General features: G+C 35.7%; 1 protein-coding gene across 1 annotated transcript; it reads left to right on the top strand.

Moving 5' to 3' along the window:
- Positions 1-20983: 20983 nt before the first annotated feature.
- On the top strand, positions 20984-50001 carry LOC129257050 (protein Spindly-A-like). The gene is made up of 12 exons (XM_054895278.2): positions 20984-21162; positions 30111-30282; positions 32762-33001; positions 33603-33734; positions 35277-35426; positions 42047-42145; positions 43472-43582; positions 44557-44697; positions 45227-45324; positions 45902-46089; positions 46605-46721; positions 47428-50001. The coding sequence occupies exons 2-12, from the start codon at positions 30121-30123 to the stop codon at positions 47802-47804; spliced, it is 1815 nt and encodes a 604-aa protein (XP_054751253.2). The 5' UTR covers positions 20984-21162; positions 30111-30120; the 3' UTR covers positions 47805-50001.
- The last annotated feature ends 22088 nt before the right edge of the window (positions 50002-72089 follow it).

Below are 72089 nucleotides of genomic sequence, written 5' to 3'. Positions count from 1 at the left end.
TATGGTAGTATCCTCTACTATTAGGTTTGACCTGTTAGGTCATGTTAAAATTCGAAAATGTTGGTGTCTCCCCCGATTATAGGCCCCTCCCCCATTTTAAAATTCTGGATCCACCACTGATTTGTCCATAAATTAAACTGATCATGAGAAATTGTTAGGAAAAGAATACATTTATGCAGTATAAAGACTATTCATTCCTAAGTTTTCGAATGTGCTCGCTCAACCATGAAAATGTTTAAAGTTCGGAAAGTGTGTGGTGATAGAAATGATGGATGATAAAAACAACAGCAATTAAAGTCACATTTGAAACCGAATTTGCCCCCAATATTCCCTTTAAAATGAGTCTGTGACATTGAAAATACCAATTTTCTCACTTTGATGCGTGCTCACTCATCCATAAATAAGCAAATCGATTTCATTTTTGCACAGAATTCTGCCCATAGGTTGATAAACATTACTGCCAAATGACATTGCTAAAGAAAACCTTGAAAAAAAGTTCCACCATATTGAATAAGGGGTTACTTATTCTTAAACATATGCACCCATAATGTACACAAGTCTATGAGAGAGGAAGTCAAAATTTTAACAAATATGAAATGAGGGTTTGTTTCATGGACGGTTTTTGTTACTTCTGCCAACAGTTATTTCATGAAACTTCGCACATGGCTTCAGAGTAACACTATCCAGAAGGCGCGCACACCAAAATAACCATTCGATACGGCACAGAGTGGGGCCAAGGCCTTGAACTTTCTTCTCATTTGCATAATTTTCGAATATTGTGTGCTCACTGATGCATTAAACATCGGGATTTTCATAAAAATCAAATCAAATGAACTATGCAAGGAGGTTTGTGACAGATATCCATAGTTACAAATTGCAAATTTTCCAATAACGTAAAAAAGAGCTAATCACATTCCACATGTTCATTCAAGCGTGAATGTTTAATTAAACGCCTTTGAATAATTGAAGCATGTTAATTGGTCATGAACATAACGAAAAAATTGAGAAAAGATATTTTTTCAGTTACCAAAATGAAACAATATATGCCTATGATATTTGAAAATCGTATTTCTTGTTTCAATAAATGTTCATTGAACCGTGAAACGATGAATATCGTTGAAGATACTCTTCCCAAAAATATATGTCATCATATTCTATCATTTTTATTGATAGAAATGTGTAAAAAATCCAATTATAGAAAATTTGGACTTGTGTTTATTCAACCGTGAAATTTAGTCAAAAAAGTTGTATCGTCTTTTAGAAAGTACCTTTTACAAGCCTTCTGACTATTTTTCATGATGAGAATGTGGATTTAGCTCCAATAAAATGGAATCAAAGTAATATATATATATATGGCTTGTGACTTTTGAAAAGTGACATTTTTGCCTTCTGACGGTGCTCACTGAAGCATGACGTAAAATACGTCCATAACTTTTACTCAGAGGATAGCTTATAAAATTACCTACACGCTCGTGTAAAAATATATTAAAAACTCGCATTGGTTCGAAAATTATTGATGTTTGTTTAAGGGGGGACTTACTTTTTTTGTTGTGTATATTTTTGCATAATATCCTGTTATTTCTTAATTACAACACCGTTTTTGTTACTAAAATAATGCATTTTCATTTTCGGAAATACGAACCCTATCTCATTTTCGGATTAACGAACCTTATTTCGTTTTCGGACTAACGAACCTTCGGAATTATATACGAATCTTATTGCGTTGGCGTTTTCAGACTAACGAACCTTCGGAATTACAAACCCTATTTCGTTTTCGGATTAACGACCCTTCGGAATGACGAACCTTCGGAATTAAAAACCTTTGGAATAACGAACCTTCGGAATTACGAATGTAACCCGTTTTGGTTATCACGAAAAATATTTGTATATTACCAAAGAATTAACACGAGCGCGAGGCGCGAGCTGAAACTTTGATATACTGACCAGAATAAGAACCTGTTAAAGCTGTATTATAGTGACTCATGAATATATTCATGAGTGGATATATCAATATGATATTTCACCAATCGAATAATGCGAGTGCGAAGCGCGAGCTGAAAATTTGTGATATTAACACCTGAAAACGGGACATTCTATATAAGCATAATTTTCATGATCAGAAACAGGGTAAGTACCATACTAAACAATAACTGATGCGAGCGCGAAGCTCGAGCCAAACATTTTTTGGTTATCTAACCTAAAATGTATTGTGTTGTAGATCTACTTCAAAAGGGTATTTCATTTAAAAAGGGGCACATTTCATTTTGAAAAGGGGCATTTTCCATTTTGAAAAAAAACATTTTTTTTTCCTACGGAGATTTTTTTTTTTTTTTTTTTTTTGGGGGGGGGGGGGGGCACGTGCCCCTGCTCACGGTTCCGCCTCCCCTGTGGAAAGGGACTGATCTACCGTTACCAGGGACGTGTATATACGTACCCATAATTCTCTCAGATGAGTGATCTTATGAGGCTAGTTCATGCTGTTCATCTCTCATTGCCAGACCTGCCAATTTCTCTAGGAGGGAAGTATCAATGCATTTTGAAATTGTTTTGTCCAAGGTCAAAATTTCTACTAAAAGATCCATTCTTTATTAAACCTTTAGAAAAATCGCTCTGTGCGGAGATGGGGGGGGGGGGTGGTGGGCTGTGGATTGTCTGGGCCAGAATAGGAGCGATTAAGACTTCAAACAGGGACATCGGTCACCTTTTTGCGGGAGAAACAGCCACCAGCTTTGCTTACTACAAAACACACAACGACTTCACGCAGATGATAATCTCATCGTGAAAACATCCGTTTGCACCAAAATGCCCATATTGACATATAAGTGCCCTTTTTGGCTTTGCCCCCCCCCCCAACAAAAATATGTCCCACCGCCCCTGCTTTCCCATCCTCATATTTGAACAGCAACGGTTTTCCCCCCGACCCCTCCACCACGCTTGCCCTTCCTGCAGCGGCGTAACAGGGGTCGGTGGCCAGGGGGGGCAAGAGCCAAAAATTTCCCGGTCATATCATGGAACAGGCAATAACGTCATAAGGCAAAAATTTAGAGGGGGCGATATGGCGTATCGGGCAAATATATATATATATAAGCGAGCGAGCGAGCAAAAATTTTTGACATTTTTATTGCAAAAATCAAATTTTGTGATAGATTTTGACATAATGTTAAAAAGATGATATCATATTCACCCTCCTGTCTATCCTCTTTTCTCTCTTTTTTGTACGCCACGGTGAACAGGATTGTTGTTATGATTGTGAGCATCAGGGCGAAGCTCTATATGCTTGAGGGGTCCGAGTATAGCGCTTCTGGCAAGAAGTAGCTTAATATATAGGTCCTGAGCGAGCGAAGCGAGCGAGATTAAAAAAATCACCTTTTCATGAGAATCTAACATGAAGATAGATTTTAACGTGATATTCAGAAAAATATAATACACTTTCCTTTCTTTCCTCATTTTTTTTTTGTTTGGTTGTAGAATTTTTGGGGGCCATGGTCCAAACTCATCCATATAACAGTGCTTTAGGGTGGGGTCCAGGGCAGAGCCACGGAACCTCTTGATATCAAAGCCACCTTACAGATGGCCACTTATTTTAATCAAATTGCGTGTATATTTATATAGCTTTAACACAACACATAAATTCAATGCAGTTGTTTATCGTAATCATCCAAATATTGTGAGGGGCACAACATAGCAAATGTGGGAAAATTTGTAAAAAGTCGCCAGCGAGCGAAGCGAGCCAGAAAAAAAAATGGCCTGTTAAAATGAAATTCTAATTATGTGATAGATTTTTACATCATTATAGCACATATCATGTCATATACAGTATTTTTTCATTCATCTCATTTCGCTGCCTCCATTATTCTCTTTTATTTCCCCTTGGCTGTGGAACCACCCCCCGTTACGCCAGTGCTTCAACGTAAAGCTTAATGCAGGAAGGGTCCATATAGGGGCCCGTTATAGAACCCATTAAAGGTTACAGATGAAGAGCCCCCACTGCACGGGGTCTTGACTCCGTGGACAGAACCTTTGGAGATTTAGCAAGTTTATGATAGACTTTCATACGACATTATGCTATATACCATCCATTTTTCTTCCCGCTCGTTATCTCAATCCTCGACAGCCCGGTCGTGTACGTTATCTTGTCCTTATTCTTTATTTTCCAATTTAGATTTTGGCTAATTCCATTCTGCCTTTATTTCCCGCTTTTGTTTGCCTTTTTGTCATCTTTAATTTATTTCCCTGTCTTACTAATCATGCTAATGTATTTGTATATCGGGGCGAATTGTTCTTTCTCACTTGTTTTTTTCCTTTTTTATGTTTTTTCTTAGTTTTCTTTTCCCTTTTCCTTTCCCTTTCCCCTTAATTCCCCTTCCCCTTTCCCCTTTTTTCTTTCATTTCCCTTTCCCTTTCTTCCCCCCTTTTTTTTTATATTTTTCCCGCTTTTTTTATTTTCCCGGTGAGCTCCGCCAGGGGGGGCAGCTTGCCCCCCCTGCCCCCCCCCCCCCGCCTGTTACGCCACTGCCTTCCTGTTTTCCCGGCTTCGCCATAGATTATTTTATTTTTCGGATTAACGAACCCTATTTCATGTTCGGATTAACAAACATTCGGAATAACCTTATTTTGTTTTCGGACTAACGAACCTTCGGATCAACGAACCTTATTTCGTTTTCGGATTAACGAACCTTCGGAATTACGAACCATCGGAATTACGAAACTTTGGAATAAACGAACCATCGGCATTACGAAACTTCGGAATAACGAACCTTCGGATAACGAACGTCATACCCGCAGTGGCGTACCGTGGGTCACGGCATTGGGGGGGGGCAGTGCCATTACACGGATATGTTTCTCACTGATCAAATAATGCGAGCGCGAAGCGCGAGCTGAAAATGTTTGATTTTCAGACCTAAAAAGGGACGTTATATGCATATGTTTGTAATCATGACGTACCTGTCTCACTAAACAAACAACGAGAGCGCAAAGCGCGAGCTAAAATTTTTGAATATATTTACCACAAACAGGGACATTTTAAGGACTATATTTTAGGAATCCATTGAGAGTATACATATCTCAACATAGTCATCTAATGCGAATGCCAAGCGCTTGCTGATTTTGTTGGAATTACATATAAAAACACATGAAGCACTTTTTGAAGTCATTGTAATCATGATTTTCATACGCATCTCACTAATAAAATATTGTGGGCGCGAAGCGCGAGCTGAAAATTTAGGAAATTCAGACCTGAAGATGGGCATTCTAAGGCTTTTTTTGTAGAAATTCACTAAGACCATACGTATTTCAATAATCAAATAATGCGAGCGCGAAGCGCGAGCTGAAATTTTTTGATATTCAGATCAGAAAGGGGGCATTTTAAGGACTGATTTTAGGAATTCATGAAGAGCAGACATATCTCACTAATCAACTAATGAGAACGTAAGCACGGACAGGAAACGTTTTATATTAAGACCTTAAAATGGGGCAATCACTTTAAGTAGTCATGAAAAAGAAGCATTATGTCACTATATAAAACAATAAATCGAAGTGCGAGAATTGACTTGAAAACGGGAGGTTTTAGTAAACCAGGATATGTCTCGTTAAACAGACAATGTATGCAAGCACCAGGAACAATAAAGACATAGGCCCTGAGCAAATTATGTTTCTCTTCCTTTCTCCCTCTTTTTCTCCTTTTCCCGTTTTTTTTTGTGCCAGCCAATTGGGGGGGGGGGGGGCACGTGCCCCCCTATGCCCCCCCCCCCGTAGTTACGCCACTGGTCACGCGATATCACTACAGAATCACCGCCTCTACACTTCATTCACATACCTGCCATACCACTTAATAAGCATGGAATGAAGATTAGTAATAATCCTAATACGAATATAGATGACTGCATTTCACCTCATTAAAACTCCTACGCAAGCAGAAAACATAAAGAATATTCGCCACACTACTTAATAAAAAAATATCATTTCATACGAGCAATGATACATTGTAATAAAAACACACATATTTCTTAAGTTAGAGCTACACCTACCCTTAATGTTTTCCTTTAAAAAAAAACAATCAGAAATTATAATGTATACTTAGCTTCTTTATGATTTTGATATGAGTTAATACGTGGGCACAGGGAAATGGAGGGATTTATTGCAAACGTAAATTATGAATTTGGGCACAGGATTTGGTATTCGTTTATCATATTCGAAAGGATAAAAAAGGAGAAGAAAAGGCATATGCATATTTTATGATTTTGTCATGAATAATTTTCTTCCTAAATATTGTAGTGAAAAATAAAGCTCTACAAGCCATTTATAATCAATCTAATTTTTTTAACGGTATATGGACGGTTTATCTGAGGAATTTTATAATACAGAAACTGCACAAAACAAAATAAATCCATATACCCCCCTGCTGCTTTTCTTTTCTTACCTTTTCTTTTCAGGCGGTATATTTTCCTTCACTGCTCTCATATTTTATAAACACAATTACACAAATAATTGTTTTAAGATTCATGCTTGTTGATTATCATTTTCTTTTGAAAGTTTCAGATTATTTTAGTTACATTCCACCAAAGTGACGCTGTTTGAACATGGAATATCACATTGAAACATCATTTCAATGGCCATGTTCAATCCAACAGCACTTAGATTTGAATAACATTATGTAGATAGGAAGACATTAGACTGAAACTTAATCAAGTCGAATGTTCAAAAGTTACAATATTCTACAATTAGCTTGATTTCACGTGTGATACCCCTTTCATAAACCCAATAAAACCTATCCTCCAATTAGCCGCCTAAGAGTAATGCGGATAATTCAATAAAAATTGCGTTCGCAAACTCCGAAAATTATCCGCATTATTTTTACGAGCGCCCGTCCTGAAAAAGGCGGATAATCGTCATGACAACTGGACACGCCCCCTCCGATGCGGTTGTGTTGGAAAAGGGTGACCTTGTGACCGCACCATGGCAATTATCCGCATTATTTGGAAATACGTTCATAAACTCAAAATCTTGTCCCGATGCCGCTATTATGCGGATAATAGCAGCATCAGAATAATGCGGATAACTCTTGTCCACCTCTGATTTTACGACCAAATTATGCTGCTATTAGCCGCATAATTGGGTTTTATTGGGTTTATGAAACATGAGAGAGAGAGAGAGATGGGCAGTGGCGGATCCAGGGGGGCACAGGGGGCGCGCCCCCCCCCCCCCTAATAATTGAGCGGCGCCGAAGGCGCCGCTCAAAAAAAAAATAAAAGAAAAGTAAAAGAAAGAAAAGGCGCCGCTTAAAAAAATTATACACCGATATAATATTAGCAACAGTAAAGGAAAGACTATCCCCCAGCAAAGCACAATCATATCATCTTTCATATCTTTTCTTTTAACTACCCTTTTACCATGCAACAACTTCGCCGGTTGAAAATAATCAGCAGTGCGCTGCCAACATATAACTGGCGCCAATCAAGAATAATCAGCGCCACCTAAATCTAAATCGGCGCCGGTGTAGCGGCGGATACGGTTCCACCGGCGGATACCGTATCCGCCGGCAGATATCGTTCTAAATGGCCGATATCGTTTTTAATCGGAACCATATCCGCCAGGTTTGCGCGGCTTGAAGTTTGCAGATTTGGTTCCTCGGCGGATTTGGTTCTATTGACTATATAATTCAGACAACCTCGGCAGCGCGCATGCGCGGCTCTGGCAATGTCGATCGCAATGGGGGGGGGGGATTTTCGTCCGCCTTTAGTGAATTTTTATTCAGGGGCGGATCCATACAGCGTTCGACATAGGGCTCGATGGGGGTGAGGATTAATAGGAGAAATAATGTCTCGATATTTCATGTATTACATAGACCTGGCACATACGCCAAAACTTTGCTATTTATTATTATCAGATTTTGATGAAATTTTCATCATTTTGTTTTTGTGAATTTGTATACTATTTTCAGTCCGCAGTATGCATCGATCTCTTTAACTGTGCTTTTTCACACCAATGTTAGTGTCAGTTTGCCAGACTGTTTGGCGAAAATGTGCACCCCCATACAGTGCGTATAAAAAAACGGGACAGTTTTGAAAAGTCTATACAAAATTGTTTCAAATTGTGATATCTATATTTTGATGTTAATAGATGCTCTGAAATCTTATCTTTGAAATGCCATTTTAAAAAAATTGTTCATGCTTGAGCGAACACGGGACGTTTTTGTCGGGGGTTCAAAGAGAGGCTTGCGCCAAAATGGCAGAAATTAGAAATTTGATGATCAGACTTTTTGCTAATCAGCAGGCTTCCTTTTTACCTTTTCATTATCTTCGCCATGATTTTCGAATTATGCTGTCAAATTTTATTTACAAATGTATTTAAATACTTGAATTATTTTGTTTTTTCATTAAAACTTCTTTAACCTTTGAATTTTCCTTCATAAGTAAGAAAAGAAGACTTTTATCAACCCAAGGAGGAAGATTTGTGTTATTAATCATGTTAATTGGGAGAACAATTCAAATCGTATTTTATTAGGTGAAAAAAAATACGTTATGGTACCTTTATAATAAAAAAACATGAATCCTATTTTCAAGGGGTCATTGATTCCTTGACCAAGTTTAATTAAGTGCTTGACAGGGCAAACAGGAAAGGATTCATGTCTTTCAATGGCAATGTATTGAGTAAATTTTTAAGGAGCTAGATATGGCAGATCGGATAAAATGTATTTAAATAGTTGTGAGCGAGCAAGCAAAAATTTCCACTTTTTTTAATACCCAATTCTGTAATAGATTTTGACAAAATATTTAGAAAATAAATCATATTTCACTTTCTATCTTTCCTTGTATTCCCTTTCCACTTTTTTATTGGGGGGGGGGGGTAACACCCCGAGCCCCCACCCATCTGTATGCCACTGTTCAAAAGCACCATAACCTTTGTAGCACACAATGGAAGGATTAAAAAAATACACGCTTTCCCATACTTCGGTTTAAAAATTTTGTTTTTGCTTATAGAACGAATATTGAAAGCTAAAAGAGAACATATTAAAAAGAAACAACAGAACAATTCAGGCAAATAAACAGATTCGAAAATGAATTTTAACAGCATAATTCGAAAATTGTGTCAAAGATAATTAAAAGGTTAAACGGAAGTCTGCTAAATAGCAAGAAGTCCGATCATCATATTTATCATGTTATGCCATTTTGGCGCAAGATTCTTTTTTAACCCCAAACAAAAACATTCCGTGTTCGCTCAAGCATGAACAAAACTATTTTTTTTAATGGCATTTGAAAGATAAGACCTCAGAGCACCTATTAACACCAATATTATATAGATGTCATAATTTGAAACAAAAATTTTATAGACTTTTCAAATCTGTCCCGTTTTTTTCGATACGCACTGTATAGGCATATTGGTTTTTGAAACTACAAATGTTTAGAAAAATTTCAACAAATTAAAACTTCATATTTCCAAATAATGATGCAAATAAGTGTATGAAAATATGTTTTGCTGTTAACTCGATTGCTTGTAGAATGCTAATTTTGGGTGAAAACATAAATTTGACATTTTTAACAAAAAAAAAAAAAAAAAGAATGTCAAATCATGATTTGTTTCTTATGTAGTTTATTGTAGGCCAATTTTTAATTTATCATGTTTTTTTTTTAATTCTTTTTTTTTCTTCAATATTTTTGTTAAGGAATCTGTACTTGGGGACCGGAAGTTCACCCTGACAAAAGTTAGATACGCCATGCACGTATATCGTATGCTCCTTAATTTACCTCTCAGTCATCTAATTTTAAGATCAATATGGGATCTTTAGTGAAATATAATTTCTCCTTTATATCTTTTGTTTCTCTTACTATACCCCCTTCTGGTTTTTCATCTCTTTATTTTTTGCCTTTCTTTCTGTCCCTGCTCATTTCGCCCCTTTTGCCTCTTTTCCAGTTTCCTAACATTTCTGGCACATTATGAATATATATGGGGCGTATGCGCGTGGGTGATATAGCACCAAAAAGGGAGAAATAGAAAGAGGAGGGAAGGGAGAAAAAAATATACGAGAAAATGTGGAGGAAATAATAATAATACATAGGAATTTCGCAAATCAAGAATTTCATTTGCAGTGATCATTATCTATACTTCCCTTTAGAAAACTTATTACAAAATCCTGCCATTGTTTGCCTTTATTTAATACTCTGTATCAATCATAATTGATGCATATTGTATCCAATTTATCCCTAAAATTGTGATAAGAAGGATTAAATAGGTATGAAATAAATTAAAAATGCATATTTTTTATTACAAGACGTTTTTTTTTTTTAAACAGTACACACCTATAATGCTATATAGTTACCACTAATGCATATAGCATTTCCATTTATTTGAAAGCAAGATAAAAGAGCGTTGCAGATTAAATGCCTCCAGGCTCACGGGCATAGGTGCCGCGGCCGGGGATCGAACCCCGGACTTTCTATGTATAGCCAGGCCGCCTAGACCACTCGGCCACGGCACCTCCACGTATGTGAGTGAAGGATATCGCGATAGCGCAAGAACGATATCTTCCGAAGAGAGTGGCCTTTTTTGGTACTGAATCCGCCGGAGTAGAACACGATCCGCCGGCGGATTTGGTGCCTAGAACAGTATCTGCCAGGCGCAGGATCCGCCGGTACACCTGACAAGAATAATCAGCGCCATTTGGTTATAAATCGGCGCCAGTCAAGAAAAATCGGCACTGCCAGAGTCTTAACCGGCGCCGATCAAGGATAATCAGCGCCACCTAAATCTAAATCGGCACCGGACAAGAATAATCGGCGCCATCTGATTATAAATCGGCGCTGCCAGAGTCTTAACCGGCGCCGATCAAGAATAATCAGCGCCACCTAAATCTAAATCGGCACCGGACAAGAATAATCGGCGCCATCTGATTATAAATCGGCGCTGCCAGAGTCTTAACCGGCGCCGATCAAGAATAATCAGCGCCACCTAAATCTAAATCGGGGCCGGATACGAATAATCGGCGCCATCTGGTTAAAAATCGGCGCCGGTAAAGAAAAATCGACGCTGCCTGAGTTCTTAACCGGCGCCGATCAAAGATAATCAGCGCCACCTAAATCTAAATCGGGGCCGGCCCGACACGAATAATCAGCGCCATCTGGTTATAAATCGGCGCTGCCTGAGTCTTAACCGGCGCCGATCAAGAATAATCAGCACCACCTGGTTAAAAATCGGCGGGGCCAGTCAAAAATAATCGGCGCCTCCTGGTTTTAAATCGGCGCCAGTCGATTATTAATTGCCGCTGCCTGAATCTTACGTGACGTCGGTAAAAATAATCGGCACTATACTTGTTCTAAATCGGCGCCGGTCAAGACAAATCGGTGCAGGCTGCCTTTGTCTTAACCGGCGCCACCTAAATTTAAATCGGCGCTGGTCAAGAATAATCAGCGTCCCCTGGTTCCAATAAATAGGCGCCGGTAGAATAATGAAGAAGGGCCTAGTGCCAACCAAATCTAGATCGGCGCCGGTCAAGAATGATCAGCGGCACCTGGATAAATTCATTTTATTGTTGAATGGTCATAACGAATAACAAAGCTTATCGCATGCCCTTACAGAGTAGACTGGGGCGGGGCAGTTGCCCACAGATGTCATGAAATCTTTAATTACTAATGTTCCATAAATAGTAGTGCCTGTATTATGTATATTATCCTGTAATTATTTACTTTTGTTCTTTGCTATTTACTTGTATCCCAATAATTTACTTTTGTTATTGTTGTTGTTTGATATCGGAATTGAAACGAAATAAAGATTCATTCATTCATTCAATTTGTTATTTTAAAAATCCCAGAATCATACAAAAGTGTAGAGCAAATCCTTTAATTTTGATCTTATTTTCCAATGCTTTAATAAAAAAAAGGTCAGTCACTTTTCTTCTTTACACATTCCACATTGTGCCACCTCTATGGCCTTTAGTGTAAGACAGCTACTATCATGACTATAGTGTTTTATGAAGATGATTCGATATTTTAGTCCAAAACTTTGCTAAAACCCGTTGCTAATATACCGGGAGTGTATAATTACGCAACCAGACGTATATTCGTTAGACCTTAAACCACTAAATATAATTTTCAATGTATAAATACAGTTTGTCAATACCTTTGTTTTAACGTTTAAATGTTAACGCCACAAAATTTGATTTATTTTCATCTTCCATTAAGTTAAATATTATTCATCTGATCACTCAGGAAGAAGTTTTTAAAAAAGATAACGATACCTGTAAAACTGGAGAACTATTTCCAAAGCTCTGTCTTGAAGGATCTCTTTCTGAATTTAGGTCATAAGCATTATATCCAGTTTCATCAAAGTAATTAGATAAAAATTACTCATCATTACAAATTGCATTACATTTAGTGAAAAGCATCACAATATATATATATATATAAATACCAAGTCTGTATATAGGCCTATACATCATGTACATGAAAATTGAATAATAATATATAAACCTGGATTGGTGATGTATTCCAAATGATTCATGATGTAGTATCATTGTATATACAGAGGCGTCGATCCTGGGGGGCAGGGGGGCGATCACCCCACCAATGAAAATATTGGGGGGGGGGGCAAACATATCTTTTTGCCCCCCCCCAATGATTCCGCATGTGCAAAAATAAAATAAGATGGTAATGATACACAGAAATCAGCAAGCGAGATTGAGCTACACAACTCGTTCTTTATTTAATCATGCTCAAATTGTCCGCTTTTCAGATGGGAATATAAAAATTTTCAGCTCGCGCTTCGCGCTCGCATAATTTCTGTAGCAAAACCCCATACTTTTCATGATTAAATAGGTGAATAGAATGTCCCATTTTCAGTTCTAAACCTCAAAAGAACTCCCGCTTCGATTTGTAATAATCTTTTGTTGGATATAATCCTGTTCTTTATTAAAAACTTCCATTAAACTGTCATTTTTTTTCATATCGAAATATCAAAATTTTTAGCTCGCGCGAAATCTATTGATTTTTTAGATACCCATCTTAATCATTGGTACCAAAAATGCTTAGAATATAAAGCTTTCTGGTCAGAATATAAAGAAATTTCAGCTCGCCCTCGGCACTCGCATTATCTGTGGAGTGAGATATGTATCCTCCTCATGAGTTACTACAAACAGTCCTAAACAGGCACCTTTTTCCTGTTTTCAGGTCAGTATACTAAAAAATTTCAGCTCGCGCTCGCATTAATTTGTTGGTGAGATATGTTTCTCTATCTCATGAGTCATATAAATAAATAAATATATATATAAATTATATGCATATGTGTGTGTTTTTGTGTGAGTTTGTTTGTTTTGTGTGATCGAGCGCCTTTGGAAAGTTGATTCATGATTTTTCCCCCCACCCCATTTGAAAAAAGGATCGACGCCCCTGTTTATATATATATATAGTTTAAAAAAATTGTATCTCAATTAATATACAAAAGTATTGGCCTCATCGCAATAAAAGGGTTAGTACACGAGATTTTGAAATCGCACATAACATGCATAATTTGTGTTACTTTTTGCTTGCTTCTTTCTTTAATAAGTTTTTCAATCTCTCTATATATATGTTTTAGAAAGATTATATGTTTAAATATTGATGTATATTTTCTGTTATAATGAGATATGTTTAAGTGGACATTAGGGAATGGTCGTAGGCAGCAAAACACATTTTTTCCCTTAACATTTCATGAAAACTATGAAAAATGTGCAAATGTGAGATGTGCACCAAATACTTTTATTACACTTGTAAAAAAAAAATCGCCCCATTGAGCAGCTCGGTCCGTTTACTCTATCGTTTTTATTTTATTTTAAAAAATAAGTTCGAGTCTTGCCCCCCCCCCCCCCGGAAATATCATCTGCGTGTGGTCATGCAAAATGGCATGACTGGAAATCCTACATTTTGAAAAGAGCATTTGACAGGGTCAGACTTTACCCCTTTTTCAACATTTTCTTTTATGGCGCCGGTGAAGTGCAAAAATATGTGCGCCGCTCGGCAGTGCGCCCCCCCCCCTTTCGCCAAAAGCTGGATCCGCCTATGATGGGGGGGGGGAAGAGGGGGAGGGAGGCAGGAGCCAGTGAATTATTTTTTAAGAAGGGTCCCGGTTTGAAAAATTCAAAAGAAAAAAAATGGTTTTCACTCCAAAATTAAGATGATAGGTGATTTTGATCAAAATTTTAAAGGATTTAAAGGTGTAAAAACGGAGGGGAAAGAGACAGAAATATTGTGAGAAAAGAATAGGGAATCTATTCGAAATAAGTTTGAATCAATTCGTCAGTGAGACGACTCCTTTCTGTTAAATTGTGATGATATCTGTCAAGTTCATTTTCTTTTTGTGCACTCACTGGCTGCATTCCTATCCAGCAATTAATACTAACTGTGACACACATTAGCCGAACATGTTCCCACAGTGCGCATCGTCTTCTTTCTTTAGAAAAATTGTGAAATTTATAAGTTTCCAAATATCTATCTCCCATATACATGGCAAAAGAGGGAGGGATGGGTTCATTCTCATTGTATTAACCCATTTCCCATTTTGTGCGTTAATTTTCGCCGTCAATTTCTTTGGTCAAGTTTGTCATACAAAAGCTACAGAGGCGTGCATGGTTCTAAGGGAGGGGTGTACTTTGGGAGACGCAAGACCCCCCCAAAAAAAAAAAAAAATAATAATAATAATAATAAATAACTAAATAAAAAAAAAAGAATAACACTGTCATTTTGCAAAATCGGATGTTAGTGTATAACAATATCTGAAACTGCCGCGAATCAAACTGTTTCTAATAAAAGCATGAACAACAAAATGAAATAAAGAAGGAAAATGACGAAAATGAGAGGAGGGCATGCACAGGCGTCGATCCTGGGGGACAAGGGGACGATCGCCCCATTTTTTTTTTAAGTTTGACAAATTGAAAAAATATATAATATGCCATGTAAATATATGTTTTACAAACCATTACAAACCATTGGATGAACATGAAAGCTGTGATGGTGACAAATCGTGCTTAGCAATTAGTGGCGACAGACAAAAAAGGGGGAAAGAAAAAGAAAGAAAGTAAGCAGAGGGTGTGATACTAGATCTCTGGCTTGAGACATTGCAGGACAGATATATTGTTAACTGATCTTTCTTATTCATCTTGCCATAATAATTCATTTCATCATTCAGTATTTCCCAAATAATAGAAAAGTAAATACATTTAGTACATCTCAAAATCATTATAGAAAAGATACAATTTAAATTACACTGAGATGAATAGTACAATACATTCGTGAAAGCAGATAAATAATAACTTAAAAGCTGTAACCTATGTGGAGGACACCTTGTGAAAGCAAAGCCTGTGAAGCAGGTTCTCTTTACATGCTTTAGCATAGATAATGATATCATTGTTCATAATTTACATCAAGGGCGGATCCAGCCTTCGCCAATAGGGGGGCCCGGAATTTTTTTTCCCCGATCGGCCGCTCGAAGTTTTTTTTTTTTTTTAAAGGGGTAGTCCTAATAGTCACTTCTAAGCAGGGGCAGATCCAGCCTTCGTCAATAGGGAGAAATATGTTTTGTATATTCTAAATTTGATATTTTTTTTACCTAAAAGGCAATGCGAGCGAGAAGCGCGAGCTAAAATATAGTGACATGAAAGATTAAAAAAAAATAATTTTTCAAGTCTTCCCCTCATTTTATTCTATTCATTCGTCTTCCTCCTCTTATGTTTCCCCTTTTTTTCTCCCCCCCCCCTTTTCTCTTCTTTTCCCTTTTTTCTTTCTTTCTTTCCCCCTTTTTTCTTTTTTTGCTCCGCCAATGGGGGGGGGGGGGGGGGAGCGAGCCTCTCGGGCCCCCTGGATCCGCCTGTGTATATTAAAATATAGAAAATAATAAAGGATACACTATACAAAACAACAAGGAACAGGACAACACTTGAGAAAGACAATTAAAACATCCTGCAGTCAAGATTTTATATTGTAACGATTAATTTGGTTAAGTTTGAGTTTGCGTTTGAAAGTAAATGAGTGCTTAAAAGACTCATCCAAAGAATTGAATAAAGGAGGACCAGTGTAAATGATAGTTTTCTGTTTAAATAATGTTCTCAACAAAAGAAGGTGAAATGTCTTGTGGGATAGCTTATGCTATGGAAATGATTTTTTTTTAAGATAATAAACCTAGTAGAGTTGGCAATTCGCCGTGATATAATTGGTACATAAAACAGCGAAGAGGAAGGTGATATAGGTCATTCATTTTCAAAATTTTATTAGAATGAAAAAGTTCGTCGGTGTGGGCCAATCTATCTTTGTGACTTAAAATTCTTTTTATACGCTTTTGAATTTGCAATAATCAACTTGTATGATTGTGGGCAATAAGAAGACAAGACAAGTTAGGAGCGTTTGGATATCGAAACCAAAATCACGTTTTCAGAAACTCAGAACTGTCTGAAAGAAACAGTAATGTACTGTACTTAACTCAGCTGGATTTATAGACTATAACCAAGGAGATAGAGTGATATCTCCTTGCTATAACGCTGCAGCAACGTAACGCACGGGCACGAGTGCACCGAATCTTTCGAGGCATTAGAGTTTTAGAAATCTCCCTGGGGCCCGTTTCTCAACACCGTCATAAGTCTAACTTCTTGACTAAATCGGAGATAGTGAGCTACTTGTCCGCTAACCGTTTCACGAAGCCCTCTTTACCAAGATCGGGTACAACAACCTCACTAAATATTTATGACACCACCGAACCTGTCTTAACTTCTATCTTAATGACGTAGTGGCATCACGTGGGTAGACTATGACATGCGAAAGTGCCTAGAAATTTTAAAATTATAATCCTACGTAATCAATCATAGAGGTTGAAATTACATCACAAAACAAGTGGGTTAATGCATTCAATGATAATTTTAATACAAAGAAACTATAAAAAACTGCTGGTAAGCGCCACAAAACCATTCATTTTGAAATAGTAAAATGATTTAATCGATAAAGATTCTATACCACGTCAGGCCATCCATAACTGAACTCGTATTTGTTGTTTTCAGACCCCTATTAACAGTTGGATGAATTTTATCTCTAATTTATGCATATAATTTGTCCAATATCGTATCTTTTGGTATCAATGATTAAAAATGTATCGTTAAACTATATTCTGATGACGTTTGAAATCGTAAGAGTCCGTATAATTATCATCATTTTACAAGGAAAACCGTTATGGTTTACTTTCGTAAACTATTAAAGTTCCATATCCTGGGGGTACCATAGAGATATATACTATTAGTATACATCTCTATGGGGGGTACCCATCTCAACGTCCACATGTGATTTTCTAGTCATGAAATGATTTATTCATAATTTAATTTTCTCAGCAATTGAATGCTCCAATCTTCATGGTCTAAGTATGTATGATGCATAATTTACATGTGCTATTATTTTGAAAAGATGTATTTCCCAATTCATCACAATATTTGCAATTTTGTCATAATTGTTCTTTTTGAAAAATATGCTGTTTTGTGACTAAGGCTACGTCTCGTCTGCTCTTTTTACCGATAGTATCGATATCAAGGTATTCTAGTTAGGAAGCCTTTCGAGAAACAGGTTTAGTAAGATTGGAACTATCTCCGTGGTTGGTGGATAAAGATATGACTAACTTGTCCAGGTGTTGAGAAACGGGCCCCAGGTCGAGTTGTTGTGTATGTAAAGCATTCTCTAGAATCTCCCAAACGGCTGAATCATCCTAACACTAGCACCTCATTTATACTTATAAAATATACATGATGATCGCCTTCTTGCCTGATAATAAATTTACCCCTAACTCCCCTTTAAAGTAAACACCTAACCCTATTGGGGGTAGTTTTCCTGGTACGCTATAAATACTCGGCTGACAGGATGTGCAAAACATGAAGCCTTATGTGTTATGACGACTGAAAAACAAAGACTACGCACGGAGAAAACGTCCGCCCCTCGGCGGAGAATTCGTCCACTCAACACGGTGTTTTTGCCCGCGGACAAAAAACCCTGATATACTCTAGGATTTTCGTCCGCGCAGACGGATTTAACTGGCCGGACGTTTTCGCCTCCGACACCTGTACCATGCCTAGCCCATAGAGATGTATACTAACTACGCTAGAGTGCGGAGTCGCCATAGGCGCGCGTACTTAACGTCTGTGATTGTGTGGAGCGTGGCGGCCATTGCTCGATAGGTATAGATTCGCAAAAGTACCCGGATGTACCCATAGCTCGTGCGTTGTAACGCTGTGAAAAGGGGTGCCGTCTCCGGCCTTTATCTTGAAGAAAAGAACACAACCTCATAAAAATCGAAAATATGAATGACAAATTGCATCTCAATACACTATTAGAGTGATTACATGGGGATTATGCTATTAATTTGGCATTTTAAAAACCTGATTTCTCGGGATGAAATTCTAAATAATTTGCATTTACCTGTCCGTTTATAGGCCTGCGCCTGTAATAGATAACAATGTTGATATACTATCATATAAACAATCATATAAAAATAAAAACATACAGCGGACATTAATAGAAAGATTGACAATTAATTCAAAAGACTGCAGTGAATTAGCCCTTCTCTGGATTTCCCTACCTTTAACTGCATCGTCCTCCTTCCATCCTTCCCACATATACGTCCTTTGATTCTATGTTTATGTTGGATATAATTTTGTAATTTCTATATAGGCCTACATGATATGTAACTTGCTTTAATTTGTATGAAATATAGGCCTATCATTTTTATATATTAAGTTGTACAATAATTCTGTATAAGTTAGTGTTTTGATCTACATGCGCTATTAAAGGGCATCTCATTATTGTTCTTGGTGAGCCTCCCGTTACACCATCAATGTTGAAATTTGTGTTATTTGGTGAACGTGCTGATTTTGTTCTTATAGGAACATAATAAATTCCCCAAAATCTGCAGGCTTATATGGCCCGAAAATAAAATATTGATTTAAAATGTCGAGAATATAGCCTAATTTGTTCAAACTTTTCAAAAATGACAGTTTTAATTCCCTTCACTTTAAGTTAGATTTGTTTTAATTCGCTTTTTAGGGGCCGTGTGTGCAATTAAAATAACAAACACACCTAAGCAAATTCGCTTTAACATACTGATCAAAATAAAATACAGGGGGCGCGACCGGACCCCTCCCTGAAATGAAAATGAACATTACACAAATGATTGTGATTTTATACACCCCATCACTTTCAAAATCATTCCGCGACGCCGTAACATAATATAATAATTTTGTTCATCCATGGAAATCTTATTTAAAAAAAACTGATCGAATAACCAAACTCAGGTCCATAGGCCAGCAAATGACATTAAAGGAAGAAAACTAGAAAATCAAATTCAGTTATACTTTTAAAATGAAAACAAAACTGGATATTCAAAACGCGTGTTTATCTGTTTATATGTTAGGCCGGTGCCAGTGCTTACAAATATTTGCCATAAAGTTCATTTATTCAAGCGACACAGACACAGTTAATTAACACAATTTCAAGGCAGGTATCAAATTTGAGATTAAATTAGGATTTTTAATATCTTATTCCAAGTATTGTCACTTTTGCAATATTATTGTTTCATAATTATGTTTGGTTTTAGTACTCACAATTTTGCAACCGTTTTCATAATTATGATAAGTTTGCATTGATGTCTTTCATGATATTAGTTTTATACACTCTTGCAGTAGTAATAATATTCTTTATAGTATAATACAAATTATATATCATAATCCCGCCCCTTTTCTTCTCTCCTTCTCCCCCTTCTTCCTCTCCTTATTATTCTATCCTTGATTTGTTCACATGATATTGGTCCAATCATTATAGGATCAGAAACAACGGCGATAAACAAAATATTTCAGCCAGTTTGCCGATCAGCATATTTTCAGCCGGGGAGAATCAAGTCTATACTTTCCAGAAAATCAAAGTAAAATTGTTTTGCGCATTGTGATTTGTTTACTCTCCGAAGTTTTAAAATGTTTGCAAGGCAATAACACTGTACATAAACATCCAACCCCCCATTAGGCCTCCTGTACATTGCAAAATTGTACGACTGCATGCGCGCATTTGATATGCAAATTTTGCTGTCAACAAACTTTTCTATACATTGATCGCAAGTAAGAAAGTATACTTTTATATACATATTTATAAATATGATGGGATGGTTGCCGGCAAAGGAAATCTAAATCATCAATTTTTAACTGAATCAATGCGTAAATCATTTCCAAATATCAATAAAAAGTCATTTTATGATTCGCGAGTTTTTGTGATGTTGGTTTACATCAGCGTGTAAGACATGGGGAAAAGGGATCGAGTTATTATAGGCCCTATTGTGTAGATATATATGGAAAATGAATTATAACAATTATCTAAAGTGAAGAAATAAATTATCAGCAATCAGCATAATAGTAATTAGGAAACTATGAACTATAAAAATACAATCGTGGTTTTTTTTTCGATGCAGCGTCTCAGATGCATCAGACACTGTGATATGGCCTATGAATTTTCTTAGGCCTTAATGTACATCAAATCATATTAAAACACATTAAATTTATTTATCAGGACCTAGGCCTAAATGTTATTTTTGATATTCATCTCTTCCAAATCATTAGAAAATAGAAGTCATATTAATGTATCGAAATTTTACCTAAGCAAAAACAATTGGGACTTTAAATCGTTTGCCTGTATTATAGCTGTATCGGCCTATATTATGCGCTATAGATAGGCCTATATAGGCCTTTTGACCTCAGTTTTGCTAGATTTTTGTTGTATTTGAACTTTAATCCAGTGCAATATTTACAATTTTGCTTTTCCATATGCTTTCGTGCTCATATGTCATCAATTTGTCATGTTCTGTGCTCATCCGTGTACATGCCCCATAGGTACTGTACGCGCATGGCAGGCTGCGAATACCTATCGAGCAATGGCGGACGGTCTCCACGTAATCACAGCGATTTGACGAAGTACGCCCTCTAGCGTTACTAGTACTAGTATACATCTCTATGGCCTAGCCTGTATTTTGATTGGCGGGTGGTTTTGCGTAGGCGGAGTTTTTACCGTGAGAGTGATATTTTGAATCACGATCACCGGCGCCGAGATAGAGATCTATGGCTATGCGTGATTTTTGAATACTTGTGGAATCGGCAGATGAATATAAGCCTACTGTATGTATGAATTATTAGACGTAAGTAGACTCTACTCAGGAATGGACGATAACAATTTATTTGTAACTGTAGATTAATTAAGACTGCACACGCTGCTTGCCATGCCACGGCATGAATTCCCCGTGGGCAGTTGTCTCTGCCGAAATTTCGAATCGTCCTCCGCCGCCGCGCGCAGGGCCGAGACAGGCCCGGAATTGGAGGCCCGCTCGCATTTTTTTTTTTTTACAAAAGTCCCTTATATATTATTGTGAGTCCACCCATCTGCCCATGGACCTCTTCGATTAGTTAATGATTTAAATTACATGTACCGGTAACTATCTGTATCACTGGTCTCTGAATAACATTCTCTTCATGTAGCCTGTACTCTGGACTGAAGGCCTAACTCACTCATTCAATGAACAAGGTTATAGACCTTATCGCAAATAGATTCACGCAAAGGATCATGGGATCGCAAAGGGGGCAATAGCGCCGCTGTTGTCCGGATGCGACCATGCGAGCGCAAGCAGCCGACAATAAAGTGTACGATTTCCATAGTGTATCAAAATACGATCGACGCCCGCAGCCAACATTTTGCTAACTTCCAGTAAACGCCTCGTCATATTTGTTCCAGAGTCTAACATTACTTTTCTTCTTAATCATAGGTGGCAGAGATATATGTGCCGTCTATAGCTGCAAGAATTACCACAGATTTTATGAAGACAAGTGCAATTTTCTTTCATTTTCGCGCACTGTCTGTGCGTATTTTGAGCTGTGCAGCTGCTGTGTGCTTTGAATTGTATGCACGGACAGCGGGCATGCACTCTCGGCCCAGGGGTACGTCGACGAGGCAGTGGAGGAAACTGGTCCCAGAATTCCAAGCAATAATAAAATGATGATCAATAAAACAAACTCTGCAGTAGATTTGATTACTTTATTCTAGTGTTATATTTTTGTAATATCAATCGATAGTCAAGAATACATGTTTCATAAATAATTATCTCAATCATGATTTTATTCAGAGTAGGCCTATAAACCGAGCTGTGTTTTCTTTTTCTCTCCACAGATAGGCTACATAATATTATTGCAAATTATTCAGGATCGTGGTCGGACATTCTGAAGTTTTATAAGTGGCATGCATAGACAAAATAATGAATGAAATATAACAAAAAAATGAGAATAGATGAAAGTATATTGATAGAAAAATAAGCACAAAAAAAAAGAAAAAAGAATTTAATGAGGAAGGTGATCTGAAAGAGAAGTGACTGAATGCGATGAAATTAATTGAATATGTAAATGTTGAAATAAGATTTATTTCAAATGAATGGAATATATATCATTTATGAAATTACAGAGGTTTGAGGGATAGGGCCTATACGGGATCATAAAATGTTTTTAATTTTATTAAAACTTAAAATGTTTTAAATTTAAATAAATTCAGATTTATAGTATTCTGCATGTCATAGGCCTATTATTATGTATATATAAATATATATATATATATATACTAGCTTGTTTTTGGCTTTAGATTTGTCTCATGCACCCCCTATATAGAAATTGTATGATCAAACTAAACAGCCCGACTTGCAAAAAAAGGACTATATTTCCCCCAAAATAACAAAAAACTTGGCTAGCTAAATTTATATGGAGATATATGGTCTACATTATGTTTCTCATAAATATTCTTTAATGGAAAAATATGCTATCTAATTTGGATCACCGATCGACGTGCTCTTTTCTAAAGACGATCGGCAATGACCCGCAATCACCGTCTCACTTTTCCCACAAAATCTTCCCAAGTTTAGCCCCAGAAAACTTCGAAAATACGGTGAGTATTGAGTTCATACTTTCACTGGGCAATCATGATACAAAGATTGTTCTATAAGTCTACATTCAAGTATCCAAAATAATTTAAATACGAAGAAATCAGACTTAAAAAAAGCCTGGATTTTGAGTGACACTACACAAAACATATGGCGTTGTATGGCTTCCCGAAAGCCGATTCCGCGTTTGCCCCCTTTCGCATCCCGTGATCCTCTGCGATGACAGACGCCCTCACGCGACAGACGCTATTTGCGATAAGGTCTATGAATATGATATAACCTTGTTCTCAGTTATATCTCCATGTGTGACAAAATAAGGATGGCAATGTTTGGCTTATTTTATCTTTTTCTTTGGGACAAATACTTGATTTTTTTACACTAACAGTTTCCATTACACCTATTCACCATACAACTTGGCCCTTAAGTAAATATGGTTCTTTAAATTATTTTTGTCTTAATTAAAAATAGAGATAAAAAATGAAAATTTTCTTGCCATATTATTTTCCACCAATAGAGGGCGTACACAAAAATATGCCCAAAATTCAAGTTTTTTAGCGCTTTAGTGAATACAAAAATTATTCCCAAGTTACTAATGAAAAATAAATTGCAACTGTATGGAAATAAGTAATTTTGGTCACAAAAATGATATTTTAATGATTTTTTAAAGTGTGTGCTCTGTACAGCATTGGCATGCCATAGTCGGATTAGTCCAACCTGTAGATTCCCCACAGGCAGGGTGGTTGCAGTGAACAAGTGGCCTAACTTAGTATAGGCTATAATCTATATACCTCGACTCAAGTGATGTTCGTGCAGGCTCCGGCTCACTCACACAAGCATGCGAGGTTAGTTGTTCTAACCTCGCACAACTCCCATAATGAATTTTGACGTTTCATTCATCACATGAATGTGAGAGAATGAAACATGCCAAAATCTTCACAATATACTAAAATAAATTTATTCATCTTAATCATGTTATATAATTTAATTTTAAAAATGTGCTCGAACGTATTTATAATAAAAAGGGATTTGGAAAGAGTTCCATATGCACCCCCCACCAAAAATAACAAAAGATTGTTGAGACTTCCGGCTCATTCACTTCAGATTTTTCTATCATTTTTTTACTGTTGCTTACCTTAGTTGGGACTCGAACTCACCTCGTTTGATCTGCAGTCAAGACCTTTCCTGCTATGCTAACGAGAAGCGCTGATACCGGAAAGGGTATTTTTACGATTATCAGCCGATAGTTTGACTAGTCTTGACTCGCAGACCCTTTACTGACTAAATAAACTGATGTCTATGGACAATTACACGCACAAGATCTCGCTCGAAATTTGACGGAATAAAGCCATATTTTGGTATGTATTTCCACTTCCCCATCACATATGTTCGATATTAGGGCTAGATATATTATTCTGAACCTTCTCCATATTTTTATTTTCAATTTTAGTGGGGGGTGCATATGGAACTCTTATTCTTACCAGGGATTTTAAACGCTTACCTCCAAATTTCAGCCAAGATAATCCGTCCGATCCTTAAACTTTTAAAGGAGAATGAAACCCTTGAAACCAGCTGAATCCATATCAAAGAGAAAAATAAAAGAAACATATTGTTGAAAGTTTGAGGAAGATTGAATGAATAATAAGAAAGTTATGAGCATTTGAATATTGAGATCACTAATGCCATGTAGTTCTTCCCATTGGCAATGCGACCAAGATCTGTGATGTCACACACGTACAACTCCCTCATTACTTTAGTACTTATTTCACTCATATTCTCACTTTTATAGAGTCTATCACAAGGTGAGGTGTTCTCTTTATGAGAGGACAAGTACAGAGGTTTCACAACATTATATCATTGATGAATCGTTTGTCATATGATTAGAATGATGAGCAAAAAGAGATGTTTTGGGGTATATTTTCAGTGTCCAAAAGGGGAGAGTTGTTCATCTGTGACATCATAGATCTCGGTCGCATTGCCAATGGGAGGATCTCCATAGCATTAGTGATCTCGACATTCAAATGCTCATAACTCTTCTATTGCTAGTCCTATTTTACTCAAACTCTTGTTGATCTTATTCTTTGATTTTTCTGCTTTCACAAAAGCTAACTGGCTCCTAGCCCAGGGAACTCCCGCCTGCTGTGCGGGCGGAAGCCCAGGGGCTTACCGTGTATTTGACCATACTCACGGGACTAGCGTGATTTATGGTCTAAATATTTCTCCAAATGAATTGTGAAAATAGAAATTATGCACTTACCACGATTATATGGATGAAGGTCTAACGAGTGGCAGTTTCCTGACATCGAGGCACAGACTGGAACTTCAAAAAAACGAAAAGTTCTCTCCTTCTACCCCAGTCTCGATCTGCCATTTTGTTACGATTCATAACAAAAATGGCCGATCGAGACGGGGGTAGAAGGAGAGAACTTTTCGTTTTTTTGAAGTTCCAGTCTGTGCCTCGATGTCAGGAAACTGCCACTCGTTAGACCTTCATCCATATAATCGTGGTCAGTGCATAATTTCTGTTTTCACAATTCATTTGGAGAAATATTTAGACCATAAATCACGCTAGTCCCGTGAGTATGGTCAAATACACGGTAAGCCCCTGGGCTCTGGCCCGCTGCACAGGCCGGAACTCCCTGGGTTAACTTGCTCCAAGAGTTTCATTCTCCTTTAATACTGCGGTGGAAATTACGCAAACAACAATCGAAATGCGAATTTTTCCTATCGAACAGTCTGGATTCAAGTCGTCGGCGCATAATAGGAAATTGTACCAAAAAAATCAACAGGTTGCATCTCACGTATAATCGCTGATGGCGCTACATCATAAAATAACGCTGAACAGCGAAAAAAATGCGGAGCGCCTAGAACGCAACCAGCAGTACAGCTGATCTGACGTAAACAAGCAAGTTTATTAAATAATATCGCGTGCCCTCTCTGTGCGTATAGAGAAAACCAGCAAATTAGCTCCATGCCTGCTTCGACATCAAGAAAAATCATTGATATAAAGTACCAGAAAGACAGAGAGGAAATGAAATTGGCTTCATATCGTTTGGTAAGTTTCATATCCAAAGCTCATCTTATTTTAAATAGGTATCTATTTCTAATTTTTACAAAAGAATTAATAAACTTATTGCAAGTGCCGTACCAGTGGTTATCCTGTGCACGGCGCCGGTAATGTACCCATGGGTGGCTCCGGCTCCACTCCACTAATTTTAGCCAGGGGGCTTCTAATTCTATTCTAACTTAGTCTTAGAGAGTAAAAATCATTTACTAACGTATGCTTACTCTCAACGAAGCCAGGGATTGGCGACAGCACGCAAATTACGCGATTTGCGTGCTGTCGCCAAGCAAAAGACAATGAAATCAAGATGGCGACGTAAATACGGTGGCGATTGAGTTTTTCCCATCTTTTCAATTTCATAAAATTTTCTTGTTTTTTTAATGAATTCTTGTTTAAAAATTAAATCAATATCGTAGAAATGTCGGAAATGAAGTTGTATCCCATGTACATGATTTAGGGCTACATGTAGATCTTTTAGAAGGAAAGTAGAAATCTCGGGGGCGAACGTTTGAGGTTTTGAATAGATGAATAGGATTGAATCCCTGGCTTCGTTGAGAGTAAGCATACGTTAGTAAATGATTTTTACTCTCTAGAAGCTTCCTGGCTACTCCACTTGTCTTCACTATCGCTACACTACGCTCCACTTACCCGAACCTCAAGGTCCAAAACTCGCTCTGATACTCCGAGTGACAAAGATGGGGAAAAATGCATATTTATTATAAAAATCCTACTCGAAACGAGCTAAGATTAAAAAGAATAAGGTACTTTTGCAACCCAGGGGTGTTTTTTAAATTTTGCCAAAAAAGTCAAGCTGGAATCTAATGTTTCTTAATTCAATTTCATTATGGGTGCATATGGAATACTTTTAAGGACGTTCCACTGTTAAAGTGAAATCCATGTCATTTTCACCAAACTTTGCACATATTAAAAAATAAGAACTTTAAAAAATATGGCATTTTTAAACCTCATGAGATCACTACAATCGGTGAGTTTAAACCTCTATTACTCAGTCAAAATCCATGAAAATTTCATCAAATTTTGCAAGATAGTTAATAATTGTATCATTAAGAAGATGGAGGATATATTTATAGTGCTATTTGTTTGCTCTTTTAAAGTTGAATTAAGAAGGGGGTGAGTTTCCATAAATATAGGTTCTACACACAATATATAGTATATATAAGTTGTTCAAACAGATAGCAAGTCACAAAAATCCTCTGCCTTCTCGATATTTTGCTTTGAAAGTCTATGAAATTAGCCACCTGTCAGAGCCCGAGAGACGAGTGTACAGAAAAGCCACTCGGAGTGTGACGTCACCGGGGGGAATTTAGTATAAGAGGTGCCTGAATGTCATACAGAAATGCTATGCAGAGAGAGAAAGATATTTTACAATTTTTTTTCAAAGCAACTCAAATCAAACAAATAGGACTGATATGTACAAATCTTTACTTTCCCTGTATAAAAAACAGTATGAATAACCATCATGAACTCTTCAATCATGATGTAAGATAGCAAACAGTGAGTTATTGAATGATATTTTCACTATTTCTCATTTATTTTATCACGATGTTCAATCAAGTGAATAGCTGGAAAGTAATTCCGGCGGCTAGCTCAGCTCTCGCTCAGCGCGCGCTGAACGCATAATACTAGTACACACAACATCCAGGCATTGAGTGTACTATGGTCTGGTATGTCGACTTAGTTCATGGCCGTGCAGCGATCCCCTGGCGTTTTTTCTTCTTTTCTTTTGTCTTTGACTCCACTTTTATATCCTCTGGATCATTTCCACTCATAGCTCATTCCACAGAACAATCTTGAACCAAACGTATTATTCTTTCTCGGCCTTCTGAGTTGTTTTCTATATTTAATTACGCTAGGGGTCACCGTCACACATACAAACGCAATTCGCAAGTGAGTTGAAGACAGAGAGATATTATAGTAATTAGTATACATATCTATGGTTGAAGACAACAAGAAAGGTATGCGGTACGGTAGCTCGACAGCTAGCTGCGCCGGAGCGGGCGGCCGGTCGGCACAAAGCAATTCCGCAACCAACTGTGTTTTTTTGCAAGGGCCGCGTCACACGCGGATAAATATGTCATAATAACACGTCTGCTACGTTATCGACTGGTGAGAAGATCTCGATCAAATTTCATATTATTCACCTTGAAATTATTCCTTTAGGGTCTATGGTATCATTCTGAGGGAATTTACATATTTGGAATGATAGTACGGCCACAAATATTTTAATCATTTCCTCTTTGCAAGTTCTATGGCTCGCAGATACAACTTCAACTGCAGTTATTCCATATGAAGGCGTACGTACATAGTACACAAAGCGGCACTGCCTTGTTTACTACACCGGGACCGAATACCCCCCCGTTGACGTCACACTCAAAGAACACACGTCTCGGTAGGCATTGCAGGAGCGAACTCAGGGAAAATGGGTAGGGATAAATCGTTCAAATTCACTATTTTGAAAAAAGAAAATGGGGGGTCGAATCACCTCTTAGTGTTTGGGGGGTTGTAAGGTTGCTATTAATGTAAATATCTCAATATTTGGAATCGTCTTCTTAATTCAACTTTAAGTCTAACAGCACTGTCGGTTCTTAAAAATGGTGTAAAAGATAACAAAAACCCGATGGGCCAATCTAAAAAATATGAAATTTCAATAACAAACTAGAAAAGTACAATAAATGCTGCACTTTATTCAAAATCCATGTCATTTTCACAAAACTTTGCAAAATTGTAGAGGAAGTTATTCCTAAGAGGTTCAACCATTTAAAAAAAGGGGGTTCATGTGCTTGTTTTCAAATTATCAGCACTTTTATTAGAGCAAATGTGTTTTTATAACACCAAAAATGCACCAAATGTTTTGTTTCTATGTGAAGAAAAATTCAAAACCACTCTACCATTTATTCAAACTCGGGGTCATATTCGTCATACTTTGCAGGACTGCAGAGTAAAGTATTCTGACTGAACAGTCAGGTGATCAGTTGGTTATCTTTTTTGTCAGACACTCATAAAAGTCATAGTTATATATACATTCAAAATATTACAGTTATGATAAAATCATCTTCATTATCTTGATTTTAAAAAGCCATTATAGGTCGGAATCAGGGGGGCAGGATTTCTGTCCCGTGCACCTTTTAAGATTCATAATCAATATTTAATGCAAAAATTGGTAATCAGGCCCGGATCCAGAGTTGGAATTTTACCGGGGTGCTACAGGATCCAGGATTTTTAGAAAGGGGTGGCACATTTTACCTGTTGGAAATTTGAAAAGCAAATTTAAAAAAAAAGGTTGTCACCTAAATTTCAGGTCAATAATTCATCCGCCCAAAAGTTATCAAGCCCCCCCCCCAAAAAAAAAGGTCCATTCATCTCTATTTTTTTCCTCTTTAAAAAAATCCTACGGGGGGCTAGGGCACGTTCAGCCCCCTTCCCCTGGATCCGCACCTGATGGGAATATGTCGTTCATACCCAAGAGGGGACTTTTTTGTCTTTTTATTTGATTTTTTGCTTGTCAATTTTTTCGCGGGACAAAATGACCTGCATTTTCTTGTGACAACTTTTTTTAGGGGGGGGGGGGGCTTCCTTTGGAAAATTATGTGCCCCCATCCCTCTTTGGAAAGTCATGGATCTGCTCCTGGTCAGAATCATGAGTGAAAGATATGAATATAGCCTACATGTACATACACTCATTGGTGCACTGGCATGACAGGCGGGGGGGGGGGGGGGGGGGGGGGCCTGGCTGCCCCTCCTAAAACGGGACAAGGGGAAAGAAAGAGAGTGAGTGAGAGTGAATGAAGGGGAAGAGAAATAAAAGGCCAAATACTGCACATTAAAAAAAAGCCGAAGGAAAGAAAAATACATGTGAGAATCATCCCGAAATCAGTGGCGCCCCCAAAGAAAAAAAATTTAGAAAAGGAAAAAAAAATGGGTGAAATATATTACACTGTACTTTCTGAATGTTATGTCAAAATTTATCACAAAATTAATTTTGTAATAAAAATGACAAAAACTTTGCTCGCTTACCTCTCTATCTGGCAGGCGCGTAGCCACTAAGATTAATAAAAAAATCTAGATCATTAAAACTTTTTGTTTTTAGACGAATAGACATGGACTTGGAAGAAAGAATTGAGAGATTGGAACAGGAATTGAAGGAGAGTGAAGCAAATGGTCGTACAGCAGCTTCTATTGGTAAACATCTTCTTGAAACCAACAAGGAGCTAGAACAAAGAAATGAGGATCTCATCACAGAACACACTAAACAGATTGAGGTATGATACTCTTAAAACAATTTTAAGTTCCTGTTATGATTTTTTGTACATGTGTCAAAATCCTGTCAACATTTATTTGTCCTGCCTGCATAGCAGAAGTGAGACAAACACGTAGGTGCTGTTTGTCATCAACTTCAAATCTTAACCAAGGTTAAGTTGACATCATAACTTTAAACGAATAATGACCTGCATGTATTTTGTGAAAATTTAATAAGACGTAAGAGTAATCAATTGTTACTGACGTATATTGCGAGTTTCAGGTCTCATTCAATTGATTCAATTCCTTATTCATTTCCAATTCAGACATAAAAAAAGTAATATAAATCAAATAGAAATTTAAACGAGCGTCACAAGATCATGGTCAATGGTCATTGAGGGTCAATAAACTTCGACCACTTGGAATTTATGGTATGTACATTCAAAATACAAGTTAACAATTTTAATTTTCAAGATGATTTTGAATATCATTCTTCTTTTAAACTTAGACACAATATGTGTTGATTATCACCATTTACATAATTATATTGTTTGGTCAAGGTCAAAGGTAATTTCAGATCAATTTACTTGGATGAAAATCAATACTTTGTTAATTGTCTTTATTCAAATTAAATGACACTTCTGTGAGATGCATTCAGAGCACTGCACTAAATTGATGCTTGTTACCAAGGCTACATGTACACTACGTTACAGAGCCCACTGTCTTGAATTAATGAGGCTCTGTTCACTGGTATACCAATTCATTTATAATGTAAACTGTTGACTTATCATAGTTACAGGTATGAATGTATTGCCCTGTCTTCTGAGTGCGCATTGATTCTATATTTTATGAAGGTCCATTAGTGTAGAATTCTTTACCTGATTATATAATCTGTAGCAAAGTTTAAACCAATTTAAGAGAAAATACACAAGCCTTCTGTTGATGAAATAAATGTAATGTAATTGCCAACTAATATATTTCACTTATTTATTTATACTACCCCTCTTCCTAAACCTCATTTTCTTCTCTGTTTTTTCCTTGGGTTATTGTTGTTGTTTTTGCTTTATGGGCCTAATTATCTGTATGATTTCATGTGTATTTACTGGTATATTGCAAGCCAATGCAAGGAGTATCATTTTTTTTAACAGGATTCTGTCTTGACAAGCAGTTCAGCTTCTAATGACTCCCCCCATATTGTTGATTGTTATAGCATGTATTTTTACAGTGTATTTGTAGAAATGAATGAATAAATAAATAAATAAAATATTTGACACTTTCTCAGTTACACATGCTGAATGAAATATTATAAAAGGTCAAGTCCACCTCAACCAAAAATTGATTTGAATAAAAAGAGAAAAATCCAACAAGCATAACACTGAAAATTTCATCAAAATCGGATGTAAAATAAGAAAGTTATGACATTTTAAAGTTTCGCTTAATTTCACAAAACAGTTATATGCACATCCTGGTCGGTATGCAAATGAGGATACTGATGATGTCATCCACTCACTGTTTCTTTTGTATTTTATTATGTGAAATATGAAATATTCTAATTTTCTCCTCATTGCCAAGTGAAACAACAATTAATTCCTCCCTGAACATGTGGTATTAGCATTGTTCAATATTATATAGTTCAGTCAAGTTGGTCCGTAAAAAATGAAATATTGTATGATTAAAATAATAAAAAACAAAAGAAATAGTGAGTGATGGACATCATCGACTGACTCATTTGCATGTCACTGAGTTGTGCATATCACTGTTTTGTGAAAAATTAGCAAAACTTTAAAATGCCATAACTTTCTTATTTTACATCTGATTTTGATGAAATTTTCAGTGTTATGCTAGTCTGTTTCTTTATTTATTCAAATCAACATTTTTCTTGGGTGGACTTGACCTTTAAAGATGAAATCTGCATAAACCATGGTTTAAAAGTTAGAACCACAGATCTCAAACCATCTTTTTTTAATTCAGGCCTTGAAGTTTTCAAAGAATATTTTCTTGAAAGGGCCCTGTAGCAAAGCTTACCAAACTAACTTTTAAACCAGTGGTATAGGCCTATAACAAAGGAAATGTGGATCATAGCTACTGAGCCCTATCACCAAGGAAGTTATCATTGATAGGAAAGTTCCATTGGTACTAGTTAATAGCCTGTCTCTTTGTGTCCCCTCTTATGAGTACTCTCCCTCCCTTAATTTCTCCATCAGTCCACCACCCTCTTCCCTTTTTCCCATCTTTCCTTTCTCTCTTTCTACCCAACCCCTCCCTCTGCCTCCTCTCCCACTCCTCCTCTCTCCCTTGTGCCTCATCTCCCAGATTCCCTCCATTTATCCATCTCTCCCTTCCCTCTTCCGTTCATCATACTTTCACTTTATTTTTCTCCAATATCCTTTTCTGCGGCTCATCTGTGCCTTACTCTCCTCTGTCTATTCTTCCTCACTCCTCTCCTATGCTCCTATCTATTCTTCCTCTGGTTTCATCTCTATATACTTTCTTTTTTAAAAGGAACTGGAGCAGGAGAAGTATTCTCTGCAGATGCAGCTGGTCAACAAGGAGAGTATGGAGCGCCACCATGCATCAGAAATTGAGAATCTCCAGGAAAGATTGAAGCAGGAGAGCAGGAGTCTCAAGGAGCGTCTAGAGCTGGAGCATTCCTGTGAAGTACAGAAGGTCAAGAAAACTTGTGAGGGTCTCACGTCTGATCTGGAGCTAGCAAGGATCCAAAATGACCAACTCAAAGAACAGGTAGCATAAATTCTTCAGCCAAATTAAAAAGAAAATTCACACAAGATTGACACAAGTTAATGATTGGAAATGAAATTGACGCATTGCACTCATTTATTTGTAAGTTTAGGCAAAGTGACATTGATAATATTTAACATCTGTAACAGTGTTTCATAAACTTATTTGTAAGTTACTTGTGAATTGATAAATTAAGACTACAATGTACTAGTATGGCAAGCCAACTTATAACCTTGAGGCCCACCTAGGTTGCATTTGGGCATAGATGATAATTGGCAGTGCTGTTGTGAAGTTAATGTAATTAATAAGAAATGTAACTTGTGAGATTAAACATGCAAAATTAAACTGGTATTTGTCACAGCAGGCTTTATTTACTTGATAACTATTTTGAGCTTTACTCTTTTTTTTTTTAATTTCAAGTTAGTTTAAAACAAAACTTTCAATTTCAGTTTTCCTGTTCGCATCAAATTCCAAATACCACATTGTTATTTATTCTCTGAACCTTTGTATGTGAAAGTAATTCAGAGTGCAGTAGGCATTACAAATACTTGATGTTAATTTTGTTGAATTGTGTATGAACTCATATTTTGTTTACTTATTAAAGGTGACCAACTTGGAAGATGAATTAGAGGAAGCCAGGAATAGAGCTAATATTACCATCATGGATATGACCATGACATCAGAAGAAAAATTGTCTACCTTACAAGAAGAAGTTATTAACTTAACCACTGAAAAGGTAAGATTTATCAAACATAGAGACTGAACTTTTCTTTAATAACATCTGTGATTTGCACTAGTGCACAGGCATGACCCTCAAACAAACTATGAAAATCCCAAATTTAAAACTCAAACCTTTACTTGAATTAGAGTGTGCTATTATGGTTTGTTTTTACTACTTGATCCAAATAAAAAGACAATTTTTCAAGTACTAGTATTAAGAAGTAAGGTCTTATAAAATAAAGATTACAGTACTATTACAACAAGTAGGGTAATGTAACACAAAATTTGTAATGTTGTGATTTCAACAAAACTATACTAGAACTAATGTCAGATGTGGTACTCCAGTGTGCCATGTTTTTGTTTCTCTGTTTACTTAATACAGTATTCATGCTTTGGGAAAATTGCCTGTACAAGGTCGAAGGACTTTATGTATAATGATAATACTAATATACACAGTTCTGGTATAGCGCATATCACAAGATCACTTACAGCGCTCTATACACTTCCAAAGGACTTCGATATTACTACAACTAATGTCAGATGTGGTACTCCAGTGTGCCATGTTTTTGTTTCTCTGTTTACATAATACAGTATTCATGCTTTGGGAAAATTGCCTGTACAAGGTCGAAGGACTTTATGTATAATGATAATACTAATATACACAGTTCTGGTATAGCGCATATCACAAGATCACTTACAGCGCTCTATACACTTCCAAAGGACTTCGATATTACTACACCGGCCTTAGTCCAGCAGCCTTTTACAGTGATTTTGGAAGCATTACAAGGAATGAACCCTGCCAGGTCCCCATTTTCCTCACCTGATCTTTATGTATTTCCCCGTCATTTTTCATTTTTAAATTGTTTGAAGACTGTTTTTTTATTTTTGTCACAATGTTCGCTTTTAGATCAAACATTTGAATTTGAATTGAAAGTAAAATGTGCAGTTATTTCGCACAAATGATAAGAATCAAAAGATGCTGGAAACGAAAAGGCGATGTACTCTGTCTTTATCAATAATTTTGCTTATGCATATTTCTGCTTGCTTTCTGAAATTTTGCAACTCAAAAAAGTATGAAATTACCCAGGTTTGTATGTGCTTGTCTAACTCAAATCACATTTGAACATTGATGAAAGTTATATGAGCAAATTTTTTTAAATTCACTGGCATCTGTGCTACTGTTTTATTTTCAAGGCTGTATGTATAGGAATCAGTTCTGGTGGTCTGTCAGTAGGTCGGTCCGTTAAAAATCTTGCGCATCAAACTACTTTCTCAATTTATTGTTAACCAATTCTCTTGAAATTTGGACCACATATTGGTCTTGGGGTAAAGATGTGCAAGACACATTTTGTGTACATGTTGAAAATTGCATTGCCATGGTAACGGCATAAAATGCCAAAAATTAGGTGCGTCAGCTGGGGTATTGATCACCTCCGGTAATAATTCTAGTTATGTTTAAAAAAGCACTTTGTTTATGCAAAATGCAGAAAGGGTACTATACCAAAGTAATCAAAGAGTTTTTTAACATTCTGATTGATCCACAAACTTTGCTTAACAGGTGCAGTTGACAAGTCAAGTTAAAGAGTATGGTCATCAATTAGATCAGCTACGCTTCACAAACCATAAACTAAAAGTAAGAAATGAGGAAGTTGAAGGGAGAGCAGAGGAAGAACACCAACAATGTATTTCATACTCAAGATCTCTTCAGGTATCTCAATGTTTGTCATGTCTAGCACTGAGTTTTACTGACTGATACACCTGTACAATTACCTGTAGACAGGTGGATTGATTAAATAAATAAGAAATTATCAAAATCAAAGTCTTTAACTATAGACTTTCCTGAAAAGTTTTCATATGATATTATCAGCCAAGTGGGATTATGGAAATTAGACTACTCTGCAGGACTTCTCAATTTTCATGTTTGAATTTATTGACTCGTAACATTATGACATTGTTGCATTCATGGTGCCATATTGTTTTATAACTATTACATGTACGTTGAATGAGTTGCAAATAGATGGGTTAAGTATGGCTGTGCCTAAAATATGATACAATGATACTATGATGTAATTTATGAGGCGCCGAATGTACCATTATTATATAGAACAATTATTTGTTATATAATCATTATTTATTAAATAATAACTATTATTTATATATAATTTACATTTTTTTTGTAAATAACTACTATTATATAAAATGTCATTTCTAATTATTTATATATAATTCCAAGTAATACTTCATTATTTGTAAATAATAATAGTTCGACATTCCATTATTTATAAATAATGATTATTTGTTTTTCATTATTTATAAATAATGATTATTTGTTTTTCATTATTTATAAATAATGATTATTTGTTTTTCATTATTTATAAATAATGATTATTTGTTTTTCATTATTTATAAATAATGATTATTTGTTTTTCATTATTTACAAATAATGATTATTTGTTTTTCATTATTTATAAATAATGATTATTTGTTTTTCATTATTTATAAATAATTTGTTGAGTTTTCCATTATTTATAAATAATGATTATTTGTTAAATAATGAAAACGTCTACTTCATTATTTATAAATAATTTTTTCGAGTGCACCATTATTCTCATTATTTATAAATAATCATTATTTAATGTTCAAGTTTTCCATTATTTATAAATAAAGATTATTTGTTAAATAATGAAATATCTACTTCATTATTTATAAATAATAATTTTGTTTCAATATCCCATTATTTATAAATAATCATTATTTATAAACAATTTTTACAGTTTGCCATTATATACAAATAATCATTATTTATATACAAATAACCATTATTTATTAAATAATGCCATTATTTATTAAATAATGCCATTATTTATTAAATAATGGAAAACTCGCTATAACATGCAAATGTGGGACCGCCCATGATATGAATATTCATGATGCGATTTCCTTTTTCGTGATTTTTCTTCACAAATTTTTGTCCATTTCCTCTTCATAATGACATTTCTTGAAGCAATTTTCTAGGGATATGGTCTGATTGTAATATTCTTCATTTTCTATATAACTTCGTCTTCGTAGAAATATCAAAAAGTGTAATTTTATACGATTTTTCCTACAGTTCACAATCCCCATAGGCGCGCGTGTACGGTAGGGACAACCGGTGAATCGACGGAGTGCTCTTCATCGAAATACTACGTTGGTTGGTCCCCGGAAGTGGCGGGCGGAATTTAGCCCGAATCCTCGATGGAAGTCGATCAAGTGCATATGAGCTGAGAGAGTGAAATATCAGTGTACTTGTACAGGCCCTTCTACTTTTTATAAATATTTCTTGTTGCTTTTTTTGTTAAGTTAATTTTTCCTGGTGTAGAGATAAGTTTCAGTTCTAATAATGCACTTCAAATACATTTTGGAGTGTCTGTTTGAGGCGTTTGGGGCGATTTCACCCTGGCCCCAAAATGCTCGCAACGACAATACGAGGGCATGATGACCCCTAAATTTTTAAAAACTTATTTTTCTATTGAAAATTATCACAAAATTCACCAAAAGTGTGCACGAAAGCCTTCGTATTTCACTTTTAAAACTCCGAAAAGTGCCCAAATGACAAGCTTGGTCGCTTCGCTGTGTCGCTTTCAACTTGAGAACGTTTACGCGTCTGCTCCCCCCCCCCCCCTCCTCCGAAAGAAATTCTGTATACGGCCATGCTCTAAAGAGCCTGGCACATTGATTTATGTATACTTTCATTTTCATTATTTTTATCTCATTATCAACATGGCCTTACGCAGAATTTTTTCCAGGGGGGCCGGGGCCGGAGCATGACGCGCGTAAACTTTCTCAAAAAAATCTTGAAAGCGAGACAGCCACGGGACCAAGCCCAAATGACAAGCTTTGTCGCTTCGCTGTCTCGCTTTCAACTTGAGAACGTTTACACGCGTCTGCCCCCACCCCCCGAAAGAAATTCTGTGAACAGCCATGCTCAAAAGAGCATATGGCACATTGATTTATATGTACTTTTCATTTTCATTATTTTTATCACATTATCATCATGGCCTTACACAGAATTTTTACCGGGGGGGAGGGGGGGGCAGCTAGGACGCGCGTAAAGTTTCTCAAAAAAATCTTGAAAGCGAGACAGCGACGCGACCAAGCTCAAATGACAAGCTTGGTCGCTTCGCTTTCTCAAGATTTTTATGAGAAAGTTTACGCGCGTCCTGCTCCCCCCACCCCCCCCCCCCCCCCGGAAAAAATTCTGCGTAAGGCCATGATGATAATGAGATAAAAATAATGAAAATGAAGTATACATAAATCAATGTGCCAGGCTCTTTAGAGCATGGCCGTATACAGAATTTCTTTCGGAGGAGGGGGGGGGGAAGCAGACGCGTAAACGTTCTCAAGTTGAAAGCGACACAGCGAAGCGACCAAGCTTGTCATTTGGGCACTTTTTGGAGTTTTAAAAGTGAAATACGAAGGCTTTCGTGCACACTTTTGGTGAATTTTGTGATAATTTTCAATAGAAAAATAAGTTTTTAAAAAATTAGGGGTCATCATGCCCCCGTATTGTCGTTGCGAGCATTTTGGGGCCAGGGTGAAATCGCCCCAAACGCCTCAAACAGACACTCCAAAATGTATTTGAAGTGCATTATTAGAACTGAAACTTATTTCTACACCAGGAAAAATTAACTTAACAAAAAAAGCAACAAGAAATATTTATAAAAAGTAGAAGGGCCTGTACAAGTACACTGATATTTCACTCTCTCAGCTCATATGCACTTGATCGACTTCCATCGAGGATTCGGGCTAAATTCCGCCCGCCACTTCCGGGGACCAACCAACGTAGTATTTCGATGAAGAGCACTCCGTCGATTCACCGGTTGTCCCTACCGTACACGCGCGCCTATGGGGATTGTGAACTGTAGGAAAAATCGTATAAAATTACACTTTTTGATATTTCTACGAAGACGAAGTTATATAGAAAATGAAGAATATTACAATCAGACCATATCCCTAGAAAATTGCTTCAAGAAATGTCATTATGAAGAGGAAATGGACAAAAATTTGTGAAGAAAAATCACGAAAAAGGAAATCGCATCATGAATATTCATATCATGGGCGGTCCCACATTTGCATGTTATAGCGAGTTTTCCATTATTTAATAAATAATGGCATTATTTAATAAATAATGCCATTATTTAATAAATAATGGCATTATTTAATAAATAATGGTTATTTGTATATAAATAATGATTATTTGTATATAATGGCAAACTGTAAAAATTGTTTATAAATAATGATTATTTATAAATAATGGGATATTGAAACAAAATTATTATTTATAAATAATGAAGTAGATATTTCATTATTTAACAAATAATCTTTATTTATAAATAATGGAAAACTCGAACATTAAATAATGATTATTTATGAATAATGCGAATAATGGTGCACTCGAAAAAATTATTTATAAATAATGAAGTAGACGTTTTCATTATTTAACAAATAATCATTATTTATAAATAATGGAAAACTCAACAAATTATTTATAAATAATGAAAAACAAATAATCATTATTTATAAATAATGAAAAACAAATAATCATTATTTATAAATAATGAAAAACAAATAATCATTATTTATAAATAATGGAATGTCGAACTATTATTATTTACAAATAATGAAGTATTACTTGGAATTATATATAAATAATTAGAAATGATATTTTATATAATAGTAGTTATTTACAAATAAAATGTAAATTATATATAAATAATAGTTATTATTTAATAAATAATGATTATATAACAAATAATTGTTCTATATAATATTGGTACATTCGGCGCCTCATAGTAATTAGCCAATAAATTCAAGCAAGAAAATTGAGAAATCCTGGTTGATGGGTCCTACTCTTATTTACATAGTTCTACTTGGTTGATTAATAAAGGTTTGAAATTTAATATGTGGATATTATACATGTACAGTGCGTATTAAAAAAAAGTTTACACTTAGAAAAAATCCTGTAAAATTATATATTTGTAATATCCTGAAGATTTTTCCACATTTTAACATTGGTACAGATCCATTTAAGCAAATGACAATATAACTGTCAAAAACTATTTCTGCTTGAGTAAGCACCACTTGCTTTTGAAAAGTTAGTGAAAAATAATTTCTGCAGAACTTTGAAATAGTTATGCCCATAAAAGTAGACCTTAATCATGAAGAACACGTGGAATTTAGCTAGTAAATTAATTTCAAGATATCTTCTACCTTTTTTAACTTGTTTCCTTGCCCAAAACACTTCGAAGAGTGCATTGCGCCCCACCCCACTCCCCCACACATCGAGGCCATCGTGATGATATTTGCTTTACACTGAGCTGTGATTTACATGAAATGGCTTAGGCGTGATTTTCATTTTGTTAATCATTGTCAAGTGTGGGAAAAGTGTGGAGAAACAAGTATTAAATGAAAAATGAAATGTAAACCCACTTTAAATGATAAAAACTTAGTGAAGAAATGCTGAGATGTCTGATATAACCTTTTGTTCAAATTCAGTTATGTCCTCAGATCCAGCTGGCACAAAAAGGGTAAAGGTTGTGCTTACTAAGTGTTGAAATTTCAATTTGGGTGGCAAAATTGTTACAAAATGCTTGAATGTATTCGTTTTTATTTCAATCAACTAAAAGTGCAAGGGAAATGTATGAGAAATGTTTCGCAGGGTAAGTTTAAATTTCGCCCTTTCCCCATGACACAGCGTGAAAACGAGCATTTCTGCGCAAACAGATTTCTGCGAGCTATACAAAAATGGACAGTGCTCACTCAAGTGTAACATCCTGTCAAAACTTTTACTTTCATTGGATAGATGAGACCCAAACCCACGTTTATATGTGAAAAAATACCCACATGTTGTATATTTTTTGATTCCCAGGGCTTTTTCAAAGTGTAAACTTTTTTTGGATACGCACTGTATAGATTCTAGATAAAGAAATTTAGTTCTTAAACTGGTATTTTTATGTAGCCTTTGGTGACACAAAATTTCTTACATATTACTTTTGTTCACCAGTCAGTGCCGTAGAATCACTGGTGAGCACTAGTAAAAAATAAACGAATGACTTGGGCCTAAATCCTAATCATATCTGTAAATATTGCACTTGAGTATTTTAATTGTATCCCCGAACAGAGTTCGGAGGATACTATGGATTTGGCCTCATCGCGCCGCGTCCGCCGCCGCTGAGATTTCATTTTGAGCGCTCTATCAGCTGCATTTCTTTTCCGATCATCTTCAAATTTGGCATGAAGGTAGAGTATGGTATAGCGAAGCCGCCTATTTATTTTGGTCTGGGTGGAGACATCGTTGCCATGGTAACAAGAGTTTTTGTGGAAAAAGCAGAGATGTCCTTGTGAGCGCTCTACCAACTGCATTTCTTCTCCAATCATCTTTGAATGTGGCATGAAGGTCCATTAAGGTAAAGCTTAGCCGCCTATTGATTTTGGTGTGGGCGGAGACATCATTGCCATGGTAACAAGAGTTTTTGTGGAAATAGCATAGATTTCCTTGTGAGTGCTCTACTGGCTGCATTTCTTCTCCAATTATCTTCAAATTTGTCATGAAGGTCCATTATGGTAAAGCAAAGCCGCCTAATGATTTGGAGTGGGTGGAGACATGGTTGCCATGGTAACCATATTTTTGTGGAAAAAATTTGGTAAAACCTGTAACTTCTGCTTTTTTTCCAGTTTGTCATAACAGTTGGCACACAGAAGCAATATTAAAAGGTGAAGCGAATTTTTGGTGGGGGGTCTTAGGGTTAGGTTTACAAAATATATCCAGATTACTCTATACTGTAATTGTATTCCCCAACAGGTGATACTGGACAATACTTTAGGTTCTGCAGAGTCACGCTACTATGTCATATTATTGTCATCAAATTTGGTACCCACAGGCAAAATGTGGGCAGGGTCATTGTCGCCATGATAATTGTATTTATTTGTCAAATTTCTGTGTGAGCTCTATATATCGCAATGACGGATGATGCGGTGGGTTCGGGGGATACATGTGCTCGGCCGCGCGACCCGCCGAGCATCTCTAGTTGTTTTGTGGCCAAGTACTAGGGTAATTACTACTCAGTTTAACCCTACTTTGTCAATTATCTGTTTTGGGCCATTCCCTATTGTCTACTCTTATGCAACCAGTTTGTGTAATAATAAGAATTTGATATAACTTGGAAATTTAATTGGTAAATGAGCTCTTATTTACCAGCCCTCTTGAGTATTCTTATAGTAATAATTAAAATACAAGTATTTCCCTAACTCCCTAGTTAGAAAATTAATATTGTTGCATCATCTACTCAGGAAACTCACAAGCAACTAGAGGAACTACAAGCTGAGCTAGACCTGATTAAGCTTGAATCGACAGATCCTAACAAAAAAGGAAATTCCCTCTTTGCCGAGGTAGGTAATTTTACCAATGTTTCTTATTATAATGCCATTATATTATAATCAGTGCCTTCATCCCTTTGCCGTGACCTTAGTTGTACAGCGCGTACTTAGCTTGTTGTACTCAATCAAATGGGAGGCTGAATGTCAAATATTCGTACCGTTGCACATGTACCGTCCTAAATGCACTGTTGCACGGTCAGGCACAAGTTGACTTCACTATAAAAATAAGGATTCAATGTATTGCACTAAGTAAATGCAGGTTGTTGATGTTGATTGGTTTTTAACAGCACTCTCATTCAAAATACTATAAGATACTATATGTATAGGGATTTAAATAAGGTGCTATATGTGTAGGGATTTGTGGCTATATGCGCATTGCTGCTGCAGATCAGATGCCCGTTTGAGGGATTTTTCCCTATTGCTTTCAATAATTCTTTCTTATTTTAAAAAATTCACAAATGAAAATTTTTAATTACTGTTCATATTTTCGCCAACTTCCAAGGCATTGAACAACACGAATAGCGGATATTTTTAATCTTATTCGTACAATGGTGTGTCTTTTCACATTGGGTGAAAGAAAGAGACACTATTCAACGAGGCATAGGCGTACATCTTTCTTCCACCTCGAACCATCGCGCTCATGCCCATTTGCTATTTGTACAATATGTAATAATTCTGTTATATCAACATGCAGAGCTCTACCCTGCAATGCAAGCTACAATGTAGCACAGCGTAGTAGCGCATCAATATCCTGAAGCCCTGGCCTACACCATAGGGCTCTCTTGCATCCCAATACTTTCAGAATGAGCTATTGAGTTAATAATCAAGGAGATATCAAGGGAAATGTGAGCTCGTCAAGTTCGATTGTCTTTGGTATCTACAGAACATAGACATGTATGTGCAGACTATAGACAAAGAATTAACGAAAGAGTGCTAATGAGAATCTTTTTTAGGATTCATGTGTGTAATCAAGTATTCAAGGACTGTTGAAGATTCTTTTCACACTTGGCTTCCTTTAACAAGACTGAATATGTAAATTGTATTTCATTAGCTTCATATGTATGATGATAATGATTATCACAATAATAAACATAAATTTATATAGTGCTGCATGGAACATATCCAGCTGCCCTGGCTGAAGCTCTTCTTACCTAATTCCATGAATCTCTTTCTTACCGAAGAGATTTTAATTTAGTTGTCAAAATATGTAGCAATGGAGAACTTATGTTAATTTGCTGTGTATTCCATAGTTATGGGGCAGCGAGGATAAATGCATGGTTCCCAAGTATGAGAAATAACTATGTATTTGTTGTTTTTTATTGTTTTTTTTTATAATAGGTTGAAGACAGACGTCAGGCTATTGAGAAGAAGATGATTAGTCTTCAGTTACATCATGATGCACTCCAGAAACAACTCAACCACAAGAAACAACAGGTCCATGGTTTGAAGGTAGTCAAGTCATAGGGATTTTTTTCCTGGTATTAATCATCCCAATAAAGATCAAATATTTTTCAAGGTAGAAGTTCAAACTTCTCATTTATTCAGGCTTCAGTAAGAACGGAAATATAATCCTTAGCTCGAAGTTAAATTTTTTTTCAAGTGACATATGGAATTCTTAGAATACAAATGAAAATGACGAAATATAAAAAAAGATTCTTGTTATCACTGATAGAATGCTTGCTGTCATGAAATTGGATCCAAGGGGAAAATGGCTGGCCATACATAGGCCTACAGTACGTTGGCTTATGCTGGCTAAAACGACTGGGTGTTACTGCCCATTAAAAAAACTATTTGATTTGTCAACTTCAAACTTTGTCCTAGTATACAAAGGAGTGATAATAATTAGTTTTGGGAGCCACAAGGTCAAAGGTCACAGAGGTCTTTGAAATTTTAAAAATATCTTGTTCTAGCAATCACTAGAACATTTGAGGGTTGAACTTCTAACTTGGGTCATGTGCATGCATACTTGAGTGACGATGATCAGTTTAGATTTTGGGGTTACAAAGTTTAAAAATTTTAGAAGTTGCAATGTGAGTGTAAAATGTATTTAATATTTTCTTGACATGGCAATTGCGGATGCATACATTTTTAGTACATAGTCGAGAATCCATCTAGTCTTGTGTTAACTACATCATTTAAAATATTTCAATTCTATATCATTATTTTTTTTTAATTTAGCATTAAACATTCGAGAGATTGAAGCATGACTTGAAGAAGACAAAATGGAGTCCATGGAACCTCCAACATGATTAATATAAATGAGACAATTTCAAATTGCTTGGAATCAATACCTCTAGAAATGAAAGGGTTTTTTGAATCTGCAGTGAAGCAAGGGAGCGTATCAGTTTGCTTCCTCGTGCATTAATTCAACCTAAAATTTGCATTTGTTTTAATTTCTTGTCATAATTCTGATGTCCTTGTAGTACCAAATTGCTGGACTGCTGCAGATGGACAGAGGTAGAGTGGCTGCTGAACAGGTGGAGCGATTAGAACAAATGCTTAGTCAGAGCAGAGGAGAGGTACAAACACTCACCCATAAACTACAAACTCTACAGAATCAACAGGTATGGAATAGCATTTACAGAAGAAAGGGACTGGTGGGGTGTGTAGGTGGTACATTTTGTGAGAGTAGCAGTGGAGATATAATCTAAAAATTATACCGAATTAAGGGAGGTTGTGGAGTAGTGCTTAGTTAATTTTGTGTCAATTTTATTGTGTTTGTGATTGGTTCACTTTGCATCATGTAACCAAACAGACCAATGCTATAGTAAGTAAACGGGTACTAGAGATGATGTTTGTTTGCTTGCTTGTTTTTTTCAGAGAGAAGAGAGCTTGAAAGTTTGAATTGAGAAATATGAATATTTAGCTCCCAAATGACCATTTAATAAGGGCCCACTCCTTTATTTTTGTACTTACAATTGATCCCACATTTACTTATATCGGCAGATGTTATATATTGCAGCAGACCAATAGCTTATGATTATTAATTCACTTCTATTTTCCATATCATTATTTAATTGATAGATATGAGATCATATTATGATTAGGACTTTAGGCCTATAAATTAAAGATTACCCCTTCTCTTCTTTTCAGATTCCTGAATTTTCAGCAAATGAAGTTGAAGGGACTGGAGTGAACATGAATCTAGATGGTTTGAAGAGGTTCTATCAAAGTAAATTGGAACTAGCCAAGTATGTAAAAGTTAATCTGATATTTATATCAATTTGTTAAAGACTTATATATGCTCTGCAGAGAGCTGAAGACACTAATTGTCATAATTAACGTGGCTTTAGTGTGGTCACTGTTGGAGGGCCTAGAGAAATTAATATTTTTGCCCGGTACCCATTCCTTACACTGGATGTGGAAAATAATACCATGTCTGGATATAAAAAAAATATTATGGGGCCATGTCTGTAATTTGAACCCATGACCTTATAACCAAACAATGGTGGTGTATTCTAGGTTTGCTATTAGCCATGATGTCATGACTTGGTAATCTATTTTATTCTTCTGTTTAGTCATTACTATCATCATTATCATCATCTTCGGTGTTTAAAATCTATTTTTCCCAATCTGTTGTGATGGGACAAATTTTTTTGATAACTATTCACCATATCCTCCTGTCAAGTTGGTCAATGTTGGAAATGCTATTTTATAAGATATACATTTTTTGTTACATATCTATTCGGTTTAAAACATAGATACATGATACAAAGGTCCAAGGACCATTCATTTTGCTATAATGTTTATGATGTTGAATCATTATAGAAAAGAGAAAGAGCAGTTGGAGAGAGAACTTCAAACAGAGCGGACAAAGCGCATGTCTTTGGAGTATCAATTGATTGAATGCCAGAGGGCACTGTATGGAACAGAGAGAGAGGTCCAACGAATCAAGGCAGCCAATGTTAAGATCACTCTTAAGATGGATGATCTCAAATCCAAGCTGGCTGAGAATGGTAAATATAGACTTTTATTTTATCACAGTAATATATAATAATTCTTATTTACCCAGGATAGCCACTTCAGCTATGAGCTGCTCTTCTAGCTGGCCCTGCACAACATAATATGTAATTATTACCCATCTCCAATCAAATTAATTGAGTGCCTGACAAGAAGGTAGAAGGTCCCATTCTTAAACTTAACCAAGGTCAAGTTTGAATTTTTAAGCTAATATTGAAAGTGTAAGTTACTATTTCCAATCCTTCTACTTCATTCCCTGTCAGAATTTTTCATGTATTTGGTTCACGTAAGTTATACTCAGAACTTTGAAATGTTGCCCCCAAATTATGTTTGCTGATTGATGCAGAAATGTTCAGAAATTGCAAAAAATATTTCTTCTCCTTCATTTGTCGACCGGTTTTTGCATGGTTCAAATCCAAATTGTGCATTTATTGAATAATTTTATCAAGTGATTTATAATTATTGAACAATAAAAACAATAATATTCATGTATATTTTTTAATGTCTCAAGGTATTGTTGTAGACAAGGAGGTGAAAGGTGGTTACACTGAAAAGATTCCAATTCCTGAGAAATTTAAAAAGAAATCCAAAGAGTCAACTGAGGAGAAAACTACTACTGAGCTTCTAGGTAAAGATATGGATCCACTTTTTTAAATGCATTTTTTGCAGTTCAACATGTTAATTAATGTTGTTATGAAATTAATTACAGTCAACTACTAAAATCGAAATCCAAACTTGCTGTTCAAATAGATGCAGCAGCATTTCAATGGGATACACCCATCATCATCAAGTGATAGAATGAGACTATACTGAGTCTTAGAGATGTCTGTGAGACTCATTGATGGAAAAATAACTGATTGATTAGTCCTAACTACAAGAATGATGAAATCTATGTCTCACCAGAAGCCTTTTCTCACCTCTGGCCTTACAGGCATCTCCAAAACTTTGCATATTGTAATTCTACTACCTGATCAAAATGTCACAACCTCGGTTTTCTCAATATATTTGGATTATTGATTAATCTATTGCTATGATTGGAACTACAGTGTAATGAATCGCTGACATTCTTGTTATCTCTGTTGGGTAATTTTTGTTTTGATATGAAATTACACATTATAACAAGCCTTCAAATTAATTATAATTGATACTCAAAAATTACTTATAGATACATTATTTTGTCTTTATTTTTAAATATTCATTTGATGAATTGCATGCTGGCTATGTTACTTAAACTGATGTATAAATCTACTGAATTAATGTTCGGTTGACATGTCTCTAAATTGAAGAAATAATAATTTATAAAATTGAACTCTGAATTTTATCTTCATTAACAGGTCGTACCTCTGAGCCATCATTGGAAAAAAGCCCACAATCAACAAAAACTTCATTAGTAGAAGATAGAGAGCCACTTACAGAGCAAAAACCTAACGTATCCTCAGCAAACGGTTGTCCGAGGAAGGATGGCGGATCCAAAAAGAAGTGTGTATCCATCATGGAGGATGTTACCGTTGTGGATGATGAAGGTAGCCAGACCAAACGTAGTGTGACAGAAGACGAAGAGATGGTGGAATTAAAGAAGAAACAGAAAAGGGAAGTGGGGATGAAGGACAATGGTGAGGGTTCATCGAGGGGGAAAAGAGGTGGTAGGGTGGTGAAGAATGTACCTGTTGTACATGTCACAGGTGAAAAGAATGAGTGTAAGCAACAGTGATGTGGACTATCATTACTACAGATTCTCTGTAGGTTTGATCTATTGTACTTCAGAGACAATGAGAAATAATACTCTAGTTTCAAATATACGCCAGTCATTTAACTTGACTGAAATCTTCACCAAATATATGACCCCCCCCCCCTTTATCCGATACAAAATATGACTAAAATGAGAAACATTGTCATGTCAGATTGCCCAAAAGTACTGAAACCTGATTTGATATGATCTTTGTACATTTGTTCAACTATATTTCATAGCTGTATGGAACGTATGAAAGATAATAAAGATGAGACATCATATCAAAATTAGACAGGATTTGGTGGTGCAACTAAGAGACTTGGTTAATGATTGGATCAATGGTAACTAGTGAATTAAGTGATGGTTATTTATCTAGTACAGGATTTTCTGGGTTTCTACACTATTTCACAGTTCATAGGTTGGTTGCTATTTCTTTGCTAAATGCTTGCATTACCAAAGTGACACAATCTTCTGAATCTTTCCACTCTCATTCTGTAATTTTGCTTGGGGCCATTGCCCCTTGCAGTATATGATCATGGCTGTACACAGTAATTTTCATCATAGACCAATCTATATAATAATACCGTAAGGCGACCCTCTGCGAAGCCGTCTGCTCCTCAATAGGAATTATGTGGTATAAAAACGTGATTTGCATTTCCCACAAAGTCTTTTTCCTCACTTTACCCCAGAGATGGTCTTTTAATGCATCGCAGCAAGTTGTCTGCTCACACAAACGGAATGCTCTTTATGAATTTGTCTAAGTTTCAAGAAATTGACCGTATTTTTTATGCCCCAACGCCAGAGATAAGAGATACAAGGAAAGAAAGGACATAAAGAGAAGAAAGGAAAAACAGAAGAAGAGAGGGGAAAGGGAATTAAGATCATCTTAAAGTACTAATGAATTAATGAATAGGGGGAAATTAATCAAAATAATGACAAATTGGAATAGGAAAGGGTGGCAGGAAGGTGAAAGACAGAAGGAAGGAAAGTGAGGTTATGGAATAAATTGATCAATTATTCTTCAAATTAACTCAATTCACAAGGCATATTTCTATTCCTTTTCTTAATTTTCTCTTTGAGAATGCCCTGATGAAAAAAAAATAGTTCTGATAGTAGAAAAAATCCTCTGTCTGAGTGATTTCAGCACTCAACCAAGAAATGGCAAATAATTATGATACAGGTAGAGGAATTTTCCACGGGCTCTGCTAGTACATATAAGAATGTCAAGAATACATATACATACAAGAAAGAGAGCAAAGCAACAGCACTAACTTTGAAAGCATTTTGTGTGTTGTTAGATTGAAACTGAAGGACTTGTTTTATCTGACAAGTCATGTTTTATCCAACAGTTACCATATTAACAGTGCTTCTCAGTCGATCAAAATCAAGGAAAGTTGTCTGATCTGACAACTTGTCGGACAAAAATGTTACTGAAGCGCTCCCTTGGTGCACACTTCCTATGTTAATATTGTTGAAAACATGCTATATATTCTTAACATTTTTTAAAGGGGTGTCCACCCCCCCCCCCTGCCCCCTGTTGTGTACTACCACTAGAATGATCCTTAGGAAAAGCCATTGCATTGCATTTATCTCACATAATGATATTTTCTTATGAAGTTCCATGAATGTATTGAAATATATTAACAAATACCAGTTACCCTGGTATGTTTCTATTCTGGCAAAATAAGTTTGGTTCTCATAGATCTAATTATATCATGATATGAGTAGAACTTCAAGGTATCTATGTATTTAAGATCTCGACTGGGCTCATGTGGATTTGTGGATAACTGATACTTGATCATCAAACTGTGTTTTTATATCATGCTTTTTATTATAATGGTTACAGATGTAGTTTTCAAGTTTTATTTGGACCAGCAAGTAGGTTGCCACATATATTTTCAAATAGTAGTCTTTCAAGGTATATGTCAAAAATACATTTTTCTTTCATTACAAGAAATTGAAAATTTCCTTTGACTCATAGTAAAAAATAATAATTTATTCAAACAAAGAATGGTAATCATACGAAGTGTACACCCTTACTTTTTTTAAAACTTGTTTTTCATCATGTCAATGGGTTTGCCCTCCCAAATTTTTTTCTGCTAATTATTATATTGAAAATCTTTGTGTTGTACAATGTACAGTGTATAAATCCTTTCAATTAAAATCCCAGTAAATATATATATATATATATATCTATTTTTTTTTTTACTGTACTTTGCAATTATGTAATTATACTTATTTTCCTAACACTGATGACTGAATGATAAGCCATAATGCAATTCTTCATTCAAGTCAGTCAAAGAGGTAACTATCAGTTCCAACCAGTTGCATCAACACTTATAATCTTGTTTGGTAGTGGGAGAGTTGGTACTTTGGATATGTAACTACTTTTCAACTAGAATGAAAAACATGACTATATATTGACGTTGAATCGTGGACTGCTAACACAGGAAATGTTTGTTTGGAGAAAATTTGGTTTAGAAATGTGTAAAAAACAAATATTGAATCTTTTGTGTTGACTCGTACCATGCCACTTATGTGAAGAACCATGGAGATGATTGTCCCTCTGATCTGTCTGCGATCCGTGTTCACATTCTTTGGGGAAAGTTCCCCAAATGAATCATTGGAGCATTGTATCGACTGAATGATATTATCTGAATTATTTTACAGAAAATTCACCATATTACGTGATTGTACTGTCAAATGATGTCTCGCATTGCTAAGCTATATCATGGAATTTAGACAATATGAGGGGACCTTTATTATGTCAATTATCTTATAGCTACCACTACTCATAAACTTTTAATGTAATGTATAATTGGAAATGTAAGTCTTTGATTTTTGTACAGAAGTTTGACTATACAAATAAATTTTATTTATTATTACAAACATAGTGTTCTTTTGTTTGTATGGAATGTAAGAAACTTTCAGTCTCCCCTTTCTTGTACTGTTGGTTTACTGTTGTCCTGTGAAATAAAGATGAAAGAAATAGGTCTGAGATATTTTAGGAAATTCCAGTAATACCAGGAAAGTTACAAATTTTTAACATTGTCATCAATCAAAGTGAAATCGACAACTCTTTGGTATGTCATAGAAGCTCACCTTCTAATTACATGTTTCATGAAAATCTATGAAATACTGTCTTTGCTTTTGATCAGAAAATATACTAGGGATTTTTTTCTTAGTTAAAACAAGGAATTTGAACTGCAAATATCTTATGAACAAATGACCTGTTGGAAAATTAATCATCCTTTGCATAAGCAAACTCAATCTTCCTTGTTTCTAAAAAAATCTGGGGGAAAAGGTTTTGTAATGAATCACTCTTGGAATTGACGCCAAAAAATATAAATGAAAAGGGTATATATATATATAGTTTGTCACACTCGTGTTTACCAAAAGTTTGTCTGGATTTTGCAGTGACTAAGAATTCCCTGATTAGATGTATTTCCAAGAGGTCTTTATCATAGGTACTAATTCACATGAAAGCATGTCAAAATATGTTCATTGGTTGTACTCAATGAAAAAATATATATTTGGGGATGGCCACGCATGTGTACTACACTGTAGTTGAAGAGAGGCAAAAATAATAGAAAGGATACATATTAAAGGGGAAACCTTTGGAACAAGTAGGCTTGTGTCGAAACAGAAAAATCAAAGAATAAGAACAAAGAAAGTTTGAGAAAAATCAGACAAATAATGAGGAAGTTATGAGCATTTGAATATTGCAATCACTAATGCTATGGATATCCTCCCATTGGCAATGCGACAAGGATGTGTGATGTCCACTGATCTCTCCACTAGGGGAGAGATCAGTGGTGATGTCACATGTGAACAACTGTTCCTTTGATGGACTATAAAATACCCCCAAAATGTCTTTTTTTTTTGCTTTTTCTTATGGTGATACAAACTCTTTATCCATGATGTATCTGTATTACATGCCCTCCTATAAAAAGAATATATGCTCTACTGATAGATGTGAAAAAAGAGGCAGTTTAAGTGAAATATATACTAAAGTAATGGGGAGAGTTGTTCACAAGTGACATCACACATCTTTGTCGCATTGCCAATGTGAGGATCTCCATAGCATGAGTGATCGCAATATTCAAATGCTCATAACTTTCTCATTATTTGTCCGATTTTTCTCAAACATTCGTTGATCTGTTTCTGTGAATTTTCTGTTTTCACACAAGCTCCCTTGTTCCAAAGATATCTTTGTCTTGATTTGTGTGCAGTCTCCTTGATAAGTGGCATGTCGTAAAAGGTTTAAACTCGTTGAGGGTATTATGTACACAAAAAGCATGTGGAAATATTAAATTTGAATCTGATATGATCTGACAAATGAAGATGTAAGTTAATAGGTGCTTTTGAAACGTGGAAAATTTGTTGTGGGCGGTAAGAATAAAGTTTGATGATTCGTGTTGGGCTACAAAATCATCAATATGACAGGCAAGAGAACAGAAGAAAGGAGCATGAAAGAAGTGAGGAGAGAAAGGCAGATGGAGAGAAAAGAGAGAGATCATTGAAAATACCATAGTTAGGCGCCAGTAGATAATTAAGCTCTCATAAGGATGAACATTCAAATATTTCCAGCGAAATAAAAATGTGTTTCTAAAACTTCAGAATAATCGAGTTGTGCATTCAAAACTGTATTTTAAATTGTTTCATAAAAGATATTTTGTTTCATACAATACATAATGAAGTTGTTTATAATTTCATTTCATCTCTTCTACGACCTCCCCCCCCCCCCCCCCCTCTCTCTCTCTCATTGCATACCCTTCCACCAATGCATACCATTGTAGCGCGGGCAAAGTGAATATGGATCCGTCACGAACTCATTGTGAGGTCTAAATTCAAGACAGGGTTAATACTCGATGTCAAGTGTGTATTCTGTCTCCTACCAAACATTAGTGACTTCTTGATTTCACTTCTAGGGCACTCAGACTGGAGATGAGGAGTGTAAACCTTCCTCATAGAGAACATTTGAAAGGCATATGACAACCGGATAAATAAAAAAAAAATATTACAATCTGCAAAATGGGGGGGGGGGGATATTTATACCTAATTTTTTTCTGGGGGTATTTGTTATGTTGCGTGTGTGTATTCTTTAATGTATACGAGCTATGATAAGAGTCATTCTGTGAAAAGATTGTTTTGATATCAATGAGTGTGCTTGTCTTATATAGTGTACACAATATAATGTCTACTTGTTTACAGATAAGAATAAACAAAGGCATACCTGCATGATATAGCTACCAGAAAACATATATATAAGAATGTAGTACATAATGAATGGTTGAGCCAACAGAATAATGGAAATATTCGGAGAGAAAGTCATTGTAATTATGTTAAACTACACTTGCGAACAGATGGGGGGGGGGGGTCTTAGGGGACATGGACCCCAAAATGTTTCAAGATCACGAGAAAAAAAAACATGGAGAGAAGGAAAGAATAGAAAGGAAAAGGGGTAAAATATGATACTGTTCTTTAAATGTTACGTCAAAAATCTATATATTAAAATATTAGATATTTGTAGGTAAACATTTCTGCTCGCTCGCTCGCAGCTTTTTAGGATTCCTGCCCCATATATACACCATATCTATCCCCTCAATTTTTATTTTATTTATTTTTTGCTCATTACGCCACTATTAAACTACATGTATAATAAGGTTAGGATGCAGTGGATAGCAGGCAATGTTTCAGGATCCATGAATTATTTTATGGTATGCTAAATACATAATACGTATTCCCGACACTGTCTGATGGAAACCAGAAGTATGAATTTAGTGACAAGATGATGAGATCCCATTGAGACGTGTGACAAATCGGGTTTAATTCAACAGACAAGTCTACTTCAAAATTCAGATTACTGGAAAAGTGATGTTAAAGCATCTAAATTGAACCATCAAAAACAAAATTAGAAAGTTGGATATATGAAAAGATTTAAAATGGGTCATCTATATCATTTCATACCGAAAAGGGATTGTAATAAAGCTTTAGTCATCCCTTATTCTTATCAAACCAATGACCCCGCCCTGCTTCTTTGAAATCAAAGATATGTTTGACGGTGAGGAAGATTTAGCTTCTGTTTCTCGTCGAATATTGTGTGGGGTTGATATGCGACAACTGAGGAAAAGAGGCGAATAAGTGACAGGGACGCCATGTTTCAAACACATAAATGAAATAGGAGAAGATATGAAAAGGAATATATTTTTTTTATATTGGACCTACTTAGAATTAGATTAAATAAGAAATCGAAACGCAAATGAATATGAATATGAACAAATAATTCTGCCAAAGAAATGAAGATAACAAATGAAAAAAAAATCCGCCCTAATTAATACTAAAGAAATTCATCGTTTTTTAAGGGAAAATATTATATTCTAATGTGTCTCCTTGATGCTCTGGGAGAAACCACTCAGTGATTTTCAATGGGGAATGTTTTGTTTTACCCCCATCACCGTCATGACGTGCTAAATCAAAATAAAATCCTATGGGTGGTCGACGTTTGCATTAACATATATCTTCCCATTCAAACTGAGAAATCGATTTAATAATGGTCCACATCATCCATCATTCCCATCGAAGCGCTAAGAAAATGACTGACAGCATAAATTGACCACGTGACATAACCTCAATTGACCCCTTATGTCGTATCGAGTGACAAGATTCTCTGCATTGTCTTTCATTGGGTGTGAATCCCCCACCCATGATCCAGCGGGTGGCGCCATTTTGTTTGGTTTGAATTTTGTCATCTTTACTCAATGCTTGGAGATTCAACCGTCATTTTGAGAGCTGATGTCATCATCTCCCGCTGCGTTTGTCACTCTCTCCAATTGAAGATAAATAAAAGAAAGATGTTTATTATAGGGTAGTGTGAAATGGATATGATTTTGACTGGTCTACCGTCTACTCATCATCTGACCTCAAATAGCCCGGCATACTAAAGATTGTACATAATACGTTAATACAAAATTAAGCCTAATCTAGAGAATATCTATTAGAAATGACAAAAGTACTATCATAACATGATTATTGTCCTATAAAAACAGAAACGTGAAAACAAAGCTGTACTATTAACTATTTTTTTTTAATGAAGACGAAATAAATTTTCTCACAAAAATATCCTATGTTTATTTGGCATTGAACTTGCTTATGTGCTGCATATGACCTAAGTTTTAATTTATTCCCTGGTTTTATTCTATTTTATCCCATATGATAAAGCACAACAAGCTTCAAAATATTTCTTGATCCTCCTGTGAATTTCTTGAAGAACACCTGTTCTTAAACTAACAACTGTTGTCGACTCGCTATGAATTGTTCATCAGTCAAACTCCATCAGATTATTATTTGCTATATCCTATAGGCTGCATGGTCTGTATTCAAAATATTCACATGAGGCATGGGGGCCAGGGTGTCATCTCCATAGAATTGATTTCAAGGGTTTTTCTAAGCCAACAACTGACATTGGTTGGATGGGGTTTTGATGGACCGTTGCCCTTTTTTCACAACCTTATATAGCGGCAACCCGCGAACCCATGGTATTTTCTCTTTATCCCCCTTTTGATATTTGTTTATTTGTTTATTTTTGTATGTCAAGTGAAGTAAAAAACATATTATTATATTTCATTTTAAAAAAAATCAATTTTGGTGGCTGCCCCCCCTCTCTCCCCCTCTCTCTCTCTCTTCATTTTCTCGAAAATTGTTCAATAGAGTGCAGCATATCAAAAAATTCACTCCGTCGAAAGTCTAAGCTTATAATGCCACTGTATATAATTAAAGTTCATACAGTTCGTTCATTTCACACGTTTGCAAGTCTAAATATTATATTCTATCAAGGCAATGAATTACGAAATGAAAATTTGTTCCCTTATTCCAATTTAACTGGTAATTATACTCAGGAGAATTTCCGTTGGACACAGATGTCTCCATAAATCTTGATTCTTTGTATGTTTTGACTCAAGAGGTCGCGCTTGAAGAAAAACAAAAGTCTAAACTTCGATTCGATCTGTGATCTGTGTAAACTTCTCGGTTTGGCACCACAGAATACCCCGGTGTGAGCTCAACACTACTGCAGACTCTACTCCAATGGGCCCACATTTAACTCTTTGACTGCCAAACCACTCGACTACTTTTACTATCTTTATTAAGATTTTGATCGGAAATATTAACATCTGAAGGCGTTTTGTTCAAGGAAAATATCTTTTGGAATATAGTCTTTTTTAAACGTCGTTTTGGAAGCGGACGGAAGCTGCATTGATTGGTGGGCCGAATTTTCGGGGAACCGTTTCACAACAGATTGCATAGCCCACTGGTTTAAGAAAGGTATGTCTCGACCATCCATCGAATTAATGTTACATAATGATCGATCATTTACCTGAATGATAGAAAAGTAGATTGCGTGTATGTATTTCATTGACAAGCTTTTCATTTATAAAGATATACAAGGAGATCGGTTTCTAATGGTAATGGTATTGTTAGTAACAATGAGAAATTATTGGAGATGGTAATATGATTGTTACCATGAGATCGAAATGCCCACGCAGTTGCTGGTCAAAATTCAAAATTTCTGCTCCCTCCTCCTCTGTGGCTGGCCCAGGGTGATATGTTGGCCTCGGCCTAGCTCTCGATGATTCGCCAATGTTATGTAATGGGTATATATGAAAAAGAAGGAATTCCCCGTACCCCCTTGTCTTCGTGAAATGTAGTTATTCATTTTAGACCCTATATCAATCCATCTATCTAGTATCTGTTTCATGTGTATTTGTTGTTTATGTCCGACAAACAATTCATATTTTTTGTCAAGAGGAGCGTCTCGGATCGTTTCTCTTTTTTTAACAGACAAAAAATTGTTTGAACCCCAGACCCGCTCCAATAAAATCTGTGACTCGCCCGATTACACACCCTTTCTGCCCAGAATCGCCATTTATGAGTGAGGCGTTGCGTGTTGTGCAACACAAACTTGGCAGAGATATATTCAGACTCACCCCCCCCCCCCCCCGCCTCCAATCATCTATCTTCGCCTCTACCACCAACCTATAATGTTAGACTGGGCAGGATGTTTTTGTTTTGCTTTCATAGAAATTCTGTTCCCTTGCTTGCTCACTGAATAATTTCCCTAATGTTGACCCAATTTCCCCACATGTACAAATCCATGCAGTTTGCCCTCTTTCCCTTTATCCCCTTTCCTCGACTCCTCTTATAAGAAAACAATTTATGATAAATATGGCAAGGTAAATCAAACACTGTCAAATTTTCCTGTTATGATAAAAATGCCATTTTGAGACAATAATGGGTAGGAAAATCCGGTACGTGTTATTCTAAACCCTGTGGCCCTGGAATAGGTGGCTATGTAGTTAAATGCAATACCTGAACCATACGAGAGGTTACAAGACTATGACGTTTCATGACATTTTTGAAGAAAAATAAAGAGAGAAAGACAGAAAATATTCGGCGAACCCTTTCTTACGGGAGATTATGGATAAAATAACCTTAACTTTAAAAGTAGAACCCAATGTCAAGAGATGGCTGTGAAATAAAAAACATTTCATGAAAGAAAAGGAGAAATATGACGTACCTGAAGAATTTTTTTTACATGTGACAGAAAACAGGGAAATTTGTATAGATTACCTTTTTTTTTTGGGGGGGGGGCTGATACAAGGAAGAATGAAGAGAGAGAGAGAGAGAAGATGATGCTACAGACCTTGAGGTGAATTAGAAGGAACAGAATGCTGCATGGTAAATACTAAAAGAGAGGGGTGGTAAGTCTGATTTGATACGAAGAGGAAGTAATATGTTATTGATTACTATATTTAAAGATGTTAAATGGTGACATTCATCAACACTGCCTTATCTGTTTTGCTTTGTTACACAACCTGTTGGGTATTTATACCAACCATAATGATCATGAAAGACATTCTATTCTGTTATCTACCATTTTAGTCTCCTTTAGGTGTGAAAAGGAAGAACGTTGTAAATACTTTTATCTCGAAAGGAAATATTACTCAGTACGCATTAACGGACAGTCGGACTTGTTATATAGTCCATTTTAGACCGTTACATTATTATGTACGTCGCATAAGTGTAATGGTTGATCATATGGGTGATCTTTATATTGGTGACATTAGTCATGCTACGTACAATAATAATTCATTACATAAAATAACATACATTATATATTGATTACTGTTTTGGGCATGAATCCTAGAGAGAAAAAATGTGGACTAAAATATCATTCTAAACAAATATTATGATCTTCTATAAATTATAACCATTCTCAATATGCAGGAGAAGGGTTGTCATTATAAGCAGATTCCTTGAAATATAATTACAACCTCGGATTAAAACGCATTAAATTAATTAATACATTTATGAGTAGAATATTATGCTCATAATTTGAATAATAAAGATGGAGATGATAAAGATATGGATATTGGTGACAATTCAAATTGCCTTGTAATACGGTGATCTGGCGTATCTAAAGAAACTATTCCAAAATAAAAATGAATAGAACAATATTTTTAGATTTATATCAGTCATGAAACCCTTGTGGATGATTTTTTTCGAAAATGGTGGACCTTCCATGCAACAATGAACTGATTGGCATGACTTGGGGGGAGTGTGAAACTTGGTTTAGTCAACTGCTATGTCAGTACCGGAATTGCCTCGTTACCAGTGCGTCAAAATAGCGACTGACAGCTCGAAGTGTGCATTGTCTCCAGATTGACGAACAAATGGAGCTACAATCAAATTTTCTTTTTCAGAATTAGGTTTATTTTTGGCCAAGTCAAGGGTATTTTGTAAAGAACAGTCATGAATCTATATGTAATATGGCGTAAATGTCATTGGTCTGCTGATTAGTTATGAATAAACTCATGCCTTTAACATGTTTGTCATCTCCAGTTTCACTGTCACAGTGAAAAATGATTGAAATAGTGTTGGCCTGTCATGCTATAGAGGGGAAAGAGCGCAATTTCGGAATTTTATACTCAGGTCCCCCAAGTTAATGTTTCCAAATTTTAAAGCAAGGGAATTTAACGAACTTCTGAATGTCAATGAAGCACTTTGATTTATTAAAAATGATAACCCATTTTCATCCCCCAATAGACTAGCGATGATGAAGAGATGACTGTGTTCGTATTCAAACTTATAACTGACAGGCGAGTATAAAAAAATCCAAACTGACTGGAAAGAGGGACGGCTTTCAAAATAAATTATTGATCCAACTGATAAGATATACCTTTCGATTGTTCTCTAAATCTCTATTATTTTTTTATTTCATCATGTTGATTGATATGAGTCTGTGATCTTGGCATTCATGTGAGATTTATTATTAACCGCCAGAATATGTGTTCTGGCGTAGGTTCAATATAAGGGGCACTAGCGAAGTAGTTGTGATGTTGAAGGGGATAAGGCATGCAGGGAGGGGGGGGGGTTGCTCCAAGAAGGGAACCCTACAATGTAGATCAAAATGATGATCATTGGATCCATATTTTAGTATAATCCTTCTTTCTTTATTTATATCTCCAGCTAATGAATCTGGATTAACTCAAAATATTGCTGGTTAAGTGTTGATTGTACAATGACCGATAGTGGTATTTCATTGTGCGAGTTGGATGTAGTTAAACTTTCTCTGAGAGCACCATTGACTTTTTCATCCTTCAAGATTTAAGATTAAATCCACTCATGATTTTTTTTCTATTAGATTTACATGTTTTTTCATGATTAATAAAGAAAATGACATATCATTGCACACCGTCAGACATTTTGTTTTGTTTTTCCTTGAGATTTTCGTCCCTTTTCATTGCTGAGAAGGATCTATCTCTTTCTTAGAAAAAAAGCAGTTTGGCAATTCGATGTTGGGTTTCAGTAACAAAGTGCAAACACATTGTAATATGGTTTCAGCGATCATAAACGCAAACAATCCAAATGAGCACGACGAAATAGACATACGGATACAACTAGGTCTTTGAAAAGCAGGGAGAATATTATGACGTAACAGTGCGATGCTTTTCTTCGTAAACATTTCAAACAAAACTAGCAGAATTCAAGATCGAACTGACATTGTTTAAGAAATTTATGTCAGATTATCAATTTCATTTAATTTCATTCTGCATTAAAACCATAATATTAATAAAATTGTTACATATAAAGAACTGAACGTAATATGACTGACATAAAATTTACGATCATCTTAAAAAAAAACAAATCATAATGATATTCAAGATCTTTTTGAAAACCCATTGGTTGTACCTGAAATTCAAAGAATGTATCTTTAGGCCCTTTCAAAAGAAAAAAATAAACTTGATATTATTTAAATGTTTTTATGCTGTTCAGATTGAAGTACCATGGTAGCCAATGTTAGGCAGAAAGAGATCGGGGTTTGACTCGTGGGTGCTGACAAAATTTATTTATTTTAAATGCAATGAACAAACGGGATGTAGCATTATTTATCTCCATCAAAGCTCGCTTGTTACAAATTGCGTCCATATTTTCTTGCATTCAAGGTGCCCCAAAATAAAGTGATATCAGAGGGCCGTTTCATAAAGCTGTTCGTAAGTTAAGAGCGACTGGTAAACCTTTCTTATGCGCTAAACCATCGCCAATGATATACCATTTACCACAAAAAAGGATCACCCGGAGTAAGTTTTTAAGAGATTGAGAAATTTTGAACTTATCAGAAACGCATTTGGGAAGCAATTCATTCTGCAATTCACTTGGAACTCTGCCCTTTAGAAATCACCTTTTTACATTTTATATTGTCATAATAAGACTCAGAGCTCTCTTTAATCGTTCACCATCTATCAAAGTACAACACAACTTATTCATGAATTAATGATATCGTAAGTGCATGCTAAACATGCATTTTATGTGAGGGTTTTACACATTTAACTCGTTCTTTGTCACTCTTTGCACAAACAAAATCTTTCTCTGTTTGATAAACTCCTTAACAATCCGTTGCATTCTTTTTGCCGACGATATTTACCGTCACTTTTATGGGCGGCCAACATTCGAGGATTTGACACGAATGACATTGTCCCTGCCTCTCACGTTGACATGCGGAATGTCACGAGCTGTCTGTAATTGATCAGTATACGAATGTGTCGAACGTTTTTAGAATATGTGCTTTTTTTGCTAGATTTAGAGCTTGATCATGTTAGTAAAACTGGCTTATTTTTATTTTTTTCTTCAGCCATATGAGGGGAGGGGTGTTTTCAAATTCTAGTGATATTTGATCAAACAATAATAGTAGAAATGCAGTAAAGCTGACTTCTTTTTTTAATTCAATTTTTTTTTTTTTAACTTCAGCCAGATGAGGGGAGGGGCGATTCCAATGATATTTGATAAAACAATAATGATATAATGCAGTTTGTAAAGTACAACATAGGGTTGATTCAAAATGGGTTCAAATTATAATTCAACATTAATTTCTATCAATAGTAGTTGAGGAAAGAAGAACGTGTATTTATTGCAGATTTAATCTATGTCATGCTATATACCTAAACTTGATTGGTGTATTACATACGTATTCAAGTTTTTCTCGCATAACCTCCAAGGCCAATTTAGGTAGAGTATATGGCTTTTGTAATAATAATAATAATGATAATGATAATATCAATACAGGTTATTTAAAATTATTACACACATATCGATTCTCGTAAAGTTTCGAAAGAACGATGGATTGTATACCTTTCGTATAGACGCCTAATTAGGAAATTATTTTTTCTTCTGTAGAGGGGGAATAAAAGAACGCTTGATAGACAGCTTTCATGGGCGATTATACATGCAAGACGATTGAAGCAAAGAATATATTCCAAGCGGATAGTGTTTGGAGGATTTTGTAGAATGATGAGCCACTCAAAAGTTGTTTACGTAGTATGTCATGATAGTTGTGAATAGATGGAGGATTATAATAGTCTTGATGTAGACACTTTATTTCCGCAATGCCTAAAGGCAACTTACTACTAAACATAATAATACTTACACTAAACATGTTTTTCTTGTTAATACTGTTTGTCTGTGTGTCATAATGTAATGATATCTTGTTCAGCTGTCTGTATGAAAATATTACAGTTCACTACTACTTTCAAAAGTCTTGATGATTTTTAAGGTAAACTAAGTGGTGTATGTATTTATAAGATTAGAAAATGATGAATATCTTGACAACCAAAGCCAATAACCAACAAAAAATATACACAAAAAATGACATATTGAAGGCAAGTTTACTGTTATTCCAACAAACTTTTTTCAAAATTTGCGATGCCCCTAATTGCCTTATAAATATTGTGGAGTCCTTTTGAGAACCGAAATAAGGTCCAAATGTATTCTTTTGTCCGTGGAGCCATGCATCTTCTTTAACTTAGTCAACTTATCATAAACGAATATAGCCGATAAGTGGGTTCCTTAAAAATGAGAGTAATAATAATTTGACTATTTGACAAATTTCGTCAGAGCTTTTTAACTTGTAATAATAGTCTTACACATCGTGGAGGGAGGGAGGGCAGTTCCTTTCTATAAATTTCTAAAACTTACTGCTTACATATTTTTTTTTGTGACACGATATAATTATGCTCCTGCGACATTTGCTCCTGTCTTAATATCTCAGCGGGAATAAGGTTAGAGTTAGGATTGTAATAGAGTTTTTGGTTAAGAATAATTTAAATGCAAGGATTAGGGTTTTATTTAGTTATGGAGGTTAGGATTTAAGTTTGGCTTAATGTGCAGATTTTCCATCTGGGCAATATTATTGTCGCCGGAGCAAATGCCATGATATATTTTATCTTTACATTATCGAGATTTTACGTATGCCTCTATTTATTGGCCCATCTGATTTATTTTCTTCAGAAAATTAAATGCCAATCAGAAGGTGAAATATTACCGCATCTGACTGTGATGTATATAATAATGATTTCATTATTGCCAGGCCAGATGTTGAGAGTAAAACTCAGGTGTACGCAGTGGGGGAAAAGGAGGGAAAAAAATTACTTTACTTCATTTTAAACTTAACAAAAAGGGCAAATTTACTCAGTCGTGACCACATTCTACAAAAGCGTTCTCCAATCCGTTTTGTTGTCCATTCGGATAAGCCTTTTTGTGCCCTTACTTAGGTGAAATAGATAGTCTTTTGTTACGTCATTTTAAGACTCGTTCTGAATGACCCTTTGGATAGAAGTGGCATGTTGGTGGAATGTTGCCAAACTTTAGATCAAGTCCAAGCTGAGTTCAAGCACACTTCTTATCTAGTCGAGATGGAGGTGAATATACTAAATTTCGATTGAAGGAGTGGGGGTGGGGCTGGGGAGGGCAGAATTCACGGAAGGCCGACGTTCATTTTTACATTTTGGTTTCTTTTTGGATTTTTTTTCTCTGTTTGATTGTATTTTTGTTTCATTATTATTTTGAAGCTGGGGTCTTACAGCGACGTGGGTGTTTTCTAACACTTTACTGGCTTCTCTTTCGCCGTATATAAGCGGTGATGTCAGAGACACGATACTTATTTCTTGTTCCTTTTCATTCCATTCATAATATATAATCCTTCCTTTCTTCATATGCAAACATAATTAATGAGAGTTAAGTCCGGCTCTTATGCACTTCAGAATCACGAACAATTACCAATCGTGAGCTCTTCGTCGTATGAGTCTACAAGTTTCCAGTAAACTAGTTTTAGGAAGGTATAGTAAGAATGGTGTCTATCTTAAACCAAGCCGTCTTGTCTGTTCGTTGGATGAAAAAAAATCCCTCGCAGTTTGGGGAAACAGTAAGAGGTAGCAAGAAGAAAAAGTACAAGTATATTTTTGAAGTAGACAATAGTTCTTTCCTGATCCCATTGACAAACAATACAGGAGTCTCCCTCCAAGCGTCTTGGTCTAGCGCTAAGAGGCAAGACAAGAATAAAAGACAAATCTTCTTGAAGATCTTCTGGTCTGTAGAATTTTTCCACAAATCCTCTGTTTTTCTCGAAAGGGATGACGACCAACCCAAGAAGAATGCATTGTCCTGAGAAGGTATTGTCCCGTCACAATAGAACGAGAAGAGCAATTTTTCTGTTTTTCAATGGTTTGAAGAACCCTGACAAATCACCTTTTACTTGTTTCGAACACAGGCAGAAAAGCTGGGTATTTTCTTTTACTCACTTTTATTATCCCGAATTACAAAGAAAAAGTATGCAACAATGCAGAAGTGTCGAATGTGGTCGTTATTTAGTACACCTCAGAGTATATCACCTGAAGTTGTGCGTAATTTGTAATTGCATTTCAAAAGTCATGATAAGAAAAACAGCGACACACATACATTAGGCTGGGTTCACATAGAAGTATACTATTCTGGTATACGGTGCACGTTTTCGAGGGCACGCGAATAGCTTGAATCGAACAATAGGATTTCCTAATACCGGGTCACATGAGAGGGCACTATACGAAAATGCCGTATAGCTGCGTATAGTATAGTATAGTGGGAATCGTACTTGTTCGATTTTCGTGCAGCGTATACAGACGTGGCAGGTGGTGTTCTGAATTTCCCTATAATATTTCTGTGTGCGTTGGTTAAATGAGGAAAGTTCAAATGAAATGATTTCTTGGTACTCTTTTTATTGGAATTTCTTAGCACATGCCGTCATATTTAAGTTATCCAGCACTTCACAGTTTATCTCATGCACATGCTGTATTATTTATGTGGGCTCTGCATTTTTCGTTCTGTCTTTTTTTTACATTGAAATGACTGAAGATACAAGGTCAAAAAGGTCCGCAGCGAACGCTACTTGACCTATGTTGCTGTGTATCGCTGAGTCATGTTTAATTAATTACTTAATTATTCTTATAATAAGTCGATAATAATGTGGAAATAGATTTCATTCAAGAAAATATTGTTTATAAAATGATTTATTTATTATTTCACTTTTGCTATGATTTCACAAAGCTGGAATGGGGGAGTAGAATCAAACTCCCCCCCTAAAAATGACGTCATCAAAGCAAAAATAGGAATGATTGATAAAATCAATTAGGCTGATACAGGTTTGAAATCTTAAAATATAAATTTGGAAACATAGCTACAGTATTTCCAATAACATTCCTCAACCCCCCCCCAAAAAAAAAATCATATGGCTCAAATAAGCCCATCTCGACGGACTGGCTGAACTAACCCCATTAAAAAAAAATCATTAAAAGTTGTATTAAATAGAAGTTTAATAATTTGCAGAGGTGACATCCGAGTCTGCTTGAAGTTAGTCCAAAACAAGCTTATTTTCGAATCTTAGTAAGTTATGTAGAAAAAATATGATTTCTTTCCTTTTTTTTAGAAATTAACTTCATGTGTACCTCCTCAGGCTCGGCCAGTAGGTAAAGAGCAAAATCTTCTTCGTCTGAAGTATCCATTTTGAATATTAAAGTAGGACACGCGTGCTACCTTTATGTGACCCGCCATGTCCGTATAGCGTATAGCGAATAGCGAATAGCGAATAGAGAATACCGTATACCGTATACTTCTATGTGAACCCAGCCTATGAACCAAAAACTTTGAAGGGGCTCGATATGGCGTATCGCGTAAGATTAATAAGATCTGGCGAGCGTATGGCAAGCCGTTTTAACAATTATTCACATTTTCTGATATCAAGAATCAGATTTCTTGATATCAAGAATTCATTACTTGATATCAAGAATTAATTTCTTGATATCAAGAATTCAATTCTTGATATCAAGAATTCATTTCTTGATATCAAGAATTAATTTCTTGATATCAAGAATTAATTTCTTGATATCAAGAATTCAATTCTTGATATCAAGAATCAAGAATTCATTTCTAATTTCGAGCGTTAATGTATTGCAAGAAATCATTCTGATTTTTAACGCAATGTAATGCACGAATTCCCTCTCTGGTACCGAGCATTAATGAATTGCAACTGAATTCATTGCTATTTCGAACGCAAATGTATTGCACAAATGCTTCTCTGACACCGAGCGTTCATGTAATGCAAGAATTCAATTTGATTTCGAACGCAAATATATTGCACGAATTCCCTCTTTGTCACTGAGCGTTAATGTATTGCAAGAATTCATTGTGATTTCGAATGGAAATGCATAGCACGAACTCCTGCTCTGGCACCAAGCGTTAATGTATTGCAAGAATTCATTGTGGTTTTGAACGCAAATGTATTGCACAAATTCCCTCTCTGGTACCGTGCGTCAATGTATTGCAATAATTCATTTTGATTTCAACGCAAATGTATTGGAAGAATTCATTCATGTTATGTTGCCAATTTTCGCTACATAAAAAACAGTTGTAAGGATTGACTGGGAATTACCCCACTTGAGCTATACGATTCTTTGATGACATCGTGCTTCGTTAAAATGTATTGCTAGAATAAATTGATGGGTGTTATGACATTAAGTTTTGTGAAAAAAAAATAAAAATGAGTGGTTAAGAAATTGGCAACATATTACGACCAGACGTACGTGTGACATGTTGCCCATATTTTGTTGAGAGTTAAAACTTCAACTTTATGGTTTTTACAACATATATTTATCAGTTTTTAATTGTATAAATCAGAGTAATATCTTACTATTTTGGAAAGATCTGAATGCAATTATAAACCAAGTACCAGCTAAATATTTCATAATTTATGATAATCTTCAAAACCAGTTTATGTAGCGCAATTTGGCCAATTGGCAACATATCAAGAATTAATTCTTGCAATTACAAAGTACATTGACGCTCGGTACCAGCTAGAACTAGAGAGCTAGCTAGATGGAATTTGTGCAATTTTGCGATTGAAATCACAATGAATTCTTGCGATACATTAACGCTCGGTGCCAGAGAGGGAATTCTTGCAATAACTTTGCGTTCGAAATCACAATGATCTCTTGCAATATATTAACGCTCGGTGCCAGATAGGGAATTCATGCAATATTTGCGTTCGAAATCACAATGAAATCTTGCAATACATTAACGCTCGGTGCCAGGGAGGGAATTCGTGCAATATACATTAGCGTTTGAAATCACAATGAATTCTTGCAATACATTAACGCTCGGTGCCAGAGAGGGAATTCATGCAATACATTTTCGTTCGAAATCAGAATGATTTCTAGCTTGCAATACATTTGTGCTCGAAATCACAATGAATTCTTGCAATACATTAATGCTCGGTGCCAGAGAGGAAATTCATGCAATACATTTGCGTTCGAAACTTGAATTGAATTGAATTCTTGATATCAAGAAATGAATTCTTGATATCAAGAAATGAATTGATATCAAGAAATCTAATTCTTGATATCAGAAGAAAATGTGAATAAATGTTAAAACGGCTTGCCATACGAGCGAGCAAAAATTCGGCATTCCAAGTTTGTGATGGATTTTGATATTATATTCGGAAAAATAATATCATATTTCATCCTTATCCCTTTCCTTTTTCTTTTTTTTTTCTTGGTCGTGAATTTTTTTTCGGAGGGGGGGGGGGGGGGGCAAGAGCCCCTTCATCTGTAGGCCCATGTGACCCAATTTCCAGTTACTTGAACTTTAGAATCTAGTCATTCTTACACTGTAGCCTCGATAGAGATTGTTAAGTTTTCGGCTATCGTGTTTTGGTTGACAGAAAATATTAATATGCTTATAGTTTTGAGTGGAAAATATTGTGATGATTATGACACTGAATGTGTTCAATAAGTCGTTATCGATGGATGCTTGAAAATATCAATGTCATCAAACTAACTGGTGTTTTTTTTAATTTCCATATCATCGTGATTCCGAAACATGATTATGTGGAAAAGTTTTCCAACTTGGCATGAGCGTGAACATCACGTAATTATTAAATACTAGAACAAAGTAATTTAATATCAGGGAAGAGACTACCTTGAATGTCACTTCATTTAGTCATATAAATCGGGAACGTTTTCTCATCCCATAATCATATTATGCACCTGAGCAATACTATGTAATATACGTTTATTGTGGAGAAGATATTGTACTCGTGGATGCAGACATTACCGTCGTCATATGCAATATATGACATTGATACATGACGTTGTGTGCCCTTCACAAACAGTCCTTATTTTGGTTGTCAATAGAATAACCAAATAGTTTGACCCTGGAATATTTAACCTCGTGATAGTTCAAGTTCAGATTATGTTAAATACAGTGGTATGTAGAGATTCAGACATAATGCTAATATTTTGATGATGGACCTCTTCAACTTTATATGTCATTCTAACCCTTTGTTGCAATGTTCAGTAAGCGATCACAGAATTTATTTCGCCTTTGGTTGGTATTTGGTATTGGTATTTATTTTCCATATCACAACATAAAAATAAACAATACAAGGTAAATATATGAACATAACCTGTAAAAACGCTGTTTAAATTTTTAAGCACGTTGTTTAAGCCTGTCACTCTAACAACTACTGTTTAAACTTTTTCAACAGCTGTTTAAAAATTTTACACAGCTGTTTAAACTTTTTAAACAAGTTGTTTAAAAGGTTTAAACAATTACAAAAAAGTTTAAACAACCTGTTGTTAGAGTGACATGCTTAAACAACGTGCTATTTTTTTTACTGTGATAATAAAAATGAAAGATAGAATGGAATGGCTGGATAAGCCCACTCAGCTTTGGTAATATAACAACGCTGTTCTTCCCTGGGGTTAATTGATAAATGGAAATAAAATCAAGTAAAATCAATGATATGAACAAACATTACGGTATATAGTTATGGTAGTTGATTACTTGTTTTAGAGAAAAGGAAGAGAGAGAGAGAAGACGAAGTTAGACGGATCACATTTTTTAATCATTATGTATCATCATATTCACAGTCAAAGGTTGTTGTTGGTGAAACTTAAAAGGAGATATTTTTTAACAAGGTTAAAACACAAAAAGAATACCCTTAAAAATAAAGACACATGAGAATGAGAAAAAAACACATCCCATCCACGGTCTAAGGATCAACATTTTAGAATTGCTGGTTGATGGGGGAAATACAACCACCCATAAAATTATATTTTCACATCAAATTACGGTCTCATTTAAGAGAGTATGCGCTTAAAATAAAGCTATGATTGAGGAAATTATTTGTAAGGTGCACATATTTTTATATCCTGACTTCAGAAGTTTTGAAATAAATAGACCCACAAAAAGACTATCAAAGAAATCTTATAATAAATAACAGAAGGAGGGTTACTATTGTATTCAGAATCTAGATAAATCATAATCCATGTAAATCATAAATGACATATTGCTTTACGTCTCGGATCATTTTGCATACAGGTACTATACAAAATTAATGAGAGATCTGAAGAAGTACATAAACATTGGTAATGAGGTGCAGGCTATATTGTTACGTTTATTTATTCACATGAAATGTCAATATTTGATAGCAACGAGGAATTGTCAAGAATTTGATTATAGGTTATGTTTGAACGAGTAATGTTTGGGATCATTGGTTTGTCTAATGCGTGGGGATTCGCAGCATGGTATCATCAGTCTCCTTTGGTGAACATTCCTATGTACTGTCATGCTGGTATCGTCAAAGTCAAGGACGGCTCCTATAAACGTTATAGAATTAAAGTTTTTAATCTAAACATTATTCATGTTCAGAGTTGAATACTCTGTCATATAGAATTAAATAGTATTAGATATAAAGTATACTTACTTTGTAAATGAGTTTGCAATGGGCACTGTATAAAAAAAAATGCATGAGAATGCAAACCATTTGGATTTACTTTAGTTTGCCTGAGCGGTGTTGGATGATTTTAAAAGAAGTGGTCAGTATATCAAACCCAGACCATCTAGATTTTCAAACAAATTAACAAATAATTGGTTCCAGCCAGCTCCACTATGTCTGTAACGTAAAATAAGTCAGTGTGGAAGACAAAGGCCAATGATAATATAAAGCAATGTGTTGAATGACTGGTGATTGATTGTCAACTGGACGCGGTTTTAATCAAATTTAATTAGTGGTCATTTGGTGCAAACCAAGATTTTAATGGTGCATTTCCTGTATTGACTTTTTGGTAATTTCAATTTTTTCACGACATTGATTAAGATGTACACGTTTTATAATTAATATATCATTATGGTTATGGTCGATACGAGAACGAGGATTTATACTGTACCCCCGCAATATGAAGTTTGAAGGGTGTATATGGTTTGTATGGTTTATATGGTTAAAGGTTTAGCCCAATGCACACGAGACTTCGCAATCACATTGCAATGGTCTTGGATTTAAGACGCCCAAGACATGTTTTTCGAATCTGTGTGTGTGTGTGTGTGTGTATGGGGGGGGGGTACATTTTTTAATAAATGGGGGCGCTGTCACTCCTCATCCCCTTTCTACCCTTTTCGGGTTTTTTTTCTTTTTTGAGTGTATGACAGCAAATGTGGGAAGATCTTGGATAGCGAACTACTATTTTTGCCCAATGTTCACGGGCCTTGGAAGACACATTGATGGTGGAGAGAATAGTACATTAAAATATTTTGACGTGTGATAACGATGTTAAATCACGGAAAATACTTATTCATTGTTATATGCTCCTCATTTAGATCGTCGTGGTAGAGCTGGATATTAATCTCCTTCATTAATTAATAATATAAAACGGTAGGAGGGATGGGCACAGTACATAATTGTGTAATTACTATCGGTCTAAAGGCTCCATTGTAATTACGAGTTCATTCAGTGATTTTCAGTGCAATGAATCGATTGGAGCGTTGTGGCCCAGTGGATTAGTCTCTGGACTTTGAAACAGAGGGTCGTGGGTTCGAATCCCAGCCATGGCGTAATTTCCTTCGGCAAAAATTTATTCACATCGTGCTGCACTCGACCCAGGTGAGGTGAATGGGTACCCGGTAGGATTTTTCCTTGAACGCTTTAGCGCTTATTAATATGGCGGCTCAGCTACAGCCGGGGTAATAATATGATACCAAGTATCAAAGCGCAGTTGAGTATATGCACATAGTAACTGAGCTATATAAATGGACATATTATTATTATTATTAAATGAAGCCTACATAACAATACAAAACAATTTTCAGGAATAGTTATCACTGGTTTATACAGCCTAAAAACTTCTTTTTCTTGTAAACTGCATATTTTTGTACACTTCGAGCAGAATGATAGGTGCTTAAATCGTTGGGGAGAAACATCACCATGGAGTGTCACGTACATGAAGCGGGGGGGGGGGGGGGAGGGGGGCTATTAAGGAAGGGATAGATTTAATGATCTGGAACTGGGAGTGGTGTCGGGACATATCGGATAACATTACTAACGTGCCAGCAGAAACATTACTTTTTCTTCGGAATCATTCTAGAATTTCGCTGACTCCGCAAAAGTCTACTCCATCACCAATTACACGATCATCGAATGTGTCATCACCAGCGTCATTAAAAGGGAGCGTGTCCGATCCCTGACTGCCTGATGGGGGTAATGTTGTACCCCTAAATCCCGAGGGAACTGTTTGTGGTGTAACCGGTGGTACAGTTGATAGGGGCTTTGCGAAATTCATTTGTTCTCTTCATTAATTCAGATTAAAGAGTTTTCAAAAAATGTATTTTTCCCCGAATAATCCATTCATAATGAAAACAACCAAAAAGTCTTTTACTCACACAAAAACATAAAAAAAGTTGTAATATATTCCGTCAAACCTTGGAATTCATTAATAAAATTTCAAAATTAGACGTTTCATTACTCTGTTTTCTCCTTTTCCTTTTCTCCTATTCTTTGCAGATCTGCGCAATCAAACAAGTATACCCGTCATATCTGGTAAGTTGATTCCTTGGAGTCTTATCATCCAAACCTGGAAACTTGATTGATTAATTAATTCTATCAAGACTGTAGTTTGGGGCTCTGTAACCATGGTAACAAAACAAAAATAAGCACAACTGTAAGACCATAGCAAACCACATACCTCAGTCATGATCAATATTGTAGACCTATTTTACCCCTTGGGCCCGTTGCATAAAACTTTTTACCTGAGAAAACTCAGGTTGTTTTTACCGGAGTTTTTGCCCTGTGTTAAAGTCAATGGCAGAAATCAGACTAACCTTAGTTTTCAGTTTTTACCAGAGTTTTCTCAGGTAAAAAAGTTTCATGCAACAGGCCCCTTATCTCTGTTTTTATTTTAGTCTGCAAACCCTGCATACTGTGAAAATAATGATAGAAGAGCGAAATAATTATAGAAATGGGGGCGGAATTTTTTTAAAAATCAAATCCATTCAAGCTTCGGAACAACAAAATCAGTCAGAGACTATATACAGTATACATGGGATTGTATATAAGATAAAGAAGGGTGAAAAAGA

Source organism: Lytechinus pictus, chromosome 3 (genome assembly GCF_037042905.1).
Source record: "Lytechinus pictus isolate F3 Inbred chromosome 3, Lp3.0, whole genome shotgun sequence".
Classification (NCBI taxonomy): domain Eukaryota; kingdom Metazoa; phylum Echinodermata; class Echinoidea; order Temnopleuroida; family Toxopneustidae; genus Lytechinus; species Lytechinus pictus.
Note: the sequence above shows the minus strand (reverse complement) of the source record. Positions and strands in the feature narration are given on the sequence as shown.

Excerpts from the sequence above, each read along its gene's own strand:
- LOC129257050 (XM_054895278.2), top strand. The coding sequence starts at position 30,121 with ATGGACTTGGAAGAAAGAATTGAGAGATTGGAACAGGAATTGAAGGAG. Across the intron at positions 33,002-33,602 it reads ATGACCAACTCAAAGAACAG|GTGACCAACTTGGAAGATGA; the intron begins GTAGCATAAATT and ends TACTTATTAAAG. Across the intron at positions 46,722-47,427 it reads AACTACTACTGAGCTTCTAG|GTCGTACCTCTGAGCCATCA; the intron begins GTAAAGATATGG and ends CTTCATTAACAG.